Here is a 72,089-nt window from a genome sequence, read left to right on the forward strand (position 1 = left end):
TGGGTTTTATCATTTCTCTGCCATCAGATCTAGAATGGATGACGAGTAATTGGCGATTGCTACGGAATTCAACAAGGAACATGTAAATGGTATATCACAAACCTATTGATAGTTGCAGGTGCTTATCTGTTCCTTCTTCCACTTGAGCACAGCTTGTCTGTTCTGCCATCGAGTTGTATCAGGCAATCTAGTGTATGTATGACCCTTTAGGATATTCAGAACTTGGATTGCAATTTTATATCCATTTATTTGAGATTAAAGCTTATTGAGTTCAACAAGCTAGATGATAAAGACATAAAATGCCTTTCAGCAAACCTACATACTAACATGTCTTCATGTGGATTATGTAATGTGCATTTTATTTATTTCATTGTAAGTTGCCCAGAGTCATGTAAAAGTGAGATGGGCAGCTATATAAATTGAATACATAAATAAATGCCAAGCTCGGGACCACATCGAGAACTTATTTGCTGCTCATCTTCCAAAAGGGTAAATGCAATTCCTATGGGAGAAGTGCAATTCGGGTGCTGCACAGGACACACTGGATAATCCTGTGTAAAATAAATCCGACCTTAGATTTGGAAGATGCCAAAATCAGTAGAGCTACTTTCTCTATCCTGGGTGCACTTCAGAGGAAACTGGGAAGATCCTTGCCACGGCTTTCTCTCCTATGCAGCTCTCAATAAGTCATCTGCATTTTTATGCCAACTTCGGAAATGCCAGCCGGGATTACAGTGAGTTGGCAACAAGGCAACGCAGGTGCTTAGTCAAGATTGGCCACGAGGCCCAATTGCCCTTTCTCTCCCTTGCTTCTTCTAGCTCAGTGATGGCTAACCTTTTCTGGACCGAGTGCCCAAAATGTGCGTGAATCCCCAAAATGCAATGTGCGTGCCCCCACGCATGCGTGCACGGCCCCTGCACGTACCCCGCCTCCTGTGCATGCACATGGATCCCCTGCACATGCCCTGCTCCACCCGCGTGTGCGCCCCTGCATGTATGTGCACTGCCCCATGTGCCCCCCCTCGCACATGCACAGCAGAGACCCAAAGACTAGCTGGCTGGCAGGAGTCGCGCACGTATGTGAATGGGGGCAACAGCTCACATGCCCACAGAGAGGGCGCTGCATGCCACCTCTGGCACGCATGCCATAGGTTCACCATCACGGTTCTAGCTTTTCCCACCCCTGTAGGCTCCTGTGTGAACCAGACCACCAGAACATGCCTTTTCCTTTTAGGAACTTTTGTCTTCACGTATCAGTCCCTGGGCCCCTCTTTTCCTTTCCCAGATATCAGCACGTAGGGGCCCCCAGCCCCTTCTCAGATTATCTCCTTTCACCCTAAAAGCAAATCTCCTCTTTCTCTTTTCTTCCCTCGTTGTTGCTCTGATGCCAGAGCATAAAACAACGGAACAGGTTGTTCTTTCATGCCTGCTCTGTGAGTCTGTGAGAAAGTTTGTAGCAAAGAACTGATAGTTCAGCTCCACAGAAATGAAGCAGCAATGTTCCTGTCACTGTAATATAAAATACTGTGTTTTTTTTTTAAAAAAAAATCAAGGAGGAGGAAGGGAAATCTTCGCAGAACTGTGGTGGGGTATGTGGAAAGCATGGGGAACAGGTCACACTGAGGCTGGGCACAAATGCAAAGGGTGCCATGTGTAGAGAAGGAAAAGCTGAATGGAGCATAAACTTCTAGAATTGGGGATGGTTCACACCAGAACTATCATCAATATCATCATCAAAGTTTCTTTTAGCAGCTGTCAACCAGCAGAGGACATACAGCCAGGCCAGAGTGGCTGCCCAATTCAATGATTAGTTGCTGGAGGGGAGGGGGTGTGACAGGCACTGCAGCCAATTGGAACTGGGCTGCTACTAGAAGGCAGTCAAGAGCATCTGCTTGAAGGTTTAAGACAGCTTGGATTCAGAAAACAGCTGCTCTGAATCCAAGCTGGAAACATGGATGTGGCTGCACTGGGCTGGAGTGGAAGGACAATGACAGCATCCAATGGACTCCAATCCTACATTCAGAAAGTAGTGGGTAACTTGCATTGATAGTGATCGACTACCAAAAGTGAAAACCTGCCCTTCAGTTCTCTGAATATCCCATTTATGTCGACAGCTACTGGGAAATTCCCAAGTTGGAGAAAGAAGCAGGAAGAGAACTTTTCCCGGCACCAGAATATTCTACTGTTAAGCCATCTTAAACAAAGGGACGGTGGAATAAAACTTTTAACGTGAATCCACTGCGTTATACCAGCTCATGATTGATTTCTCTTTAAATGCTTCCGAATAAAAATAGTTTTTCCCTCCTGTCCCACGGGCAGGGTGAAAGTATTGATGGTGCCAAGGATTCTGCAGTTAGAGAAATCCTGTTCCTACTCTCCAGATGGATGTGAAGGAAAGGTGGTATTTTTGTTGTTATTCCTCTCCCTCCTTATTTGAAAGAAATCCTTCTCATTGCTTGTGATGGAATGAAAATGAATTATGACAGCTCCAGGGTTGGTGTAACAAAGTCTGAAGTCTGGAAAGGCTTTGATCCTGTCAAAAAGAGTAAGCTTCTTCCAGCAAGGCCATAGATGCCCCACTGATCTTCTTCTCTCATTCTAGCCTGCGAGAGTTCAGGTTATCAACATTTCCACAGGGATAAGGAAGGGCAAGTCTGTACAGTTAGATTCTTATGTCATTGACAGGGCATCTTTGCGACCTTCTCCTATTGATCTTGCCAAGATATAGTCCCCTAGTGGTGTCAGTTTACACAACAATGCCAAAATGATGATATTATCACCAATTATTGGTGGTGTAAGGAATCGCTGCGCTAATTTTGCTTACATGTAGATTAATTGCCCTTCTTTGAACTTTTTGCATTTCAGTCCTATTAACTCTGGCTGTTTGTTTCCTTTCTGCCTACATACATGTGTACACGCAAACCCACATAAAATATCATGTATCAGAAGAGGTTGGATTCTACAGGTAGTCCTTCACTTACAACAGTTCATTTAGTGACTGTTCAAAGTTACAGCAGCACTGAAAAAAGGGGCTTATGACCGTTTTTCAAAGCTACAACCTTTGAAGCATCTCCAGGGTCATGTGATCAAAATTCAGACACTTGGCAACTGGTTCATACTTATGACCGTTGCAGTGTCCGGGGATCACGTGATCCCCTTTTGCGACCTTCTGACAAGCAAAGTCAATGGGGAAGCCAGATTCACTTAACAACCGGATTACTAAGTTATCAACTGTGGTGATTCACTTAGCAACTGTGGTAAAATGGGGCTCGACTCACCTAAAAAATGTTTCACGTAACGACATAAATTTTGGGCTCAATTGTGATCGTAACTCAAGGACTATCTGTAGTCCATTCATTTATAATAAGGCGTGCATTCCTCTGTCGTGTCTCGCGAGATTCTTCCTTTTGCCGCAACAAATGCCATCGCTGCATTTTTGAAAATGCTTTGCCGATTGGCAGCTTCACAGATGGGGATAATCTCCTGCCCTCTAGGTTCCAGCCCCTTGTATGCTGACTAACCATAAGACCACGAGTAGTCCTCAACTTAGGACCATAATAGGGACCCGGATTTTCATTGCTAAGCAAGGTGGTTGTTAAGTGAGTCACACCCAATTTTATGACCTTTTTGTGCCACAGTTGTTAGTCAGGTCACTGCAGTTGTTCAGTGAATCAGGCTTCTTCCCCCATTGACTTTGTCGGAAGCCCTCTGGGGAACATGATGCTGGGACACCGGAACCACCACTGGTCGCCAAGCGCCCGAATTTTGATCACATGACTGTGGGGGTGTGTGCCACTGTAACTGTCCATGGTTGATAAATTAACAGTTATAAGTCAAAGATCATCTGTAATGGAAGCTGAAAATCAGTACATGAACTAGATTCAGAGTATTAAGCCTATGAAAACAGTACAGGAAGTCCTTAACTTACGACCGTTCATTTAGTGACCGTTTGAAGTAACAACGGCACTGAGAAAAGTGACGTATAACCATTTTCACATTTATTACCGTCGTAGCATCCCATGGGGTCACGGGGTTTACATTCGGATGCTTGGCCACTGACTCACATTTATGACGGTTGCAGGGCCCTGGAGTCCTGGGATGCCCTTTTGCAACCTTCCGATAAGCAAAGTCAATGGGGAAACCCGATTCACTTAAGAACCATGCCACCCATTTATCGACTGCCGTGATTCGCTTAAGAAATGCGGCGAAAAAAATCATAAAATAGGACATAACACATTTCTCAATTTAACAACGTAAATTTTGAGCTCAATTGTGGTGGTAAGTTGAGGACTATCTGTAGTCTATGAAATTACACGGCATTGTCTGACTGACTTGTGTTGAAAAACTGCTTGAGGAAAATGCCCAGAAAATGTCTGAAGAAATGTTAAAAGTTCACGAAAAAGCAGTTTAAACAAAATATTAAGGATAGCTTCCGCATGATTGGGTTGCTTGCTTGTGGAATAGATTATCACTGGTTCTCTTTCCTTGGTGCTTTTTAAGAATTTGGATAGCCACCTTGTGGGGAGGGACTAAAGTAATGGACATCCTACCTAGGTAGAGGGGGAGGTTGGCCTAGAGCACCAACCTTTTGAACCTCAGGGACCACTAAATTTATAATTTTAAATCCTGCGGACCACTAATATGATCTGCCTAATGACCAGCTGGGTGAGCATGGCAAGGTGGTCATGTGACTAGGTGGGCATGGCCACTTGATGTCATTCACGTTGAGGGGCGCCTTGCCAGCCTCTCCTTGCCTGCCTGCCTGGGCTCCTCAAGGCCCCAACAGGAAGCAGTTGTTGGAGCTAAGCAGCCACCAGGAGAAAGAGTTGGCAAAACAGCTGGCTCAGTTCAAATTGGATCTGACCGAGAAGGAGGCTCAGCAGAAGCACCTCACTGAGGACTATGAACATAGGCTTTCCAAGCAGAGGGAAGGCCTGCAGGACTGCAAGGCCAGGTGCCAGCGCCTGGAGGCTCAATGGGATGAGATGGTCAACCACTTCCAGACCATGATGCAGTCCCACAGGAACGAGGCCCTCCAGCTCTTCACCACCAGCAGCACTTCCCTCCAGTCTTCAGCCAAAGCACCGCACCAGGAGGGTGAAGGAGACCCCAAGTCAGAATTTCTGCCCCCTTCTGACCCGCATAAAAAGACCCAGAAGGGGGGGGGGACTCTCTGCAGCAACACAAACATTCGTTGCACGAATCCGGTCCAGGGGCCGTAGTTTGTGGACTCCTGATTTAGTGCAATATAAAAAAATGCAAATAATTTTTCTGTGGAACACCAAAATGTTCTCATGGACCACCAGTTGGTGACCGCTGGCCCACTGGGCTTCCCAGGGAAGTCTGGCCTCTGAGATTCTATGAATAGGAGTGAGCACTAGGCCTTGAAGCTCAGAGCAATTCACAGAATGGATCCCCACATTTCTGGATCACCCTTCCCGTGTTCCAGAGAGGCCAGCTTTGACCGATAATCCAACTTTTAAAACAGAAACAAAATTATGCCGAAATCTCCTTTGTCTGCCTTTCTGAATGGACGTCTTCTTTCTCTCGCATCTGAACTCCAGAAAGGCCAGCACTCCGGCTCTGCAATGCAGGATCTCCTAGAGGGGATGCGTGAAACAGCTCTGTGTTATAAAGACCTCTGAGCTTTGTCCCGTTATCAAGGGCCATCCCAAGAAAAGAATGGCTGAAGAGGAGGAGGAGGAGGAAGAGGAGACCAGCGACAAGGAGGAGGAGGAAGAACAGAAGAGCATCCCCTGCCTAGCATAGAGTCGTCCCTATGCTATGTCTCTCCATTTCTATTTATACCAGCACCTGGGGAGGCTTCTAATCGGCTAAAAATCCGGTCTGCCTTCATTGTAATAACTTTAAACCAGGTTGCTTTTCTGTACCAATTACAGGTTAGGAAGACTGGTTGCCACAGCAACAGCAGCTGTGAGCACCCCTGGTGCCGCTCAATACCTTGATTCTTTTATAAAAGGGGAAAAAGACAAAAAGGTGTGTGTATACACACACACACACACACACACACACACACACACACACACAAACACAGAGGGAGAGGGAGAGAGAGAGAGAGAGAGATATTGGGTGTGCTTAGACTTAAAGGGACAGAGGCAGCTATGGCCTTACTGCTAGTGTGGCAGGCAAGAGTAAAGCAGAACAGACGTAATTCAGAAATGGACGCCTGTCTCTCACCTACCACCCACCCCACTAACCCTTTTGGCTGTAAAAGAATATCCTGCTGATGAATCTGAGGCGGGAACAAATGCCATGAGAGGTGGGACATGGCTGCCGCCCCCTCATCCATTCACGATCTAGGTGGTGCCAGCCTTTTGACTGTCCACACTTTTGGTTAGGCAGCCATTTTATAGAGAGACCTTCCTCCAGGGATCATATTTATCCTTAGGCCATGGAATAAAATTCTTTCCTCTCATTATGTCTGCCCACGAAGTTTTGAGAGTGGTTATTTAGCAGGTCAGAAGCCTAGGCAGCGTCCATCAGGTACACAGATGCCTGCGACCACGTTCAAGTAGCGTGTGTAATTTATACAAATCAGAGGAAAGAACTTGGCAATGTGGCAGAGAATGAGAATTCAGGATTGCTACTCTAGGGTCTAGGCAGGTCCAGTTAGACAACCATTATGCCTGCCTCATGTTCTGGAGATTTCCTTTGCATTCATGTTAGGGTTGGTGTTATTTTTAAAGATGGGTGTTCAAATCCATACGTATTTCAATTTTTTTTAGCACCCGGGACTTTCATTAAAAGGAGAGCAGCCTTGTCCTGGCACATCACACACTCTACCTCCTTCATACACGCACGCAATTCCCAACACACATGCAAAAGGGGCAACATTTGCATCTCTTTGGCACAGTGCTGGTTTCTTCGTTGACCTCTCCTTGAAGGCCAGTCTGGATGCCTTTGAGCAGTCAAGATGTCTTCCCAGAATACTCCAAGGAGGCTTTTACTTCTATTCACTGCAAACTGATATTGATAGGCTTTCAGTCTCAGAGACTAGAATTAATACATAGCCATCATAAGTGGCCATTGATTGCTTCACCCACTGTATATACAATACAATACAATAGCAGAGTTGGAAGGGACCTTGGGGGTCTTCTAGTCCAACCCCCTACCTAGGCAGGAAACCGTACACCACTTCAAACAAATGACTATCCAACATCTTCTTAAAGACTTCCAGTGTTGGGGCATTCACAACTTCTGGAGGCAAGCTGTTCCACTGATTAAATGTTCTAACTGTCAGGAAATTTATCCTCAGTTCTAAGTTGCTTCTCTCCTTGATTAGTTTCCACCCATTGCTTCTTGTTCTACCTTCAGGTGTCTTGGAGAATAGTTTGACTCCCTCTTCTTTGTGGCAACCCCTGAGATATTGGAACACTGCTATCATGTCTCCCCTAGTCCTTCTGTCTATTAAACTAGACATACCCAGTTCCTGCAACCGTTCTTCATATGTTTTAGTCTCCAGTCTCCTATGCATTTCTTTAAGTCCCTTTCAAGGTAGTCCAAGTTAATGGTCATCACATCTTGTAGTCTTGAATTTCACTGATTCACTAGAAGATTTGCATAGGGCATTTTTAAAAATCTAATCTGGATCTTTTACTGTTCAGCTTAATTAGATGATCCTTGATCATCTACTACATTGAGGAGATTTCATCTGCAACACTTAACAACATTATGCCGATCCTCTTATGCCCTCTTATACCCTCCTTCCTTCTGCACAGCAGGTAAGATTTGGGTCACATATGTCAAGGGTCACAAAGTGGATGAGACAGTGTCAGACATACAGGTGAAGCTGGATTTGGAGGAAGTTAGGAAGGTTTTCTTTCCTTTTTTTGCTTTAAATTGGCATGTGCCTATTTTAGAGCTAGTGACACTCTTTCCGTGTATTGTATTTCCCCACTTCAAAAGAGTGGACATCTCTGCTGTCAGTTGTCAACAATTTAGGTTTGGGGTGGGTGGGTTTGAGGGACACAGAAATGAGACTTTAGAGCAGGGGTCCTCAAACTTTTTAAACAGGGGGCCAATTCACGGTCCCTCAGACTGTTGGGGGAGGAACGGCTGGGGGGCATGGCTAGGTGGTCATGTGACTGGGTGGACATGGCAATCTAGCAGTCCATTAAACAATACACACAAATTAAACTTTAATTTGTTATGCTCCTGGCGGTGGAAAGCTGGTTAGTGAAGGGATATGGCTGCCTTGGTGTGTGTGAAGGGCTTCTCTCTCTCCCTCCCTCTCTCTCTCCCTTTTGTATGTCTCTGCCAGGGAGGCCAAAATGGGTCTGGTTTTGGCCTCCTGAGGCCTCTGTATGTCCTGTTTTTGGCCTCCTCAGACTCCAGAAGGCGGATTGGGGCAGGCAGGAAGGTTGGGTGATGTGGGTGAGGTAGCCTCCTGGTCATGCATGGGCCGGATTAATGGCCTCTGTGGGCCATATATGGACTTCTGCTTTAGAGTCGCATGTAGCCCAGAGCTGGTGAAGAAGACAATGATATTTTTCAACTGATCTATCAGAAGAAAGGAAATGACTTGGCTTCCTTCCCCTTCCTTACTGCTACAGTCTTCTTGCATTATTTCCTCTAAAGGCCATTGTGTGTGTTCTCCTTTCTTCTTGCCTTCCGCCCCACCACCCCCAATGCAGGCAATAAGGGCAAGTGCCTGGAGTGAGCTAGCCAGATCAATGTGGCTTCAGTGAACGCCACATGGCAATTGTACAGCCTCAGCAATTCAGCACTATTTTCCCACACAGATGTATTTGTAATAATACATCTGCAATAAAGCAATAAAGCATGCATGTGTGGAGGGTTATGATTCCAGGAAAATGCATTTGCAAGAGTTGCTGTTAGAGGACTGGAGCAAGACAGAACCAAAGAGGCATCGGGAAATCTGAGTGGGAGATTTGGATGGGAGAGATGTAACTGTCAGAGACATTTTGCCAGGGTTGTAGAATATATGTGCAACATTTGATGAACACGTAAATGTATAGGAATGGGAAACGTATGCCATCTTTAAAAGGAATCCACTACCATAGAAATAGACTCCTTGTGTTGGGTCCAATCTTCTCTGCCTGTTATTTATCTTAGCCAATTTTTTACGCAACAAGAGACCACGGAAACTTTGTATTATTCTGCATAAAGGTATAGTTATTAAAAATTACTTATTTAGATTGGCCCATCTGAAAAAGGTGTAAAATCATGCATAGGCTAGTCTTTTGGGAAAGTGTGTATTTAGTTGGAATGGGAACAAGGGGGGGGGGTGAAATACAGTAGTTCCTAATGCTATTTCGTTGTTTTTCATTGTTGTTTTTGAAGGCATATCTTTATAACCACAAGTATAGATATTAGCCATATTACACGGGCACACAAGAGTAGGGATTCTCATGTCATGCATGGAAAAAGGAATTGGTAAAGTGGGGTGGTTATTTATGCGACAATGTTAAAGAATTGGGAACAGAGGTTTTCTGGGGTGGGGAGGAGAAAGCAGGGCCCCAGAACCATGACAGTAATAACTGACCCGGAGACATAAGCAGGAACATCTGAAAGGCTCCCAAAGCTATAATAATATTCAGATGGAAATTCCTCTATTATTAAATTTTCTCATGGAGAAATCATTGACAGAAGACGTTATTGAGTCTGCTTGAATTTGCAAGAAGGCCACATGCTGCAACTGCACATAATTGACTGGGTGAGGTTGATGTAGCTAACTATGGCACATGGTGCAGTCGATTTTGTTCTTGGCAGTGACACATGGAGAAAAAATGGGAAGATATTCTTGACAAGCTCATGTTGCTCTTAAGACAATGATGGTGCAAGCAGATTTTTTCCTGAGTGTCTATGCCAGTTTCTTTGATAACAAGAATACAGTATGAGGTAGGGGCGGAGGTCTTTTGATGCACTAATTCATAGCATCCAACCCTCGCAAATCTCTGTATACCCTTATGCTCATTCCCCCATTTTCTGCATTGCTAGATATAATAACCATTCAGGCAGTGTAAGATAGCAGAGAAAGGGCACAGAGAATCTTTTAGTTCATCTGTTGCTTCTGATTAGTTACAGCAGAGCAGAAAAAGTGTTTGGGGAAGTCCTGGGCAGGTATAAATGACTATGAAAAGGGGGAAGGGAAGGGGATTTAAACAGGCCACCACAACATATGCATTCTTATCTGAATCAAGGAAACCTAGTTGAAGGAGAAAAATAACTGCTCTCTGACAATCTTTCCTCCCCAAAGAAAAGCTTACAAATAAGTAAACATGACAGTCATATACAGAATATACAGAATAACAGAGTTGGAAGGGATCGTGTAGGTCATCTAGTCCAACCCCCTGCACAAGCAGGAAACCCTATACTAGTTCTGAGAGATGACAGTCCAGCTTCTTCTTGAAAGCTTCCAACGATGATGTACAGGCATGAGGCAGGTAGGTAGACTTCGGGTTTCTGGAGAAAGCTAATAATTGCTAAAGCTAAAAGCCCTTTGGATGATGACTGTAACTTACTGAAATTTCTGACTGGAAATGTAAGCAGACTAAACGGTGAATTACTGGATGAAATGAAAAAAGAAAGTAGATATGTGGTGTTCCAGTGAAGTTAGGAGAACAAAGCAGAGGTGTGAACGATGGTGGTCTGATCATGTGGAGAGTTGTTGAGTACATCATGCCGGGAAATGAAGCTGGAAATTTTAATAATGAATGGAAGGGCTTAAAGTAAGTCAGAAAGAATGAATTCAAGTCATCTACGTTATTGTGGGTGTGTATGAATATAGGGATCAATAGGTTGGTGATAGTGGCACATCACTCTGGTATAAACAGAAACAGACAGAAGTAGCATGGAGATGATTCTCTGCCAGAATTGTGCAAGGGCTGGGAAAATTTTTCTGCCAGGTAAATTACACAATGGAAATTCAACAGAAAAAAGTTACTGAACCATTCAGGGATTCAATAATGACTAAGAATGGTAATTGGCAAGAATCTGCTTAGAAAAGTCTGTTTGTTTCAGCTACTTGGCTTAAGCGTAAACCTATTTCTACATACAGTGTATACAGTATGTACATCTAACAATATGATTAATTTGCATTGATGAGATTAGGAGAATTAGTGAAAGTTACTAGGGTATTGAAAAAAACCTAAATGTGAAACAAAACATTTTGGGGGCATTATCAAGAATGAATCTTGAAAAAAGGGAGCACAGAAAAGAAAAAAAGAAAACAAAAAAAAAAGAGAGAATCAATTGAAAAAGGGTGAAAGCATCACCCTAGATGGAAATTGGCTAATTATATTACTTTACTTATCTCCTTATTTCAACAAGAATTTACATCAGATATAACATCTTCCTTTCAGCACTTTCATATGGGAAGTTCCTATATTTAGTTAAAATTGCCCCTGTGGTGCTGGCACAATTGAATCTATCCTTCACAGATTGTAACACTGCTCTTTTTATAGTGACACTTGAAGAAGCTTTATTTTTCCTTTGTTATCACATGCTCCAGGTCAGTTTGATGAATTTTATGTTAATATTCTTTTATCAGGTATGAAATTTTTTATTAAGCATAAGATTGCAAACTTTTGTACTGCAGCTGTGAATATCCATAAATAATTCACTTCTAGTTTACTTGAATAATATTTTTATTTGAATCCTTTTAACTAATGTTCACCTAACTTGGTTTTTATTATGCTATCTACTGTTATACTGACTATTTCTGATCTTTGCAATAAAGGCCATCTATCCAAAATGCTAGATAAAAAATGTGGAGTTAAACTAATGGGAAGCATGAAAAAGGATGCTTGGCGAATGATGAAATACAAAAGGCCATGGATGAGAGAAAACACACATAAGGGAAAGATTGTGGGGTGGGGAGGGAAATGAGAATGAGAGAAACTGAATGTATATGCAAAGAAAAAAAATCTGGAAAGGGTATAAAAGAAGCCAAGGAACAGTAAAAGAGGCAGAGAACACTCAGAATAATTTTGGTGGAAATCAAAATTTGTTTTGGAATAGATGAAGAGGGCTAAACAAGAAGCCTTCCCTAGAATGAATGGAATCAAAATAAAAGCAATGTAATTGCCTGGGATGAAATTTAAGTGGGTAAATCCTGGAACAAGTATTTTTGAGACTTGCCTAAGAATGGTGCTTATATCTTGAAGAGTGGAATTGAAACAATTGCTGCAAATGTGAAATGCCAAATGGCAAAAAGATTAAGAAGTTAAAATGCTGCGAGAATGTTGAAAAAATGATAAGGCTGAAGGCAATGATGGGGTAACTGGAGATGTGTTAAAATATAGATCTGGTTTGCTTCTGAACTGACTGTGATTAACTGTTAACTGTGTTTACAAAGTTGCACGGAAGAATTTGTATCAAAAAAGACAGAACTGACAATGTGACAATGAACAAAGATTTGGAAATAGTTTGCTTTTTTGCCAGGCAAGAGGTTGCTCTTCAGAAGGTTGCTGGGAAATATATGAATGCTCTATAATAAAGTTTATTTTATACTTGCTAAACTACCCATCTGGTTGCTAAGAGTTGATAATGACTTGCTAGTACATAATCAACCAACCAATTAATCAATTTAGAGAAAGGACACGATAATATTAATAGATTTGATATATAAGGTTTGTGAACCCTTTTGAATTTTCAATATTTCTGCATAAATATAATTTAAAGTGTGTCCCTGTCATATCCAAAAACTAGATTAAAAGAATTCAAATAAATAAGTCAAAGATATTATGCATATTCATTTATTTATTGAGGAAAATTATCCAAAGCTACGTATTTGTGTGTGGCAAAAGTATATGAATTGGGTTATCAGTTCAAGGGGGAAATTAGAATCAGGTCAGGTGTTCCAACCATTGGCATGATAATCAGATGTGAGTGTGGAGGTTCTGCTTTATTTAAAGGAGACAATTCTGGATATTCAAAGTCTGATCTTCTTAATACAGGTACCTGGAAGTGTGTCATGGCTCAAACCAAGGAGATTTCTGGGGACTTCTGAAAACAAGTTGATGCTCACCAGGCTGGAAAAGTTTAAAAAAATCTCAAAAACAAAACAAAACAAAAACAAAAAAAGAACCCCAAAGTCAATGTGTGATTCAAGGATATGGTGGAAAAAAGAATGGTTTGAAAGAACAGAATAGAATGGGGAAATGGCTGATGGCTTTAGTGTAAACAGATTCATCTAAATTTCTTCTCATTCCTTTAATTCCGTTGGCTTTTGATTTTTTTTCTTCCTTATGCTTTCCATAACAATGCTCATCCCCAAAGAGAATCTCATTAAAGATTATAACAATATTTATACATCATACGGGCATGAGGTATATTGTACATGAAATTCATATACTGTATATGCAAAGAAAAACACTGATGCAGGCATTTAAAAAAATCTGAGGATATTTTTTTAAACCAGCAATTAGGACTATTTCAGTGACTGTTTGTACATTCACATTAACAGATTTGTGCTCGTGTAAGGTCCCCTTGGAATGATTTCCAGTGAAGCTGAGTTGGCAGAAAGGCCTCTCCACAACTGTATATAAAATCATAGGCCACCAACGAACTCATTCTTTAATCACTACTTTGCCCAAGGATAGTAAGATGGAAGTTATCTTCACGACCTTCCACTTGTTTTTATGGAACTTGGGGATCTTTCATATAACTTGTGGATAGTAGATTGGAGATGCTGTAGCAACTATATTTAGAGAACATAAACCGATATTGTCTTCAATTCACTCGTGACCTGCCAAGACGTACATCTAAAGTTGTAATTTCTTGTTTATTTTTAATTTGTGTGATTGTTTGAGGTAATAGAGTCCCGAGATGCTTCTGAGTCTGGTGACCAGTTTCAAGAGTATTGATCAGAATAAGTTGACCATGGGATCACTGGACAGGCATCTCAAATCTCTTCTTTCAGTATCTCTAGCAACATTAAGGATGGGAAGGATGGGAAGCAGAGTTAGGAATAGGATTACAATGTCAATGGAGTCAGTGTTATAATATCAATGGAATCAGTGTTGCAATATCAATGAAACCATCCACTATAACTACTAGATTTTGCGCACTAATATCTTTTTGATATCAAGGCTAATGAATCAGAAGCTGAACCATGAAATCCAGAATAAACAGTTCATTGGAATGCTTTCTTGCTTTAAGCGACTTATATGCCCACTCATTTTGCAATAGCTGGCCAACAATCGGCAGAAAAGGCAATACAACGCATATAAAAATAAACCACACTAAAAACAAGACAACCAAGGACATGTGGAAATGACCTTGGGAGAAGAGGGAAGAGCTACAGCCAGGGGAACAGCCAGATAAGAGGCAGCTTAGCCCAAAGAAGGAATGTGTGTACAGCAAATGTGTCAGAAGAGACCTTCCCTTGTCACTTGGACTATAAAGGCAACAGAGGGAGAAGCATACTTTCAGGGTTATGTTAATGCAACCTTACAATAAAATAAATTAGTTCATTTGGGCAGGTTTCCTGGACTACCTTGCAAGTCCAACAGCTACACCTGGAAGCACACTAGAAGTGGCATTTTTGGCTGGGTCAGTATTTTTTCAGCCGAACTGGTAGTGGTATTTTTGCCTGGGATGTAGAACTGGCAGTGACCCAGGCTGTTCACGTCCCTGAACCAGTTCTCCGATGTCTTCTGCCATTGCTGGCATGTTTCTGTGCATGTGCAGAACAATTTTTAGTCAAATGCGCATGTGCGAGTAATGCGTGGCCGGTGTGCACGCACAGCGAACCAGTAGTAACCAGTTCAGGAACACACCCCTGAAGCACACTGTGTATGCTTGGCCTCTGTCATCCCTATAAGGCTGCCCAGATTGGGAAACTGATTCCACAGAAAAAATAGAACTATACTCAATTGAGACAGGCTCTAGTAATAACATATTGTGAGTCTGCCTCTGTTTTCACTTCCCTCTCTCTTATAGCCCAGGAAGCCTTGGAGGAGCCAGCTTAAATCTTTCTAATACTTTCCCACCTCGCTGAACATGCTTTTGCACCTGTTTTTCTCTTAGCACTTTCTTGATGGCTTCTTCAAGGTCATTTTCATAGTTCCTTCAGCCTCTTGGTATTTGGAATTATTATACCTCTCACCAATATGTTTAGACTGTGCCATCTTGAAAGCCAATAAATATAGTTGATGAATGTGATTTACCAATCATTAAGGCATCAAAGTGTTTGGAATAGAATACCCTATATAGATTCAACGCAGAGATTAACATAGATCTCAATGATTCTCAGATGGATGCTAATCTAGATGTGTCACAATGGAGATCAGACTGACTTAGTTTGATGGGCCTGACTGACACCCTCAACTAAAAAAACTCAGTCTTTGTCCACAAGGAAAACAGAGCATCCCTGATGGCATGCAGTGTGTGCATACTGTATTTCTTTTGTGCGGCTTTTTGGGAAACTCCCTCTTGCTTTCCATTCTTCAGTAAACCCAATATTCTTCACATTTTTATCTTTAGTAATTGACACCTACAATAAAGGTAGGGCACTCTAGCTAGGCTCACCAGGCCTCTTTTGAGGTTTGTCTGAATAAAGAACTACCTTTCTAAGATCTTATCATGAAGGGACTTTTGACAAACTTCTAAATTCAGAATTCCCAAAACATAGTCTGACAGTTTCCAGAATGTATACACATATATTGACCTATGACATATCCACTAAATTTTGCCAGCATAGTCTTCCCATTTACTATAATCCATGGAGAGCTAGAACAATTTGCTTTAACTTTTGAGCTTTGCAAAAACAAAACAGAGTTAATGGAATGCAACTTTACTTTAATATTATCAAGTTGTTTCTTTAATTATGTTTGTGCTTTATCCAGAATGTTAGGAGTACATTTTATCATTACAACAAACTTGAGACAAATTTGTCTGAAGATTGTTTAACAGGCTTAAATGTCCATGACTAAATGGAGGATTTGAAGTTGGATCACTTCAGTCTTAGTCTTACATTGAGCTGCTATCAGGTTTGTGCTGTTTTGGAGAAAAGCTACCACTGCTGCTTGTCTGCTTCCTTCCTGTTTCTACTCCAGGCCCCCACCCCACTCTTCTGGACTAGAAGACCTCCAAGGTCCCTTCCAGCTCTGTTCTGTTCTGTTCTGTTCTGTTCTAGTCTAGTCTAGTCTAGTCTAATCTAGTCCTATTCCTATTTTATTCCCAGCATAATGTCTGATCCTGTTTTTAAACTGCTATACCACATATGCTCTTTTTTTAAGCAGGAGCTGCTAGGTGTAATTGACCAACTGGTTTCTTGCTAGAGAATAAGGAAGCATTCGAACATCATTATGATACATTGGGCCTTTAACATTACAGTTGTTGATTAAAAGGAAGTCCCACCAAAGTAGGTACCAATGTATACTACTGTAGACTGCTTTGAACCAGGGGCTAGTTGGTAATTTGATGTGTTAGTTTACTCAATGTCACGATGAGCAGTGTTTATTCACATCAGCGAAGAAGATGAAAGCTCAGAAGGAAAACACAGAAGCTACAAGGAAATATCTAAAGTAAAACTGCCTGCACTTTTTGAGATTACAACTTAGGTTATTAGAATCATGTGTGCTCTCCATAGGTCTCCAGGTAGCTGATGTGCACTTGGCCCACATCAAGTGATGGAAGAGCAGTTCTCAGCAATCCTCTTTATTTATCCATCTGTCATGGGCTTCATAGAAGCCAGCACTGGAACATGGGGTGGGGGGAATCTGCCTCAGTGAATCTCTCCCAGTTATTCTATGCTCTGCCCCCAATTCCCGCACGCTTCTAGATTGGTGATGGTGAACCTATGGTACTGCACATGTGCCAAAGGTGAAGCACTACATTTAGGGTGACATGCCAGCATTCACCCATTCTTAATACTGTGCAGTTGTTCAGAGTGGCCTGAATGGGAAGGGGGGGGTCAAAACTGAAATTGTTTGTTTTTGGTTTGTGTGTGTGACACATGCCAGCAAAGTCAAGTTAGGCATTTTCTGAACTTTTGATATGCCAAGCCTAAGAGGTTTACCATCACTGTTCTAGAACTTGCTTACTTACAGACTTCAACTGCACAGATGAATCCCGCAGCAACATGTCCTCTGAAATCCTCAATTTTCCTCCTGCCACCTTTGATTTCATGCTTGGGAGTTTGGTGAGGCAAGTCTATGTCACAGAGTCCTTAATACTTTGGATGTCCAACAAAGGGATGATTCAAAGAAGGAGAAAAAAATGAGTGCAACATCTCCATAGAGTTTGACAAACTATTACAAAAGAAGAGAGGTATAACAAAGGAACAGAAGCAGAGATAAATAAGAGATAAATTCCATATTGTTTTAATACTCCACGTTATTCTTCCTTTAAACTGAAGCAGCCACTCTGAGTTTAAAACAAGTCATTTTCAAAGTGAGTATAATGTTATATGAAACATGCCTGTCCTTGTAGGAAATGTGTCAAAATTAAGTCAGAGGAGATTTTTATTTTCGAAAATGATTCTGACAAGGGAAAAATTATTTAGGAAATTTGATTCTCTTTGTTTCTTCCTCTAATTCCTGACAAATGCTACATGCTGATAAAATCTTTATTCAGAAGTGCTTGGATCCATGACAACTTCTAAAGTAGGTCAGCAATTATAACTAGCCTTTCCCCAAGCTGGTATCTCACAGATGCGTTAGACTTTAACCTCCTGTATCTCTTGGCAGCACCTGGGCTAGCTGGGGATTATGGGAATTGAAGACCAGCACAGGGAGCATCAGGTTAGAAAAGTTGGAAAAACCCTTTCTCCAGTTAAGAGAATGCACCAAATGCTTTAACCAGTATTGCTAGAAAACAAGGTTTAGGTGATTCTGTCTTTAAGATATTCTGCTGTGTAGACGGCTGCAAATAATTCAGTTAATTTATCCATAATTTCCCTGTCTTCTTTCAATATTGCTTTCATATTTTTATTATACATTATTACAGTTCAATTGTCTCTAGATAGTTGTCTCTGGTGTATAGATATATATATTTATGCATTTTATGATTAGCCTGTATTTCTTCAAATAATTCTCTCTTTCTTTCTTCCTTTGGCTTGGCTTATAAAGGTATTTTCAATATTCCACTGTTTCTGCTTTTTTTCCAATTCCTCCGCTCATCCACACTCAAACAAGATTTCTATTTAAAGGCTATCTCTTGCTTTTTCTAGCCATCCAATTCTTTTGGAGAAATAAATGCTGGTTAAGGCAAGAAATACTGGCCTATACATACAGTGTATATATTCTTTGATTTTTCGCTGTAGTTAAACATTGGCATTTTTGGGGACTTTAATGAATATCAATCAAGGCAAACCGTACAGGTAATTCTTGGGTTATGATAGCGATTGGGACCAGAATTTCCATCACTGAGCAATGTGGTCATAAAGAGCAATGTCACCTGACTCTGTCACTTAGCAATAGCAATTCTGGTAGTTCCGGTTGGTGCTATTAAGGAAGGACTGCCTGGCTCCACAACTTGCTGTGATGTCATAACTGCAAGGCAGGTGTCAAGTGCCTGGATTATGATCACATGACTTCAGGAACTCTGTGATGGCTAGAACTCTAAGAATCGATTGTTATCATTTTTGTTCAGGGATGTTGACCTTTTGAACAGTTCCTGAACGAATGGTTGTATGCTGAGAACTACCTGTAGTGGCATATAATTGGCTGCCCAGGTTATCTTTAAGACAGTCTTAACGAGAAAGGCACCAGCCTGGGAGTGTCCTTCCCAATTTAACCACCTTCCAAGCATCCTAATTCATACTGTGAGTCACAATAATTAGAAACTGAAGCTACCTTGGTCAAGGCTGGACTTGAATTAAGAAGAGAAACTTAGTTTTGCATCACATTCTTTAAGTATAGGTTCTCCTGTTATTTATCTTAATTGCAAATAAACAGTCCCCAACAGGGCACTTCCGTGTATGGCCATATTGCCTCCATCATAACATGTGAACTACTTATGGAGTCATTTTTGGGGTGATAGGCAAGTTTGTGTGTGTGTGTGTTTTATAGTTAAATAAATAAATACTAAATTAATTTTCAAGAGAATGCACCAAAAGTGAGAATCCTCTAAATGCCTGCTGGCTTTGACTTCCACAAGTTATTTTTCAACAATCTTAACATTGCCAGCTTAGGAGAAATAATTGAAAATTCAAAACTCATGAATCCTTTCTGTTCCGTGCAAATTTAGATCTCTGCCTGCTTTCCTTCTTCCCAGTATAATTCATTCCTCCTGGCCAGAGGCATTGTCAAATAAGAAGATTTGTCTGTTTCCCTTATGGAAGGTCTCCCTGTTGTTCTAGAAAGAGACCTCTTGTGCACAGTGGGAATCTTCCTAATGTCTGAGGAACCGGGCGTCTATACTCAGAAAATGTAAAAGAGCAGCTTTTCAATTTTTTCCCCCTATCTCCATTCAGGAAAGGCCAAAGGGCATTTTCTTGTTCCTGCTATTTAACTGGTCTTCTCTGTCATGCTGACATAATAATCCTCATTTTGGAGGAACTTATTTTGGACTCTCATCTGTTGTATCTGAAACAAAAAGTCCTGTACCTGCATGAACGTGGCTGAAATCCTCACATTTCTACCACGACATGCTGCATTCTCACACTACCTGGGAAGTTCCGTATGTGTGAAGTGAGTGAATCTGTCTGTCATTTGTCTTATGGTTATGAATGTCTTTATGTGTGGCAGCAAGGCAGAGTCGGCCCTCTGCCACCCTTGCTGATAGATGGGGTGAGGACTAGGTAAAGCTTCTGCATACTTGAACAGCTAGGGGAGCGTTTCTTACCCCGGCCTCACATGCCCATCACTCATCCCATTGATCAAATGCCAAGGGCAGAAGCTCAGGGGGCTTCAACCAAGTCTGGCAGAGTTGGGTGTTTGAAACTCTGAAGAGTGGGCGCTCAAAATCTTCTTGGTTCTGACAGCTGAGAGGTTGGCAACATAAAGACATCATCAGGAGGGAAACACAGAAGGGGGCTGGGGCTGGATGGGACAAAGAATCTGCCTGAGAGGGTCCCCGTGTCCAATCCCATTTGGGATCCTCACAGTCTTCTTTTTAACCAGGATTCCTCAGCAGAACAGCCTGTGTACAAGGCAGCTTCCTTTTTATGCCTTCATTAGGAAAATTTGTGACAGGAAATCCTTGGCTTACTGTGTGTGAACTAGCCCACCTTTCAAGTGAGAAATAAAAAGTTGTTTCCAAATCCTAGATTGAATTGGATTTAGTTTGGGTAGAAATGCATAGATGTTTCCTGTGTTTATAGTTCAGTATTCTAAATACTAGAATACATATAAACATATATATATATATATGTTGTATTTCTACTGATAAATAAATATATGTATATGTACTGATAAATATATATATGTATATGTATTTTGTGTTACAACCCCTGGTATGACTAAATATGGGAGGAAGGTCACTACTCCCTCTTTCTGTCCTTCGGCTTATCACAGAAGACCATGCAGGCAGAAAACCATATTTTTATTTTTACTGTTGCCTTTTTATATTTGTGTTGTACACAAAATACATACCTATTTCCCTGGCTCAACTGATAAGGAAGAGAACCCGTGGCTTAGTGGTTAAGACTCCTGCCTAAGATATATACAGCCCAGGTTCTAATCCCAGTAAGGGTATGGCTAGCTGATGAGAGCTAATTAGCTCGAAATAGATCTATCCTAGTCTCCCTTTATTTATTTATCAGTACAATTACAACATATATATATATACATACATACATACACACATACACACACACTCATACATGCTTCTGTGATTCTATAGCTTCTGTGATTCTATTGATTCTGTACTCTTCTGGATTCTGAGTTCTGATTCTGGCTTCTGCTATATGGTATTGTATATAAAGAAGTTTCTTATATAAATGAATCCTGCTGAATTATTTACTTGTGTGCTGGTTGAATTGCTGCAAACTCTAACATATGGTTTTACACATCAGCATCTTGCCTTCTATTACATGAACTGTGCCATCCACACCCTGCATCAGTGCTACCCTCTCTGGGCTGAAAAAAAATCCTGGAAACTGTCAGATGGCAGCAAAAAAAAAATGGCACAAACTACCTCCTTGCTGCCATTCAATGGTCATTTGGGTCATTTTGTCACCCAAATAAGGTAGCCTACAGAACAGTCCCTGCCTTAAGTAGCCAATCAGTTTTGCCTGTGACTGGGTTGCCTTTTCTCCCCTCTATACTTAAGTGAGCCAAAATGAGCCTGTGAAGGAAACATGACCTTGTTCTTTGAAGACAAGCCCTTAGAATCCTATACAATGTTCCTCTAAATGCACTGAAGTGAGCTTACCTACATTTTCTCCCCAGCATGGGTTCCTGCTAATGAATCAATCATCTCTATGGAGGACTCTCGTGTCCTCACACATGCAACCCAAATAACTATTTTATACTGTTCTCCAGTAATTCAGGGTTTATTTTATGATTCTCTCTATTCTGTGTCCAAATTCTTTAGTGTGTGAAAAGGTTGTTAACTCAGTAATTTCCTTTACACAAAAGGATAAGAACCAAAGCACCAAGTCAGATGCTGCCCTTGGCTTGCTGCTTCTGTTTGTTCCCCCTTCGTGCCAGACATTGGAAGAGAAGCAGTTGCAGGTTATTTTTGCCAAAGCACCTTGAAATGCCAAGAACTGAAGAAGGAAAAGGTGGGAAGACACCTAGAATGGCAGTAGCTAAGAGCTTCTGTTTCCCTTTCATACTTTAGCCAAGTTCTATTTTGGGTTTAATGGAGAGTCCTCTTTCATGGCTTGAAGCTTCAGTTGCGATGCCAGACTTTCGTGGACGGACAGGTTTTCTTTTCTCCTAGACAAAGACTAGCATTCTGAATGTATGTCTGAAATGGGATAGGGTTTCCTGCCTGAAGCGGGGGCTGGACTAGAAGACCTCTAAGGTCCTTTCCAACTCTTGTTACTTTGTGAAATGACTTCTGTGAAATTTTAAGAAGTTGGCCCTCAATGCCAGAAAAGGGGCCTCCAAGTTGCACAACAATTACAGATTCTTTAGGGGGAAAGAAGCTTTTTCTCTTCTGACAGGGAAGAGGCTACTCCATTCTACATCCCTACTTCAGGTGTAGTTGGCTGCTGCAGAGATCCAACAATGCTACATGACACATCAAAAGGGGTTAATGGCGAACTAGGGAATAAAAGCCCTGGCCCTCATGTTCCCCAAACAGGGGGGGGGGAAATACAGCAAGGGCAAAGAATGAAATGAGAGTACAAACAAATCCTCAACGTTCAGATGTTATATTTTCATTTTGCGGGGCTATGCTTGAAAAGAAAACTATAGAACTGATCCCTATAGACATCCTGTAGTAGAATTCTGGGGTTCCCACAAATCCCCCGATCATCTAGACTCCCTGCTCCATCTGATTTAGTTTTTCGAAAGAACATTTAAATTTTAAACAATGGGAAGGCAAGCTATTCCAGTATCGTGCTTATTTATAAGAATGCCTCTGGACTTAATTTACACTTAAACATATTGATGGAAAGAACAGTGAGGGTCAGGGTGTTGATTGGAGGGGTGCCCCCTTGCCCAGGCCCATGTAAGCATTTTGGGGTGCTATACTGGAGAGTGGAGAGCAGGTTCACAACATTGCAATTCATGTTTTCCATGGCAGCCATCATAAGACCAAAATATCATTTATTCACAGAATAGAGGAGCATCCAGAGTAAAGGAAAGCTAAATACAGGGAAGCAATAAAAAGAAGTTTCTAAGATTTTAGCTTCCAGCCATTATGTTTGCTACACAAAATTGGAAATGGAATTCTGGGGTTTTGAATCTTACATTCTTTCTCTTGGAGCTGTTTTTAGGCTCCAGTCTATTTTCAGATTCAGGGAGAGAAAAAGAATTCACATCTTCTTTCTCTCCCACATTCACATTCTAGCAGTCCCAACTGTTTTCCTCCCATGGATATTCCCTTCTCTCCTCTCCTCTCCCTTCCCCTTCCCCCCCTCTGAAAATCTTGCAATGAAATCATATCAAATCAAGAATGAAATTAAAGCTTGGCTAATACAGCGGTGATGGCAGCTCCGGGGTGGGCAAGTTTATTTATTTCTCTTTGGAAATGAATTTCAGTTCCTCTTTCCACTGCCTTCAAAACCCTCCAGGAGATGCCGTTCATTCTGTCTCATCCATCATCAGCGGGAGCATGACGGCTGGCGGGTGGTGTGTGGGACATGTCAAGCCCACAGGCATTGGGAGCTGACTCTCCTCTCCCATTTTCCACCCCACCCCACCCCAGCTGATTCTCTCTCTTCCTTGGGAAAAGGAATTTCACACACAAACACACACATCCACCGCCCTCACCCCCACCCCACACTCACACACAAAGAAAGACTGCATGCAAAGGAAGGAAAAGGAATAGCTACTGTTGCATTGTCTTAGCTGTTCGGAATAAGCGACTAAGGATTAGAAAAATGTTGAGGAAATATGCAACTAGTATAGCTGTCAGCTCAACATCAGCAGCATCATATAGCAGCCAGAATCAGAATCAAAAACCATGCAGGTTCCCTTTCTACTCTAACCCATTCATGCTACTGTATAGCCTTACCCTCACATGCTTGGGAACATGGAAGTGACAGAAGGGTGATGGTTGATGACAGAGTGAGAGCAAGATGTGAACAAATGCAAACCCGATTTAAAAGAAAAAGAAAAGAAATGCAATTAGCAGACAAAAAGAGTGCAAATTCAAATGTAAGTGTGAACGAATAGGCTGCCCATGATTCCATGCGGTGATTCTGACACAACCTTTCTATGAAAGCAAAATAGTAGCAGGCAGAGGGCTAGGAAAAACTTCACAATGCTAACATCCCCACGAATTTTGCAGAAAAAGACTGCGTGAACATTACAGATTAGAACTGCTATAATGGTTTTAACTCTGTTCCAAATGTCAATGTTGTTGTTTTTTTCTCCGCGGATGGTAAAATTATGAGTTTTTGCTAAACTAATTGCTATCAAAATAATGTACGATGATATGGAAGCTGCCCAGAATCATTTTAGAGTTAGGGGGTGCCAAAATAGAATCAAATAAATAAATAAATAATCTCTGGTATAATGCATGTATAAAATGTGTCAGAATGTACAGTAATATAATCAGTGCTCCCCCCCCCCCGAAAAGAAATGTGTGTGGAGTGGATAGAAATCCAAAAAGACATATTTTCATCATGCTTAGTTTATTGTATCTAAATAAATGCTTGAGGTAACACTTTCCCTTCTATGGAGGAATGTGAAATATTACTTACGCAGTTCTTTGTTTTAGAGTTGTCTTTGTGTTTTCATGGGCCTGTAGTTAAGCTTTTGTGAGCATTTTAGCACAGACAAATAGGTTTGCTCAGACATGTTGTTTCCTTTCAGCTTTCTTCCCCCACCAGCTCCGGAAAGGCTGAGTGTGGTGGTACCAGTGCTATTTGCTGACTGTGTTGTCTGTCTGCTGGCCTGGATTCCTGAAACTGGGTTCCCGGTGTGTGTGTGACAGAACATAATGGTGGCAGATTGCAGTAATTGGGCACAGTCTCATTTCACAGCACTGTTTGTATGTATCAAACTCTGATCATGCCTCCCTCATCAGACTTGTAGCAGGGAAAAATGATGTGCTAAAGATTTTTTCCTCCTTTCAGTCAGAAGTGGTCCTTGCAGCCTGAGGCTAGAGGGTTTATAAAAAGGCTGGAAAGCTAGCGCTGTAGCAGTGGGGCCAGTTATTCCCTTCTCAGATGAATACGGTATAGGGAGCTCGGAAAGGATGCTTGTGCCCTAGCACTTCTGAAGCCGCCCGCACTTCTGTGGTTCTTAGCAGGGTCAAAGCACAATTTTGAAAGGCATGGAAAAATATGCAACACCTGTACCCAGGATCCCACTGGGTACATCCAACACTTCAATTCATGATATGCTTTTTCTATTTTTAATTCCAAAATAATATTTTCTACATTTCTGAAGTTATGCTGTAGCCACAAAGGAACAACTACGGTCATTACCCTAAAACATTCTGATTCTCTTTTGATATTTTAATTTAATATTGTACCTAGCCTGAAAAAAAGGATTCGGGCAAAGTTTGCTTGGTTGTTGTTGGTTTTTTTAACTCCTTGGTTGGCCTAGATACAATTATTATCCTATTTGCTTTTTTTAATTTAATAGATCCACATGTTAAACCACTTAAACAGTCCACTTTACATTTAATCAATGCTTTTCTGAAATTTGTCACTGCAAAGTTATGAACTATCTCCTCCAGGATATTTTGATAGCAAGATGGAAGGGAGGGAGACAATAAAAGAAAGAAGGAAGGAAGGAAGGAAGGAAGGAAGGAAGGAAGGAAGGAAGGAAGGAAGGAAAACAATAAAAGTGTGAATATATTTTTACAGTGCAGCTTGAGCGATATAAATTTTATAAATGCCTACCCTGAACTAAAATTTTACTCCTTCATAATTTTGTCCCATAAAACGTTTCATGGTTGTTTGAATATGAAATTGTGCACAGAGCCAGGAATCGGGGTCAGAGCTTTAAAAGGCCTCTTCCAAATTCTCTGAAGCCACTTCAGCCTTCAGATTAACTCACCCCAACAACACTGGGATGTGTTGGGGCAACAATGACCAGGTTCAGTTGGGTCAGAAGTCACCGGGGTTTGTGCTCAGCTTGAAAAAGAATTTATTGTTATGAAGTGTGTGATGAATGATGGCACTGATATTTTTGACCCTCTTGTTTTGGGCGGCCAACAGCTACAATAGACAACATAATGTGATTATATTCTTGAAATGGTAAGTCAAGACTTCCATGATTTTTTTTCTTATTTCAGGAAACTCTTTTTGTTGTTGCTGTTTTAATTCTTAGATGTGTTAAGTTTGAACAGAACTATACAAACCAGATTTTCTTTATAGAAAAACAATGCAAGGCAGTTGGCAGTTTATGATTAAAAATCAGTGACACAATATCTGGGGACTGAAAGACCACATCCTGCAAGGCCTGAGTCGCTCATCCCTGAATTCAAAGAGTTCTAATATGTAAAGATTACACATGCCTATTCTTCGGTTATTTAATAAATTCCTGATTAATTGACACTAATTAAGTATACTTTATTGTCAATTTTTAGCATTTGGCTGCTCCTCTTCTTCAGCTGATGATATTGGGGGAGGAATAGATGTCATTTGTTTATTTTCTGCATTATTGCATCTCACCGTAACAATATTTGATTCCCAATCCTCTGATCTCCAACAATACCTGCACCCTATCCATCATCTGACATTTGCTGTATGCAGGAAAAACAATTACTCCAGGATAGACAGGGAAATTGTGCCAAAATAAAATAGAGCCTTGTTTAAGGAGGATGAGGAAAAAGGAGAATCTCTTCATGCAGCCAGAATTGCCTGAACTTACAGTGCCCCCAGGAATATCTTTTTCCTGGACAGAGGCTATTTTTAGCTACCTCCTTCCTGCAGCAAAGAGAGCATCAGGTTAGACTGGCTAGAAGATAGCAAGGATGTGCCAGGGAGCTAGTGATGGAATTAATGTAAAATCAGATTGTTTTGCAATTGAAGCATTGTGGCCATAACATGGCTCAGCTGACAGCCTTTAAAATCTCGGGTTCTGGGATCAGACCATTCCCTAGAATAGCAGGAACACAAACTGCTCTTGAAGGGGGCCAGGAGCAATCTCTCCTTGTGACTGAAGGAAGATGAGGAACAGGATCCATAGATCCCAGTTGAATGCACAAATGCAGGATTCATCGTCCTTGAAGCCACTTTATCATGGCCTGCAATGCTGAAATGCTACAAATCAGAGCCAGATTTCCAGTAGAGGACGAATGCTTCAGTAGGAGGTAGATGCTGCAAACTGGCTTTAAATAAATTGTCAGATAACATTTCTCCAGCTGAGCTAAAGTATAGCAAGACAGGTCCCAAAATGGGCACAGTCATCTCTGATTGAATGCAGCTTCAGCCTTTCTGACTTGGGATCTATCTGTAATCCAATTACAAAAAGAAACAACTTTAATTTGATTTAGGTTTTATTTGTTTGCCATGGATGTCCTTTTTCTTCCACCCTCCCTTCTTTATGTGTTTTTTTTAAAACCCTGAACAGTGTGTGTGTGTGTGTGTGTGTGTGTGTGTGTGTGTGTACTAGATGCTCTGAAATTAACCTACCTTAAAATGGAGCAAACCCCAGTTCTGAGTCACAACCTAGAGTTAAAGGCAAGTTCGATTTATACCAACATTAATAGCTCCTCAACCTATTCTCAATTTAAAAAAAACTGAATTAGGACATGGAGATTTAATCCATATTCAAGTAATCACTTTTTGGGATTATTATAATTCCTTTGAAGGTTGTTTGGACAATTCAGTTTAGAAAATATGGCAATAGAAATGTTGATGGGGATTACAACCCTATTACTGTATATTATCTCTTTGTGGGGGGCTTTGGGGGGGACGACACCAATTCAAACTAATGATTTCCATCTAAGCCTAATGTCCTTTATGGCTTTGGACATTGGTAGTTAAAATAGCCTTTCCCAACTTGGATGCTCAAAATATACTGGGACAACAATTCTCAGAGCTTTCCTTGACCACGGAGACTGAAAATTCTGGGAGTGATTGACTAAGATGTCTGGAGGTCGCCATGTTGAGGAAGGCTGATTATAGAATCAGAGTTGGAAGAGATAATTTATATCACTAAGCCCAAACCTCTGATCAATGCAGGATTCCAAATTAAGGTATCCCCAAATAGAGGATTATCTTGTCCAGCCTCTGATTCATCCACTGAAGGGGACCATAACATTTCTCTTGACAAATGGTTCAGCTGTTAAATTGATCTAATGGTTCTAAAGGATTTTTTAAACATTCAATCGGCTGTCCTGTAAAACACATCCATTATGCTGCATCCTGCAGTTCTGGAACAAGGCAGAACAGGGTTGGCCTTTTCTGAGTGACATCTTTTTAGATATTTGAAGAATGCTGTCAAATCCTCCTCATTTTTCTCTTCTCAAGGCTAAGCATTTTCAGTTCTTTCAATCTGTCTTTATAAGACTTCGTTTCTAGTCCCCTAATGGGAAAAAGTGAGCTTATCTGAAGTTGTCAGGACAAGCAGTTTATAGGAAAGATGCTTCCAAAAGAAGAAACTACTCTGACCTCAATGTAAAGTACCATAGCTGTATGTCATGAAAATCAAGCAGCAATGTGATATAGCGTTTTTTTTTGTTTTTTTTTTGCAAGGCTAAATATACCTAGTTCTCTCCTTCTCTTCTTATGAGACAGGGTTTCCAATCCTTTGTTCATCATCATTTCTCTACTTTTCACCTGTTCCTTCTTAAAATATGGTGTCTTGAGAAAATGAACTTGGCATTTACGTCCATTATTCATTCTGTTCTTTCCAGCCCACTTCTCCATGCTGTCAAGATCATTTTGAATTTTGTTTCTGGTTTTTGTCTCAGCAGGTGGCAGCACCTGGCCAACCTTGTCTGAATTTAAAAGCTAAGCAGGTTCAGGCTTGGTTTTTACTTCAGTGGGAGCCTACAAGGAATATCAGGCCTGGAAAACCAGAACAACTCCTGAAAGAAGGCAATGACAAATCACTTCCAATACGGATGTAGAGAAAAGGACATAGCTTTGTATTTCTGTCATGTGGAGCATTTGCTATCTTCTCATCCACTTTTTCATTTACAAATTATGAATCTCTTTATTTAAATAATTAATAAAATGCTGAAGAATACTGCTGAACCTTATGGCACCCAACTTGACCTCTTACTTCCACTTGAGTGGAATCATTTATGAACATTCTCCGAGTACAGTTTATGCCAACCGTGATACATGTTAATCTGTTAGCTGATGAGACTATCAGAGAGCACTGGAAAATGCTATGATGAAATCAAGACACAATAGGACCACCACAGCAATCTCATAATGTTCTAAGATCTTACCTGATGAAATAATAAATTAAGATTTGTCTTATAAGATTTTTTTCTTTACAAATCCATGTTTTTAACATGCTTACAGATTTATTGTTTTATCATATCTGTTGAGATTCTAGAATCTTCCCGTTGCAATTGGTGACGTTAGGGCAAGAGGTCATGGTGTTAGGAAATCTATTATAAGATGCCTGAACACTCAGTCCTCTCCCCTATCCTATCTTGAAATTGTCAGGAAAAGTCATTTGTCAATTTGATATGAAGTATCACAAACTCTATTGCTCTACCCAAGACCTAATAGGAGATGTAATAAAAGAACTGACCCAGTGCATGATGGGTATTCGGGGAGAAACAGGCTCAACCAAGCTCAAGCAAGACAGAATGGCTGCTCATTCAGAAGCCTGCTAATTACAGGATGGTGTCACCTTTGACTCTTAGTGGGGTCTCTGCTTCCAGCTTCACAGTGCCTGCTGGAAGAATGGATGGAAATCCTTTGCCCAACCCCAGCCAGTTGTAGCCTTACTGAAAATAGGATGCATTAAGGATAATGACTCTACAATTGTCACGTGCTACTTGTATTATTGTGATTTACTGTGAGGCTACCCTTGAAGACTCTCTGTCAGCCGGACCAAATTCAGTGGTCCTTCTTTATATTACTGCAGAAGAATGTCCCCCAGAGTCAAGAGGGTCCTCACTCTCTTGGCCTTCCATGAGTTGATTAAAAACCCAACTCTTCTGGAAGGAGACTGATTGTGGAGCCATCAGTGCCATTATTTTATTTGTTTGTTGGTTTGTTTATTGAATTTGGATACTACCTTTTGGCAGTGGTTTGCTCTCCGAGCTTGGATACCACCTATTTCACTCACCCAGTTACTTTGTCAGTGTACAATGAATACAATTGTACAATATAGCATTAGTTTTATTGTACATTTCTGTATTAATGTTTTTAACTGTGTTTGTAATTATTATTGTTGCTTACCAGATAGCTCTGATTGGATCTGGTATTTTTCACTATAGGATCCTTCCTATTGATTTAAGGTAGCTAAATATACCTTTGTAATTATATGCTATGTTCCAAGTAAGAGCACTGAGGGAAAAAATTGTAATGGATGAATTGATTCATTTCTATTATTTTCTATTACTGAGAAAAAAGTGCTTTTTCAGACATTTTTGGGTTTGTCACCAAGTACATCAACTACTGTTGGTAATACTAACCCTAACCCCACCCACCTTTTACTCAAACTCTGTTTGAAGGTCTTTCTATTCTCCCCCCCCCCCCCAGTTCTTTCTCATTGACTTGTCTGTCTTTACCTAGTGCAACATCAAATAACCATACTTGTTTCTTTGTAAACACATTCATATTTGTCTTATTATGAGCTAAAATGTCATCGGTTTACATTTGGATGCCTCATAGGATCTTAACCTTTTGTTCTCAACTACAGTTTTCAGTACTGTATTATTATGATTCCAGCAATTCTTTGCCTCTTGCAGTTGTTATTTTATTATTAATACAGTATACTTTTAGAGGCCAATTGAATTGAAGCAATTAATAAATTGCATAAACAAATAAGTTAAACTTTTAAATTGGCTATAACTGAATGAGAAAGATCTCTGAATTACAACTCATTATGAGTTCCCTGAAACTTGAAAGGGTGAAGATTATTTTTTAAAAAAAATCATGTATTATCTGATTTACCTGATGCCAGAAAATATTTTTATCAATAACCACAATTGTATGAATAATGACAATTCAAACTATGTTACTATCTGCATTTCCAACATTTCATTTCTCTCCGATTCACTGTTAAGATACCCAATTGTATCTCACCCTGCCATATTATACAGCATCCTATATACTATGTCTATAAAAAGTTGTTGCTCAGGAGACCAATTCATGGAACTGACAAAATGGGCTGTAATCTTTAAAGGTTTACGCCATTAATTTAAATGTGATAGCATTTAAAATGCAACAACATTCATTTTTAAAATGGTGGACTTTATATCACTGCTTTAACCCCTGTGACAATTCCACATTTGTTGTATAATAGGAATAGATACGAATATAGATGTTCCCATGATTTTTATTGCTTTCTATTGCTTGCTTGTTACTGCTCTCAGCAACTCAAAAATATAATAAATAAATAGGGATAAACAGGAGGAGAACTAGGACCCGTAAAAGGGTGGAAAAGAGCCAGTGTAGCAAATCTGTTAGCACTCTTTCAGGAACCCGAGTGGGGCCCATGGTTTGAAGGGTGGAACTGCACAGATCATACCACTGCTGTGTTAAACCCACTGAATCGGAGGCAGGATAGCTGTCAGTGTGCAGGAGCCTGCTGAGATAATGGGCTGCCAGTTGTGCCCCAGGCGCCAGGCTGGCAAAAGAAGAGAGAGAGGACTATGAAGATGGATGAGCCATGGGTGAAATGGGAAAAGGAGAGAGGGAGAAGACCATGGGGTGAGGGGAGGCCTGTGTAGGTGGTACAGTGGCCTGTGGCAAGTCTTTCCCAAGAACAATCTCATCCTATTAGCAAGAATACATACAGCCACCCAGGCAACCATTCAATAAGCCTAGGTCAAACCTTCTTGTCCCCTCCAATGCCACATCATTAATCCCTCTGCAGCAGGTAGGCTGGCATGAAGGGCTCTCCAGCTGTTAAGGCATGCCCTGCCTCTCTCTGATTGCCCCTAGGAATAATTATAGCTCCAAATGATTTTTTTTTATTCCCCTCTTTTTCATCTTCCCTTCCAGTCACTTTCTCTTTCGCACTCACACCAAACAACTCACAAAGGAGAGGCAAAATCCAAAGGCTGGTGCTTTCAGTCACTCTCTTCTCCCTGTCTTCTTTAACAATAGGTTTCCGAGATGGTCCTTGCTGGTTGATGCTTGGCCAACAGGCAGCCGGGGCTGCTTTTCCTTTCTGGGAATGGTTTATTTCCAGCTAAACAGGGAGGTGAGGTGTTATTTGAAGAACAACATACTTGGGGGTGGGGGGGTGTCTGGCTGGCAAGCCCTCTTCTAATTCCAGAAATAGCAAACAGCCAACTCTTGCTTTCAAGAATTCACTCCACCTGATGGTCTAAAACAGGGGTGACAAACTGGCGGCCCATGGGCCGTATGCGTCCTGTGCAGGCCACGCACCTCCCAGCTCCACGAAGGGGGAAAATGTCACAAAACATCACCTGACGGCAACATGAAGGTGCAAGTGTGGCACCCCTGGTCTAAAAAAAGAATGTTCCTAAGAGGAAAGAGAAGAGTTGGACAGGATTAGCTTAAGAAGAAGCAGTGAACATCATCATCAACTATTTGAAAGGATCTCATATTGCTATCCAAGCAACATTGTTCCTCTTGCTTCAAAGAAAGATCTGAAACCCTGGTACAAACTATTAAAAATAGACAATATTGAATGGTTGTTGAAGATGATGGAACTTGCAGAGATGTGCTTGGCTTAGAGAAAAACAATGCTTACATTTATGGTGACTGGAAACCTCTTATAGACTTTTTACATAAAATGGAACAAATGCACTTAAGATTGTGGTTTTGATGGCTAGAAAAATGGATAATAGAAAAAGTGAGCTTTCTTTTGTAATCATAGAATAAGAAATAACTTTGCAATTGTTCTTATATTTGCTGCAAAGAGAATTGAAGCTTCTATTTCTTAGTTTCTGTATTTCTGTATTTTCTTTCTTTCTTTTTCTTTTCACCCTTTTCCGCTTCTTTTTATTAGTTTTTGTCAGTTTTGATGTTCTTTGTAAAACTTTCAATACAAATTTATGTTAAAAGCAGACTATGTTTTGGAAAAAAAAAGATGGTTCAAGCTGGTCAATAACATAACAGAGTGCCTCAGAAGACGGTGGATTTTCTCTTTTTTTGATAGACTATTTATTTTACTGATTGTTTGAGAATGTTATATTGTTGTGGAATTTCAGCAGCAGTTCTAGAATTTAATGTCAAATAAGTATATGGTTTGCCTCTGAGCACTCTTGCTAAGAACCTCCTTATGTTTTGCTGGTTTGGGGAGGGACAGATCTTAGCTCAGGAAGATAGTAAGTACGCAAATACTATTGTTTAGCTAAAAAGTGAAGAAATTGGAATCAAAAGCACAAAATTAAATTCTGCAGAGGAAGGGTTGATTGCTTCTAATTAGCATCAAAACAAACCAAGAGTAGCCCACACCTCTGAGTTCATTCATAACTAGAAGCCATTGTTAGCCAAGTTTTATAAACCATCTTCAAATTGTAGCTTGAGTGGTATATTGATAAAAAATAAAGTACAATTTGTTACCAGGGATAAGTTCTGAAGTTTCATGACAGCACCATTTAGCCAAACAAATCTTGCAAAGTTTATTTTAGAGGTCCCAGTTTAGCTGCTGTCTAAACAAAACAGAATTTTCAGTCTATTGATGCTCCTATATTCTTCATTTTTGGGGGGGGGTGTATTTCTGTTCCCCTCTCTGTTATTCTTCTCTCATCTGCACTGCCTCTTCTAAATAGAGATTTCTACTTGTTTTAATTTCACAGTTCTTTCGCTTTCCTGTTTGCTGTGCTCTTTAGGGAACTGTACACTGTAGACTATTTGACTTTTTTCCCAGTGCATAGTACTTTATTGTGAAATAGTTGAAAAATGAACTATTGAACAAATAAATGGACAAAAGGTGTTTTTACTCATTCAGTAATTAAAATACCCATTTTATTTTATTGCATAAAAATAAACATACGAACAAATATCTGTTACAGGCTTCAGGGCTGCTTCTAGTTCTGAGAGGATAAAATCTTCCAACAGGCATAATGCTAATTATTCCCCTGAAATTTAGGATAACCAACTTCAGTAAACACTGCTTCCTGGTTCCTTTTTTATTGGTTCCCTTTCCCACCTGCCCAAACATTCACTAAGCCCTGCACATTGCATATAGATCTTAGACCAGTGCTGGTTAACCTTTTTGTTGTTGAGTGCCAAAAATGGAAGTGTGTGCGCGCGATATTCCATGCGTGTGCCAGCACCCATAAAGCAAAGCATGCCCCCACATGCACACGCACACACAATCCCCCCCCTCCTCCTCACATGCACCGCACTGCTTGCCCCGAAGCTGAGCTTGGTATTTCCTCCGTAGGGCAGGGGAAGGCCGTTTTCACCCTCCCCAGGCTCCAGGAAAGCCTCTGAAGCCCGGGGAGGGCGAAAAACGGGCCCAAAGGTCTCCCCAGGGTCCGGAGGCTTTTCTGAAGCCTGGGGAGGGCGAAAATGGTCTCACCCAGCTCTCTGGAACGCCGAAAATCAGCTGGAGCTGACAGCTCATGTGCCGACAGCAGATATGGCTCTGCGTGCCACCTGTGGCATGCATGCCATGGGTGTGTCTTCACGGTCTTAGAGCATCTTCCAAATCATTAATTTCTTCTCAGAAGTCCCTTTCCAGCCCACAAGTCATGACTACTACAAATCAATCTAATCTAATGCTTGGCATGTGGCCAGGAAGTTGTAGCTCTAGAAAAGATTGGAAACAGTTGATGGCTAACACAGTCCTGAGTGTTTGAAACATTGGAGAAAGAGTCAAGCATGACTGATGTGTGACTACAGTCAGGGAAAGAAAGGAAGAGCATGAACAAGAAGGGGCTTTACTATGGACCTGAAAGAATAATCTGGTTCTAGGACAGACAAAACTGAGGAACTGAAGTAGCAGGACAATCGATAATTTTATCCAGAACAGTCAAAATCTGAGAATCACATCTGCAGTACCAAAAACTGAATTCACAGACTAAGCTTGCCCTAATTTTCCAAAAGCAATAGCACCTAGACTTATATACCACTTCACAGTATAGCCCTCTTTAAACATTTTTACAATGTCAGCATATTCCCCCCAACAATCTGGATCCTCATTTTACTGACCTCGAAAGGATGGAAGGCTGAGTCAACCTTGAGCTGGTCAGGATCGACTTTCTGCAAGTGGGCAGAGTTAGCCTGCAGTACTGCATTCTAACCATTGTACCACCAGAGCTCCACATAATATAAATGGATTGCCAACGTAATTCAGAAAATTAGAAGTTCATCCCAAAATAAGCCTATCAGAAGGCTTATTAGATACGTCTTATTTATTATTTATGAGCCTTATAAATACATGTTTCATATATATATAAAGGGATTAATCTAAATTGTGCAAATATATGTATGTAAACAAGAATACAAGGAATGATGGTAGGACAGCTGAAGCCAGCAGGATCTTGAAGCACCAAGAAACTGTCACTCAGATGAGTTTTAAATTAGATGGTTTATACTAAGCCTATGGAACAGAGGGTCTCCAAAATTAAAAGACAACCCTTTTAGGAAGTCAAACAACAATTGACTGGCACTTGGTTAACACTGCAGATTTTTGTAACAGAAAGTATGCCTATTTGGGGTCCTTATTTTACCGATTCGGAAGGATGGAAGGCTGAGTCAACTTTGAGCCGGTGAAAATAGAACTGCTGGCAGTCGGCAGAATTAGCCTGCAATACTGCATTCTAACCACTGTGCCACCACAGCTTTCTAATTCTTCATACATGAAATAAATACAGCTATCTAAGGACCTTGCTTCTATATTCCCACATTCCACTCCAGCATTACCTTTCTATACACATACACAAATATCTACATGTGATACTCCAGTCGCCACTACTTTGTGAAGCTCCCTTCTCTGTCCCTCAGTAATCCAATAGCCAGAGATGTTGAATCAGAGATCAGTCGGGGGTCCTGTACCTTGCGTCTGAGCACAAGGTATGCACTCAGAAGACATTGTATGGTGACCCTGTGAACAAACTATTTTGATAGCAATGCAATGAACTTGCTTGGTAGTTGTGGGCAATGTGTGATGAGAACAGAGGAGAAGCATCTGCCATCAGCAGCTTTACATGGAAGAGAGTGTCTGCCTGTCTATGGAAAGATGGGAGCATACAGATACTGTCACCTTCTGTCTGGGTGAGTTTTTCCATTCTCAGTGGGAGCAACCATGTCTCTAGTGACAGATGGCTATGATGGGGCAAGCTGCTAAAGATCTTCTTGGCTACCACCATGCTGATAACAGAGTGCTGATTCAGCTAATTTATTCATCTCAACCCCTGATACTGCCTCAACACCTGCTCTGTATACAACCAGGGCAAGTACTTCATTTAGGAATATTTGGGGGGCATGAGTAGATGTTTGGCAAAATACTTTGGTAAATGCAAAAAAAAACCCATCCTTTCGCTCTTTTTTTCATCTACGAACACTATTGCTATTGTCAAGTTCCGAAAGAATTTTTTTTCTTTATTGGCAGTTGAAACAATAATAGATGTCAAATACTGGGGGGGGGGGGGGGGGAGAAGATAAGTCTTGCCATATGGAGAGTATGTGGGAACTATAATGACATTGATTATTGTTCAGCTACAGAGAAGATTTAAAATCATAGATATGGGGAAGGATTTTTGTTTTCTATTACCGTATTTTTTGGAGTATAAGACACACCAGAGTATAAGACGCACAAGGTTTTGAAGAGGCAAATTTTTAAAACGTAGGTAGGTAGATAGAGGGATAAAGAGGGAGAGAAAGAAAGAGGGAGAGAAAGAAAGAGAAATACAGTAGGTAGGTAGGGAGAGAGAGAGAGGGAGTAGTTAGGTAGGTAGGTAGATAAAGGGCTAGAGAGAGAGAGAGAGAAAGAGAGAGAGAGAGAAATACAGTAGGTAGGAAGGAAGAGAGAGAGTGTGTAGATAGGTAGATAGAGGGATAGAGAGAGAGAGAAATAGAAAGAGAGAGAGAGAAATACAGTAGATAGGTAGGGAGAGAGAAGGTAGGTTGGTAGGTAGGTAGATAAAGGGATAGAAGAGAGAGAGAGAGAGAAAGAGAGAGAGAAATACAGTAGGTAGATAGGGAGAGAGAGTGTGTGTAAATAGGTAGATAAAGGGATAGAGAGAGAGAAATAGAAAGAGAGAGAGAGAAATACAGTAGATAGGTAGGGAGAGAGAAGTTAGGTTGGTAGGTAGGTAGATAAAGGGATAGAAGAGAGAGAGAGAGAAAGAGAGAGAGAGAGAAATACAGTAGGTAGATAGGGAGAGAGAGTGTTAGTATGTAGGTAGAGAGATAGATAGAGAGAAATAGAGAGAGAGAGAGGAATACAGTAGATAGGTAGGGAGAGAGAGAGAGAGTAGTAAGGTAGATATGTATGTAGATAAAGGGATATATATATATAGAGAGAGAGAGAGACAGAGACAGACAGAGACAGAGAGAAAAAGAGAGAGAGAGAGAGAGATACAATAGGTAGGGAGGGAGGTAGAGGGATAGAGAGAAATATATATATAGAGAGAAATACAGTAGATAGGTAGGTGTTTCTGCTGGCACAGCACTTGATCAATGTAATTCTCATCAATCAGTTAAAGAGCTTTCCAAAAGGAAAAAAAAGGTTTTGTACTCTGCAAACTTCCCAAAAACGACCCGTTTTTCACGAAAACAGGCCCGTTTTTTTAAATTAAAAAAGGCATGAATAGCCTTGGGGAGACTTGCAAAGTGCTCCTGGGGAGGTGGGGGGGGCAAAAACGAGCAAAAAATGGCCCATTTTTCACAAAAACATGCCCGTTTTTTGTCAAAATAATTCAATGCATAGCCTTATGGAGGCTTAGAGTGCTGCTGGGGGCTGGGGGGCAAAAAAACGGCCCATTTTTTGCTCATTTCTGCCCTCCCCAGCCCCCAGGAGCTCTCTGAAAGCCTCCATAAGGGTATACATGGCCATTTTGGTGAAGGGGCGGGGTTTCGAAAGGCAAAAAATGCTGTATTCGGTGTATAAGACGCACCCAGATTTTCAGCCTCTTTTTTGAGGAAAAAAGGTGCATCTTATACTCCAAAAAATACGGTAAGTCAGAATTCAATCTTTAACAATATTACTGATAGTTCAGTCTATGGAGATATAGTAATTCATCTACCATTTGTGCAACTGGAATGAATGAAGCAGTTTAAAGTAAGTTGATGCAATTAAATATGTAAAAAAATTAAAAATAAAACAGGAAGAACTAAAAAAGAGAGGAATTTGTTGTTAAACTAAACTGTTGCCAAATCTCCAATCATTGCTAGAAGAATAGGAAGCCTCTAACTCTTGCCAAAAGTCTGGTGAGTCACCCTGAAACACAGTTCACTTCAATACATTTCTCTTTTGGAGCTCAGACACAATAACACGTGAGACGGGCATCCATCTTATCTACTTCACCTTAGTGCTTTACCGGACTACACTCAGAACTTCAGTAGTAGTGGGTTCAGGAATGTGTAAGCAGCCATGTATGTGCATGAATAATTTATGTAAGGAAAGCTACATGTCCTCTTGTTCCTACTTCCTTTTTATTGTGAGGAAGGGGAAGAGGGAGAGAGAGAGTTAAACTGAGACATACACCAATTTACCACAGGGGCCAGATAATGGAAGTGGCCTCATAGCATCTGCCTCTTGGGCACTATCATCTTGTTATAAGAGATGTATCTTCCTCATTTGAGCTTACAAAATCTAAGGTCAAACAACCTGCCCAATAGGGGCAAAGCACAATGAGTGAGCAAAAGATCCCTAAGCAGTTGCCTTCAACCAAGTTGTGTGGGACGGTTCAAAAAGGACATCACGGGGTGTTTTGTATAACGTTCACTTATTGGAAATCCACAACAGCTCTAAAACAAACAGGCTATGGATCTGTGTTTGCATGCTTGGACTATCATTCCTATTACTTAATATACCCCAAAGAGTGCCCATTGAGGAATATACATATTGAATGAACAATGAACTTCTAGAGGGAAGAGGTAAAATGGGGCAAGAAAAGGTCATTGCCTTAATGGGTCTTTTGTGGCTCAACAATAAAAAGGCAGTTGTTTCCCACTAAAGAACATAGCACCCATAGCTCAGAGCAAAGGCGGGCACATCTGCTGGAGGTGGTGTGCCAGGTGCTACAGCCAATTGGAGCCAAGTCCATGTGGGGAGTAGGCTGCTTAGAAAAATTGCAGACACCCGTGTGTCCTTCTTCCCTTCTGATCTGAGTCTTTCCCCTAAGATCAGCATAGCAGAGTTGCCTATAAAGCTGCAACTTGAAACAGGTACGGGAGGAGATGTGTATTTTAGAAGCTTTGCAGCCACCAGTAAACAGGGAAAAGCAGCCAAATAAAAGAAGGCATAGAAATAGAGGCGGGTTGCTCCCGGTTCGACCCAGGCCTGTCACGCCCCCGAACCGGTTCCCTCGCTGCCACTGGGCTGCCGCCATTTTGTGGCATTTTTATTGACTGTGCGTGCGCAGTTCAGTGTAAATTGTTCTGCGCATGAGCAAAAAACAATTTACATTGAACAACGAACTCACGCGCAGTACGTCTGGCGTGCGCATCGGTTGCAAACCAGTAATAAAACCAGCAGCAACCCATCCCTGCATAGAATATTGTAGAATAACAAGGTTGGAAGGGACCTTGGAGGTTTTCTAATTTAGTCTATCCCCTGCTCAACCCTACCTTATAGCACTCCAGACAAATGGTTGTCCAATTTCTGCTTGAAAAACTCCAGTGATGGAGTACCCACAATTTCTGGAGGCAAGCCATTCCATGATTAATTGTTCTCACTGTCAGGAAATATCTCCTGAGTTCTAGGTTGGCTCTATTATTAATCTTCCACCTGTGACTTCTAGCCCTGCCCTTAAGGTGCTTTGGAAAATAGATTGACCCACTCTTCCCTAATAGCCCTCAAGCTCTAGAAGACTGCTATCATGTCACCCTTAGTCCTTCTCCTTGTTAGAGTAGACATATCTAGTTCCCTCAACCATTTATCATATGGTTAGTTCCAGACCTCTTATCATCTTTGATGCTTTTCTCTGTATTCTTTCTAGGATCTCCTTATGTATCATGGTGACCAGAACTGGATCCAGTATCCAAATTTGGTCTCACTAATGCAGTATAAAGTGGCATTATCACTTTATGTTACCTTGGTGCTATCTCTCTGTTGATATAGCCTAGGACTGCATTGGCATTTTTGGCAGCTATAGCACACTGCTGGCGCATACTTAAAAGTTTATTTATTAGGACTCCTAAATCCCACTCAGCTACTACTGGTACTAGAGCCAGGTACCATCTACTCTATTTGTGTGCATCTGGTTTTTATTGCCTAAGTGCAGGACCTTACTTTTCTAATTACTAGTAGAAAACTAGTTTCTGAAACATCAAACCATAGATAAGAGGTACATTTGCAATGGACTGGAAAAGGTGGAGGATGAAATCATTGGTCCAAATTCAAGAAATAGTAGGTTTCCCATATTGGTGATAAGGAGAATAAAAAGTGGAGATCTGTCTTAATGCATAATGCTGGGACCAGCAAATTAGCAGTTTGGGTGCTCTTTTAAGATGGAGATATGAGGAGAAGCAAATTACAGCTGTCATTGACAATTATATTGTATAAATGTAGATTAAGGTGTTGATTTCTAAAATGAAAACTCTTAGCAGATGCTGGATGAATTATGAAGGAAATGCCCATGGGAAAAATAACATTGTGTTTTCTTCCCCTAAACTCCTCTTGGGATTGTACCTGATGCCCTCCAAGTCTTTAATTCTCATTAAATCGCAGCCAGAATACCAATGCCAATGGATTTTTGCTAGAGGCAAAAATATTGGAAAAGGGCCAGGTGTTATATGTGTTATATCCAGTCCTGCCTTAAGCATCAATCAGAAAATTCATCTAGTTTGGAAAAAGACAAGATTATTACTGGGGACTGTATGATTTCAATTCTGCATATAAACTCTTCATTATCTATACTGTCTTCAAGAATTAGGAAGTTACCAGAATGGTTACTTCCTCTTCCATGTGCTCTGGGCTGAGCCAAACTCTGAAGTTTGGCTAAACTCTGAAAAACTCTTTCAAGAAGGGTTGGGTTACAAAGTCATGTGAATGTGACAAGTGAATGTCAGAGAAATTGTCTTTTGGGGTCACATTCCAATTTAAGGAACCACATTTGGTACAGTGCTTTGTTTTCTATCCCAGGAGAACTTTTGATATTCCCAGACTTTTAGTTTGCCTTCTCTCAAATTAGAGGTGTGTTGTATTAGCTATCATACCTTCAATATTTATCCTTCCTGACATGCTTATAATGCTTTATTTTTTTATTGTTCAGTATCTTATTGATAGCTATTGCAGTGTTCTTTAAATAGGTATGTAAACTTAGGGATAACATCCGTATGACCGTTATGAATGTACTTTGTATGTAGGGTTCATGTAGTGATCATATGAAGCCAAGACAGTTCTGACTAAATGATTTGAAAAAGAAAATTGAACATTGCTAATGAAATTTAGATGATGAGAGGGGAGGGAGAGGGAGGGAGGGAGGGAGGGAGGGAGGGAGGGGAGTTCAGGCCTAGTCATGAAAGCCAGCTGGATGACCTTTAGCCTATCACTTTCTCACCGCCTACCTCACAAGGTTGTTCTTGTGGGGCAAATAGGAGGAAGATGTGTTGGATATGCTTGCCACCTTTGATTGTAAAAATAATAAAGGCGGGGTACAAATAAATAAATAAAATAAACAGATAGGGCACAGCACCTCAACATTCAGAGAAACACTACTTTTAGATGATAGTTTGGAAACCTTGAAAAGAAAGCATTTGGATTTTGAGGAACTGCTGATGTAAAAGTTGGGAGAAAAAGGTAGGTTGCTTATACTGAAGTCAGGATTCTTGCATACTGTTTCCTAAAGTGAGGGGGGGCATACAGGGTGCCACCTCCATCTCCTTTTTTTAGGGGGGGCTGGTTTTATTATGCAATATACTGCAAGCCTCAGCAGGGGAAAAGAGGACCGCTGGTTTGAAAGTGGGGTCAAAGAGACGGTCTATGTCAAAATTGGATAGTCCTCCCTCAACAGAGGGGGAGGGATACGACATCATCTATCTCCAATCTACAACATAGTCCTTACAGCAGTTCCAAGTAGGTTCCACACCCATTTGCACCACTCATGTGACAATGAGGGCATAGATAAACCTCCAGATGATCTTAACGACTAAAAGAATGCTGATGGACAGCTGTCTGCAAGGAGTATAAATCCTTCCATTCCCCTCCATCCAATCAGAGCTGAAGAAGCTTCTTGGATGAGAAGCGAAACGTCTTCAAAATAAAAACAAGAAAGTCCAGTTGCCTCTTGAAAAAGCACCTTTGGGACAACCATGACCTGGATGACAGAGAATCTCCATAGACATCCCAGAAAAAGGCAATGGGAAACTACATCTGTACTGTTGTCAAGAAAACTTCTCAAATGTGTTGATGAAGTCACCACTTACACTTAGTGGCGTAAGTGATGAAATTACTCAGTGACAAAGTTACACTCTTCTTAAAAGAAACGTTCCACTTAGTCTGCAAAAGAATCTGAGGTAAAAGAGAGCATCTCAGCTCCATGTTTCTGAGGACTGAATCTTCTACCACTGCTTCATGTGAATACATGGTATAAGTATGGTATACTTGGTATCATGTATTCATGCAAATACAAGATATAAGTAGGATCCCTGATCCATTCAATTTCTTTCTCAAGCAATGGAGTTCCTAGGATAGGGGAAACTGCTAGAAGAGCCATTTAAGATCTAAAAGTCCAAGGGTAGGCCCAGTTCATCTGCCAATGAACATAAGGTTGCAGGATATACAAAAAGCAAGGGGTCAGCTGTCTTGTTTGGTGTGGGCCAATTACTTGAAGGGTTTGCAGAAAACCAGGTATTGGTTAGGTTCTGATATTCTGATTAATGTTTTGAATAAAATTCAGCACTTCTTGAACATGTTTATCTCAACTACGGCCCCCCTGGAAGTGTATGAAGATTACAGAAGAGTCTGTTGGGTATTATGTGCCTTCTCCATAGCTGCTGCCCCTACGGACAAAGTAGCTAGTGATAGACAAGGCTGTAGGATTAATATACATAATTCATTGCGCATAATATACGCAATTCATTAATTGCTTCCCTTTCCATCCAACACAAGTCTACCATCTTGGTGTAACTTTCTAGGCAGAATCAGCCACTGGAACAAGCAGGGTATTTTTCTGCTCTAGTTAAACTCTGGTTATGGCTTCAGTCCCTGATCTGACAGCAAGTACAATATGTTTTGAATGGCACTATCAACTTTTGATAAAAATTTTTTTTACAAAGAGTTCTTAATCCTTAGCAAAAGACTTCAGTATAAGGTGTGAAGTGAGAGACTATGCCCAAAGGCCTCCTTTGAATCCTCTGCAAATGTACTCTGCCTAGAATGAAGAAGTGCCTCTCTGACCACCCAGACGGATTGTTTTCCATGCAAAAAGAAATCATGCCCTAAGAGCCACTGCGCATTGAAGATAGTCAGACTGGAAAATAGGCAGAGGAGTTTCACATAACTCTGACTGACTATGCCTTTAATCTAGTCCTTAACTAGAGCTCTGTAGGTAGATTACAAGATGATTTCGAACACTTAAAACAGTGAAATCATTAACATGATAAAACAGTCAAAAAGAGTAGCATGCTGTTCAGGTGCTTTCTGAAAAAAATGGCATCTATTCATGCTGTTTCAGAGAAACTTATTTTTAATATTAACTATCTTAGAAAAAGAAGATGAAAAGCATTTTTGCATGTCAAATCACAGGCAAAAAGGTATAAGTAGCCTTGCATTGATTTAATCTTTCCTTCCCCCAACATACACACATCTCAGAATAGCCACTCATATGGAATAGCATATATTCTCTCCCTCTTTCATTCTCTCTGTCTCTCTACACACACACACAGGGGGGGGAGGAGAGAGAGAGAGAGAGAGAGAGAGAGAGGGAGAGAGGGAGGGAGGGAGGGAGAGAGGGAGGGGAGAGAGAGACTTGAATTTTGAAAGTAGCCACAAAGTGCTCAGGATATAGGACCCAGCTGATGGGTAGTTTAGTTTTCCAGGACGCCATGAGGCATCTACAATCACAACAGTAAAATATACACATACCTATTGCAGCAGCACTGAACATGCTTTCTGGGGGTTACCAGTGGCGTCAGTTTTTCCAAAGTTGTCAAGCAGTAAATATATAAAAATAAAAATCCCAACCACAAAACGATTTCATGAGAGGACCCAAAAATGGAGCCTGCATGCCATGGGCAATGACCTGCACAGTACCGCCTACATGAAGTCTTGGGGCAGCTGCCTTGCTGTTCACTGCCCTCCCTTGAACTACCAAGAGCTTGGTAACCCCCACCACCACCACCACCACATACACACACAATCTCCTGAGTCCCCCTGAGAACACAGGCACCATCTGAGTTTAGTGCTGGAAGGCAGTATTTGCATACTCCCTGCCAATTTGTTGTCTCCGGTTGTCATTGTGACCCACTAGGTCAAGGCGGGGGTGGGGCTGGGGAGGCTTGAATAATCACGGAACAGTAAACTGCCTGGGCATAACTGTCTCTCAATCAGGAATGTCTGAATCTATACGGGATGGGGTGAGGGAGAGGAGGGAGGAAAGGAAGGAAGGCTGGCCAGCCATTTGCTGTGTAGCCAGGGAAGGCCAGAGGCTTGGTGGGAGCCAAAGGCTTATATCCCTTTGTGTTTTGTTGCTTAGCAGCCTTGGCAACTTTTTCCTTTTTCCAAGGCTGCATATGAATTACAGTAGAAAAGATGGAAAAAGAGCAGAGAAGAGAAAAGATCTGGCTGGCTACAAATGGAAATCTGGACCTGGAAGGGGATACAAGTCTTTGGACCATCCCCCCACACCCACAATGGCTGACCCGGGTCAGTACTGGATTGCCTTCTGGGGAGACAGAAAATGAATGGCACAGGCTTGGCCTGATATCCTCTGTGATTCATTGATAACTTTATAGATCTCTGCAGAGAAGAAAAAAACCGAGGAAGAGTTGGGCTCAAAATTTAAATCTGGATTCCAATCTGGGAAGCAAACCTCTTAGGATAAAAATTGTTATTGGAATCTGTTTTCTAAAATGGTGTTTATTCAAAGAAAGAATATTTGCAAATGTGGGGAGGGGAGGGGAGAGTGGTGTGCCACAAAATGAAAACTCCACTTTTTATCAGAGAAGTTTGGTTATCATTAGCAAAACAATCAGTTACACACCTATTGAGAATATAAGCCTTGCCATTGTGCACATGTAGTCTTGCTTCTCCAGGCCAGTTTGAGCACTATTTGCTGATTTTGGAATCCTTGCCACAATTACATACGTGTGAAAATGTATCATGTAAATGGGCTACCATATTCTTTGCTTGCAACTCATTATAACAGAGGCATACTTCTGTTCCGAGAATTATTAATAACTGGCTTCTGTCAACCGTACTAAAAGCCAGGTTGAGTGGATTAGAAGGGGAAAAGTCCCTTCTGTTCTGTTATCTTCCCACAAGAAATGTTGCAAAGATCTACGCAAATACAGATTTCTAGCAGTCATTAGCTGATTGGTTAAGCTGAGTAAGTTTCTTCTTGGGAACAATTAATACTTCCTTTCTGCATTTAAGTACTCTTAAATCATGAGCCCATGGTAGGGCTCCTAGTAACTCTTCCACTGAGAGTTTTGCAAACTCTGATTATTGCAGACTGAGAACATATTTGTATGAGAGAAGGAAAGCCTTTTTTCTAAAGACAATTGGTTCTTATTGGACCAATTCAATAAGAAGTTGTGGGGGGTACATCACTGGAGATTTTTAATAAGACACTGGACAACCATTTGTCCAATGGGTCCTCCTGTTTAAGCAGGAGGTTGGACTGGAAGATCTCCCAAGGTTTCTTCCAACTCTGTTATTCTGTAATAATAATCCATCACATATCAATATCTGTATGGCAGGGGTGGTCAAACTCATGTCGTCACGGCGACATCACAGGATCTATCAGGACTTTTTCCCCTTTTGCTAAACCAGGTTTGAGCGTGGCCAGCACGTGATGTGTTTGGCCTGCGGGCCGGGAGTTTGTCAACCCTGCTGTATGAGAATGGATCCAAATCACTCAACTGTACATCCAAAAATATCATTGAACAAGAGCTGCTGCAAGCTGACAGTGACAGGACAATCTCATAAGGAAAGGAGATTTCCCCCCACTTTTTTACAGAAGGATTTAAAAAAAAAAATTTCTGGGAAACTTAAGCCAACTGAACAGTTTCATACTCTGTTCCGTTATTCTATGTCATTTGTTTCCTGACAAAATTGGTGGGAAGTTATGTCACTATTGCTCAGTGATTGTGTACTTACTTTGTTAACATAATCTCAGATACCTCTGCAAGTTGCAAAAATGGGATGGGGGGTTACACACATTACACGATTCATGGTTCATCTCTAATCTAAAGCACCATTCCAACCTTCCCTTCCAGATTTATTCCATTTTCAGAAGATAATCCAGACTATTGTAGAGTTATCAGATTGAAGGAAACAAAGAGAGACCCCAGGATTCAGGGTTCTTTTGATACTTGAGGAGAAAGAGCAATCTCTTACCCCACCATCTTCAAGCCAATATTTCAAATATAATATTTTAGGCCAATGAAATTATTTGGTCCATTGGCAAATTTTTAACTAGCCTAGAGAAGAACAAGCAACATGATGCCATATATGTAGAAGTGGTGAACATATTTAATATTCCTTCCTCCTCATATTTTCTGCACAACAACCACCCTGTGTGATGGGTTGGACTGAGAGACAGTGACTCACCCAGACTCACTCAGCTGGCTTTCATGCCTATGATAGGCCTAGAAATATTGGTACATCAGTAACGGCTCCTTAGAATGTTATTCAATTACTTTGGGTTGTCTAAATATGTTATAATTGTTGCAGAGTCACTGGAGTTATATATTGAAAACATGCTATGGAAAATCTACCCCTCTTTCTCAAATGTCTTTGTTTGATCCATAGGTTATTCAACATTGGGTTAAATAGAAGCAATCACAACACCTAAAGTATCTGAAAAGTTTAGTGGTATAGCCAAACTTGGATTCTTGTTGCTTCTTCTTTTAATTAACCTAATTTGAAGCCATAATTAAAAGTAGGTTTTTGGATTCAGACTTGGCAATACACCAATATCCAGATTTGTTTTTAAACCAGGCTCCTGAATAATTTAATTCCTCTATTTGCAAGAAGAGCCAAATAGGATGGATCAGCAGATTGTGCCAAGATGTTTGTTGATAACCACTAGCCAGGATTCTGGGGAAAAAAATCTAATGCATTTTTGTGCAATAAAGTAACCAAGCAAGTGTGAAACCTGCTTATTATAGTGAAATCGGGCAAAAAAGAAGCTACTGAGAAATGTGTTTTAATTAAAGTGTCTTTTGTTTTACTTCTGAAAACTTTCCTTCTCCCAAACAAAGCTGTTCATCTTTTCAACCACAAATGTTCCATTTTATGAACATATAGCAGGGGTGTCCAAACTTGGGAACTTTAAGACTTGTGGACTTCAACTCCCAGAATTCCCCAGCCAGCATGGCTGGCTGGGGAATTCTGGGAGTTGAAGTCCACAAGTCTTAAAGTTCCCAAGTTTGGACACCCCTGACATATAGGAAGCAACTAACCTATCAATACTAATAGAAGAGAATATATGTAGTTCAAGATTAAACTATGGAGCCTTAGGTGCTCTCAAAGCTAGGTTGTTTGCTTGCAGATGTTTTGTTACCAGCCTAAGTAACATCTTCAAAGCAAGCAAACAATCGTTTTAGATCTCCCACATCTCCATCACTGAAATAGCCTCACATTAGTATCTTCGAGCCAGAAGATTACACCCATTTTGCACCAAAAATGATTATAAAAAATAATCATAAATAAACGTCATATTTACTTAAAAGGAAGATCATCCAAGATGTAAGCTGACCATTCATTTTCAGGAGATAAAGTAGAAAAAGATTCATTACAACATTGACTTTATTGTCAGAAAATTTAAAGGGTAGGTGGAGAGTAATCTTTCTTTCATATAAATATAATAAATGGCTCTCAAATATCAGCTTACCACTTTATTCTAATATTTGTTCATACAATGTGGCAAAATAGAGGAAAAGGGTAAGGTTTTCCCATTCCAGAATGTTTCAAATGTTCAGGCTTATTACACATACAACATTAAATGTCACCAAACTAGCTCTGCCTGCCATTTAAAACTCTCCTTTATAATTTTTGCTAGCAGTTACGGTATGTATAAAAGAAAAGTGTCTAGGACTGCAACTGATCCAGAAATGGTCTCCCAATTTTGACTGATAATGCAATCCCATCATTATGATATCACTCTGAGAGATAATTTTGCTAGCCAAAGCAGAACCGAACTTTCCTTCCTTTCTTCCTTTTGTCCGTCTGTCCTGTTTGCCTACCCACTTTCTGTTTTCCAATTTAGAGGCTCCTCGACTCCAAATGACCCTGGGTAGTTTAAATTGAAAGAAACAAATAATAAAAATAAATAGATCATAAGCATCCAAAAACCAAACACTGGAAAATACTAAAACTTCCTAGACTGGCACTATTTTGCTCCAAGGCCTGAGAGAATGGCCAAGTTTTCAATGACTTTCTGAAACAAGTAGAAACTGTACTTCCATGCCCATTGGGATCCCCCTAGTAAATAGTTCCTGTTGCCTTCTTCAGATACCAAATTATGTTTTCGCCTGTCCTTCATGGGGTCATCCAAGTCATGCAACTCCAATCACTTAGTGACAGGGGCTGTGAACAAAACAGTAGCTGAAATAAATTCAGGGGCAACTAAACTACATGATTGTCTGAAATGCTTAGATTGTTAGAGCATGGAGTTCCAGAAAACATCCTATTTCTAAGCAAGAAATATGAAGTATGGTCAATCAGGAGTGAGTAACCCTTAGTGGATGGAACTAGCCAGAAAGCCCAGACCTGAACTAATCTGGAATTTCTGTAGATATCAAATTGGAAGTGAGTTAGTAAACAACAGAACATCAAAGGTAGAGATCACAACAATGGAAAAGAAAAAGAAGGAGTTCAAATCTAAGATATTGGGTAACTGCTGGCTTTACTTGAGAACATGTGAAGCATTGCATGTGCATAAGGTTAAGACTCAGAGAAGGGAGTAAACAAGATGACATGTAGAGCAGGAGGAAAAGAAGCAGACTATATCACAAACTCTGGGCCTCTTGGTATTATTTATCTTCAATAAACATTGTCCCAGAATCTCTGGGAAAATAACCACAGGGTTCAGAGTCCAACAAACCTCAGAATTAGGCAAAGTCCCTAATCTCCCAGTGTAGGGGCACTGGTCCCAAACTCAGAATATAAGTAAGTAAGTTAAACAAGATAAATGACAAATGCACAATTTTGTATGTGCAAAAGAGAGAAAGAAAAAGGGAGTGAGGGAAAGAAGGAAAGAAGGAACCTGCATTGAGCTCCAGGGACAAATGATTATCTTTTCTCTAGTAATCTGCAGCTCTGGGGTGCAGATGTAAGTTATTCAGTAAGATCTAAATAGGATGGTGGTGTCCACACTATACATCACCTGTTTGGTCTGGGAGGCACCATGGTGATGATATTTCTTCTAACTGCAATTGTTGCTTTCTTGGCTCCTGGCCATGAACCCAACAGAGCTCAGGCTACTTATCCATAGCATTTTAAGTTTGAGAAATCACATAGTGATTACTCAATGAACTCTGACCACAGCTGTTTTCTCATTTAGTTAGTTTTGTGAAATCATGTACTGAACGCATGGTTCTGGAGGAATTACATGAAGCTATTGCGTGGTGTAGCTTTGAACTACACCTCATACCAAATGTTATGAAGCATTAAGACTACAAATACAATGACCTTTTCTTCCACATTCAGAATCCCTATATCCATCTCATTTCTTGTCCTCTTGCCTACTCACTTGTTTTCAGCTCTCTTTCCTCTCAGTTTATTTCTTCTCCATATCTCCACCTCACACTAAATATTTGTAGATAAATTGATATAGAAAGCATTGCTCACTGTTCCTTTTTAAAGCTACTGTAATAGCTCCTACAATCAGGCATCACCATCTGGTTCAAATATATAGTAATACCAAGCTAGGGTCTAATAGACTGTTTTAACCACCATTGTCCTGACACATACGTTTGGTAAGTATGTTATACCAACAAATAAATCATGTTATGGCTTAATATAATGGGTGAAATAGGATATATTACATGATCACGTGTATCAATTACAATTAACATATAAGCCTGAGGAAAAACAGAAATAGTGAGGAAGTCAGGTTAGAATGTCAGATTGAGTGCATTGTGTGCCTCATGAATAAGTGAAATATCACAGTGATGTTGTAACAAGCATGATTTTTCACAGAAGCAGACTTAAAGGTTATTACACTGGGCTTTGTGTTCAGCAAGCACAAAAATGGAGCTTTAAGTAATAACCAATGGCTACAATTTATTACATACAATTTAGACTAATGGCAAATGGGGAAAGGTATTTGGTAGCTACAACTATTTTCAAGCTAACACATAGATCTTAGGTTAAATGCATCTTCACAAAGCATTGGTCAATGCATTAGGTTGACTCTGGGAAAAGAATAGGATGACAAGTGGATAAAACAAGCTTAAAATACTAAAGCAAGAGACAGGCTAAATTCATGAGAATTTTTGGGGAAAGGACATATGTCTGTCTACGTTGGCTTGTGTACGACATGAAAGGAAAAGAGAAGAGGGTTTCTCAGTTAAAGAGAAATCTTTCTTTTCCTCTGATTGGCTGGATTGGGGTTATTATTGGGTTATCTTTTCCCTGGAGAAATTAGCAAATTTTAAGAAACAAAACCAAGTTCCCACTGATATTCATCAGTGGAAAATCTCTTCTTCCCGTTCCTTCCTAAAGGGGCTAAAAAAAGAGTTGTTAACATAAAGATCAGAGAAAAATAAGATGTCCCAATTATTAGCCTGACCTTTTCCCCCCTTTCATATATGGTGGTATCAGCAGGACTTGATACATTTTAATACTGGAATTACCAATTATTCCAGTATCTTAAGATTACTCTACTTTTTCCCCTTTAACATCAGCAAAAATTAGAAAAGTATGCACAGTACAATCTGTTCTTTCCTTCTGACTTAAATAAGAAGGTTCAAATCAGCACCAATCTTGCTAGGTGACTACTTCTATGGCTCCCTTAGGCACTGTCTGCAATTTTACAAGTGTTAACAGAGGAGTGGAAGCATTAATTCAGATTCACCTGGGATTCTTGGAGAAAAGAACTTACATTGCATAGGGATGTGCCTTGCCTGAATTTCAAGTATAGACTTTTCCTGTGTAATCCTTTCAGTGGCAGACTATTTTTAAAAAATGTATGAACGTTTCCAAACATGTCCCCCCTGTTGTTGGGGGTAAGGATTTAAGCATCGTGAAACAATATCAGCAGTACAATTGCCAATTGTGTCTAGATTATAGTACTTGGTATTTCATCTATCAAGCCAAAGCTATCACATATCTTCCTATAAACACTTCATCTAGTTAATGTTACCACAAGAGAATAAAATGTAAGCCAGAAGGCTATTAGACTCTAGCCAAGAAGCATTTTTTACCAAAATGGTCAACTGATGTTTCCATCTTGGCTAAAATATTATTGATTAGAATCTTGATGACATGATCAATTTATAATAGTATCCCAGTTCCTCAATCCTTTAGTTTAAGTACCTCCAGCTGTAATGAAGAAATAAAAAGATCTATTTTTAAGGCAAAGAGAGACCAAACCTAAGAGACACCAAATAGTACTGAATGCAGAGGTTATATTGGCCAATTGGTACTTAGAAAAAATACCATATCCTAGTATAATGAACTTCTCCTGAGAATATGATAGGGTGAGCACCTTGCTGACAACAGTGTTTTAATCTTTCTGGCTTATCTCCAGCCTATGGAGGCCACGCAAATCTTGGGCCAATTATAGGGTATATAAGGAAAAAAATATCAAAGAAGGTCACGAGGAGCATATAAGACAGGAGACAATGTCTTTGGTACTTGTGTCAACACTGAACAGATGAAGAGGGAGGATCTGACTGCAGTCACAATCACCATAGAGTAGAATATTTTTATTGTGTGATTGGACACACTGTGCAAAAGCTCTTAGTGTACATACAAACAACAAAGTGATAAGTCACAGATCATAAATTAGTTACAGTAATAGGAGAAGGCAGTAGGAAAGATGAGAAGGATAATAGTAATACAGCCCCACTACATGGGTAAATATCTTTTGGCATAAAAAGACAATGCTGTGGGAGTTAGGTGTTTAGCAGAGTGATGGCATGGGGGGTGGGGAGAGTCGTGATCACAATTTTGACGTTTTGATCCTTCCATTGCTGCGGCTAACAATACGGCAGAGTACTTGTGTTGATCATTTAACTGCTGTCAGCTGTTCCATAGAATAGCAGTTGTTTATCTATGGCAACATAATGGAGCCTGTGAATTCTATATGAGGTTAATTGTGGGTGCCTACTGTGCCTGCTTTCTAGGGTGAGAATGCAAGAGCAAATCTACAGTACTACAGAAAGAAAAAAAGTGGTAGTCTGAAAGAGTTTGGCTGAGAGAAAGAAGAAAAACCTAGATATATAATTGAGGTGAAGAAACTGAAAGCTTTAAATAACTTTAAATTGAAAGGACTGGATGCTTGATGTTGATGTAGAAAACTGGCAAGATACTAAAGCGAAAATGAGAACAATGAATTTAGCAGAATTGTTCTGAACTAACTGGAGGCAAAAAACTGGGGCAGCAACGTAGAGGTTATACTAATCTGGGAAAGAGGAGAGGTTTAGTGCAAGGTTTAAGTGATAATTATAAAGAAGAAAACAGCAGGTTGGGAAACATGTTGAAAAAGCAGCAGTGGCAGCAATTGGCATCTGCCTGGATGTGAGAAACGACTAAGAGGATTCAGAAATGACCTTAAGGTTGCAAGTGGATAGATAAAAGGTATTTCCATCTGTGCCCAAGAAATGCAGGAGTAATAAAGATTTGAGTGGAAAGTGTTCATAGTTCTGATTATAATGTACTGTAAGATATATCATGCATAAGCTTTATTCAGGGTAAAAAATGACATGCTTGATTAACACCGCCCAAAGCCCCTCTATGAGGGAGATGGGGGTTAAGAAGGTTGATAGAGAAGAATGGTGGGTAGGTGGGTAAGTGGATGATAGATAGATAGATAGATAGATAGATAGATAGATAGATAGATAGATAGATAGATAGATGATAGAGCTTGAACCAAAGTGAAAACAATATTTCTATCCTGCTTTCTGCTTAGCTATAAGACAATGTTCAATGTTTCAAATGTATAGTTTATACATATAGTTTATTTATTTGTCTATCAGTGTTATATTCTATGGTATTTCACAAAGTGGCTTGCAACACAACAAAATGCAAATAGGAAACTTATTTTGGAGTGCAACTCACAAATCCCAAGACAGCAGACCTGGTCTAAGGAGTGCCTAATCTCTAAATTATTTCAGCTACATATTGATCTCCAATAGTCTATTATGCCCAGATATGATGAAAAACTTGTTCGTTACAGAGTTCTGGTCTAAGAATGTCCGTTTTCATTAGTTTGCTGATGCCTGCATATCTCTTTAAGCTTCTATAACAGCACAAATCTTTCCCCAAGAAGGTTGCCTAATCTGTTCTATAGGTCATTATGGGTAGTAAGAATCAGAATTCAAAATGCAATAGCTGTTTCCATGCTGAAAATCTAAGGTTCAGTCCAAGCATCTCCATCCAGCAGAGTTCCTGCTCACATTCCTCTCCAACTAGTAAATATTACCTACATTCATCAGAATGTAACATGTAACTATCACCAATCTACGGATTTCAAATTTCATAATCACCCAGTTTAATTTAGATGATGCCAATTCATATTTTCTACATACATTGCAATTGTTTCATTCACAATTAGACCCGTGCTTTTACTTCTTTGCATTATACATTCACTTCACAAGATTATACCATCTTTAGTCAAATATGACTTCCCCCTTTTCAAGTTTCATAAACATACAACATGCCTGCTTTCAATTTCATTTCCTTAGTTGGTTTCTTATAATCCACACTGCAATCTTCTATATGCCCTAGTCCCTAAGGAGCCTCTAGAGCAGGGGTGTCAAACTGGCAGCCCGTGGGAAGAATGTGTCACATGCAGGCCATGCCCACCCCGGCTCCACGAATGGGAAAAACGTCATGAAATGTCATGTGATGGCAACATGACGTGATGAGTTTGACACCCATGCTCTAGAGCAGTGTTTCTCAACCTGGGAGACTTTAAGTCCTGTGGACTTCAGCTCCCAGAAGCTATGCTGGCTGGGAATTCTGGGAGTTGAAGTCCACAGGACTTAAAGTCCCCAAGATTGAGAAACACTGCTCTAGAGGATGACTTGGCAACTCATCATAGTCTTGATCAATCATAGCAGTTTTAGAGAAAATGCCTAGACAAAATGTACTGTACATTTGGTTCCAGCCATTATCACACCTGTGCCATGCATAATATTCCCTGTGGGGGGAATGTTCATGCCATACTATTCAAATTAAGATTTTTAATCTATAAACTACATTGCCTAGTAACATACTGGTGCCTGCACTCACCAACTAGCGGGTACTGTATATATGGTACAGTAAAATATATCCATGATGCAAACAGGAGAGCTATTGGTAGTGTTTTTTCTTGTTGGCAAGTGATGCAAAGTGGGAGGAGAAATGAAATCAGAGTTATCTATCAATCACTTTCCTTAACTTGTCCCCCACTAAAACAGTAAGGACAGTACTAGTTGCCAGATTCATTACTGAAGCAAAAATGGATGAATGATGAGAACAGCCAATTTTTGGCATACTTCTCTGCCAGTTCCTACAAATGGAGGGTAGCAATTTAATCTAGCCTTTTGGCTATGCCCAAAACTCAGAGAACTTTCCAGCTAGAACAAACTTTCATTAGGGGTGTTATTTGGAACCCTGTCACAATGTCTAAACATCTCGTGTGTCGTTTTGCTACTTACATGAATTGGAATAACAACTTCAACACCTAGCAGAAAAACCTTAGATGTCAGAATTGATGTTAAGGTTCTTTATATGATTCCGTGAATGTATAAGTGTTTGTGCGTACCAGCATATATCTATTTTAAAGCTGTATGGGATTTTCACAATAGGGCTGTGTTGTCTTCCTCATCATCTATATTTTGACATTGGGTTGAAGTTAATTAATCCCTGTTGGATCTACAAAGTTATCATTTCAAAGTTGTTTCTTTTCATTATAACTGACTTGAGTTGGATTTGTGTACTAATAATGAGCACATTCTGCTGAGATACATAAGCTTTTATTGAAAATGAATACAGAAGATGACTTTGTTAAAGACTATACGATTAAATGGGCAATTTTTTGAATATAATATAAGGGAGAATATGTGGGATAAAGCACTGAAATTTTCACTGAATTATAATTTGAATTTTTGTAAGATGATATACAATTGGTATTTAATACCTGATAAATGATCAAATATGTATAATGGAGTATCAAATATATATTGGAAATTTAACCAATGTGAAAGTACTTCTATTATCTTTGATGGACATGTAAGAAAGTTAAGAAATATTGAGATCAGATGTATGTAGTTTAATTCAGATAATTCTTAAATGTACAATTGAAATCAGAGATTTACCTTTTAGGTTTGACAGATAAAGAGATTGAAAGAAAACAGGGGACTTTGTTGCTTTGTACGGCAACAGCAAGGAGACTTTCCTATGCACAAAGGTGGAAGGACTTACACATTTCCTCAATGAAAAAGTGAATGGTGAAATTAATGGAATAGGCTGAGATGGCAACATTAATGGCTTTGATCAAAGAAAAGACTTTGTCAACTATGTTTCTATGTGGAGGTCACTTTTGGACTTTTTGTTTGAAACTGAAAAAAATGAAACTTTAATTTTGGGATTTAACAATTGGAACTGTTTATGATTATAGCAATACCATGTATATTATTGTTAATCTCAGAGTTAAGAGGTGAATGTGTATTATATTTGCATCTGTACCAAAAATAGTCAGAAGTTAACTCTTTTCTGTTTTTTCTCCACACTCCTAACTTTGCCCTTTTCTAACCTTCTCTTTTTAAATTTATTTTATTTATATTTTAATTATTTTTTACACTTTATATTTCATCTTTTGTTAAAACGTAATAAAGTTTTTTTTAAAAAAAATGACTGATTATTCTATGATTTTTGTCCAGAAAAGGCAAAATGCTGAAATTCCATGCCACATCCGCAGGTGCTTATATGGATAATCAAGCCACATTTCTTCCTTATCCCTTCTCATTTGGCTGCTTGCTAATTGCTTGCCAGTCTGGCAGCCAGAAATGGAGGTCATTTATATAGTTAATATAAGCTTAAATAATCCTAGAATATAAAACAAATGAAATTTTATCATCTATAAAATTTGATAAATACTGAAGAGACAAGAAAAACCAAACATCAGTGTCATAAGCATGAAAGTAATCACAATGGATTAAAATACTTTCCTGCAAAAAGAGGTAAGTTGTAATTTCAAAGCCACTATTTTGTTCTATTTCGGTGAAATGTTTGCAGATTTAGTACCATATTGTAACATGTACACTGCACCTTTGGTATAATAATCTCAAAAAAAAAACAAAGTCATGCTCTTACTTCAAAAACTGCATTTTCTACATTTCTAATAGATATATTATTTATACTGCAGTCTTTCTACCATATTTTCCCCTTTTAGCCCTTGTTGTTTAATATAACTTTCGGAATGAAGGAAAGCCCACCAGTACTGCTAACTAATTTGTGGCTTTTTGATTGGCCTCAATACATTCTTATGTTCCTATTGCTGTAGATAGCAACGTATATGGGTGTTTCGCTTACTTCAATCCGTAGTAAGCCATGCCAATGGAGTTTGGTGGATTCCCTACTCATTTTATTGATCAGCATTCTGAATTCTTGACTCCAAAATCCTATCTTCACCTCTCTCAGTACTCAACTGGGTCCAAAAGAAGTACTAGTTCGATATCCTAAAGTGATGCTTTAGATCTTTTTGGAGCAGAGGAGTGCCTTAACATTTTCTCTCTCTCTTTAATTCCTCTCTGGTGCTTTGATTGGGAATTGTTGGTATCTCACCCCTCTGGGAGCTCATTATCTCACTAATTCAAATCAAATAGGGAGGAAGAAAAACACAACGCAGAAACCCTAATCTATTTAAAAAAAGAAAAAGAAAACAACCTCAAGCCCCTTAATGAGATTTTTACTCTTGGCAAAGTCCCTCAAGGACAAATTTGCACACCATTGTATTTTCAATGGGAATGAGACTGTTAAAACACAACTGTAATAATTAATAACAAATGGCAATAATTACCGAACAGAACAATGCAGACAGATAGTATATATTTTCAGGATTCCAACTTATTGCAGGTCCATCTTTTTTTAAAAAAACCTAGGAATTGATTATAAAAATCAACTGGAGACAGTTATTACAGACATGAGTAAGTTCACTTATGACATACAAAAAGAAAATAATTATTTTCTTCCATGCCAATTAATTATAAGGTGTCATTATAACTGCTGGTAACTATGAGTGACACCTGTAGCAATTGATGTTTCTTGTGGCCAGGATCACCATGTGGTGCTATTACAGTCTTCTTTTAAGAGTTTATCATTATTCTATATATAGGCGATATCCTGCTCCTGGAATAATGGCAGCTACGTAGGAAATAAATGGATCATAATTTATTATCTTTTAAATTTGCTGCGGATGGAGGAAGAAATGTTGATGACCTATATTACATGTAAAACTAATGTAGTAGCAATTGCTGTCGTTTTTTTTTTTACTGACCCACTATCACTTAGATCATAACTAAGCTGTCCTTCAAATTCCACAATTACAAGCCAGTCCCCAAATTCTAAACCAAAATCTGGAAAGCACCAAGCTGAGGAAACCTTGTACTTCCATCCTTCTTCTGCTATAATACAGGCAAAATTTGAAGTCCTATTTTTTCTGAACAGAAAGAAAAAAGGCTGAGCAATATAACCTACAGCCACTTTGGTGCAGTGTTTAAGGCAGAAGGATACAAAATAATGGGAGACTGTGAATTGTAGTCCAGTCATCGGCACGAGGCCAACCAGGGTGACTTTGGGACAGTCACTTGGGACAGCAGTGGCAAACTGCTTCCAAAAAGGTTGCAAAGAAAACTGCAGGGACTTTTCCAGTCAGTCCCCACGGATCAATACTGGCTCAATGTCAGACAAAGGCAACCAGAACCACACATGAAGAGTCTCATTTTATTGCTAGTCCACTATATTACAAAAACCTTGCCAGAATGACTGCATCCTCTTGGGAATGGCAAGACAAGGATTCTGAGAGAGCTCCAGGTTGTGCCATTTCACTGTTGCACTTCAACAACTCTAAACTCAGGCCTCTCTTGACCGCTCCCTCCAACTTAGCTAGACATTCTACCACACACAGACACCCCTAAAACATAATCATCTAGAAACCAAAGTGGTGGGAGTAATAGCTATTGCTGTCTTTTTCATTCCATATGATGGTTACAACCCAAAACATTACCATTCTCAGTAGGATGCATGTCTTAATTATTAAGTACATATACGGCGTAAATCAGTGATAGTGAACCTTTTCAGCACTAAGTGCCCAAACTGGAACGTACGTGCATGCACATGCATGTTGCAGAGCACCAGAAACCCAAAGACCAGCTGGCCAGTGCGCATGCCAGGTTTTTGGCTGGTTTTTTGGCCGTTCACAGGCTGTTTTTCGGGCTGTTTCCGGGCCGTTTTGCGGTGCTCCAGCATCCGCGAAGAGCAGCTGGCAGTGGCATGCATGCCCATAGAGTGAGCTCTGTGTCCCATCTCTGGCACGTGTGCCATAGGTTGCAATCACGGGCATAAACCAACAGCAATTACCAAAAACCATATAATGTGTAAATCTGCTGTATCACTACGAAAGGGCTATTGGACAGAGTTGCAAATTTGTGATTTGTGATTTGAGGTTTTGCAAACTTATAACAGAGCACTAATTAATTGGCCACTTATTATTTGTGGTTTCTCTGATTCTTCCCTAGTTACAATGTGGGCATGTTTTCTGCTGTGATATCAAAAGGAAATTGTGGCCAAGTTCCCAGTATTCTGTAGTATATGGCATACATGCTTGTTTCGGCATTTTCTATGAACCAAGTCACTTGGCTTGTAAACAGCAGCTATTAACCTAGTATGGTGCATGTGACCAGTCAATTGTGGCTTATTTAATAAATCGTGGTTAAATAAATCATGACCTAGTACAACTGTGAACTAGGTCACTGTTAGAAGAAAACTGCATGGGTTGACTGTCTTTGATGGAAACACTGGCAGATAACTAAAGGCAGTTCCGCATGGAATTTTTGTGGCAGTGTGGAATCAGCTCCAAATCTGTCTGTTCTCATGAGATCAGCAGACTCCGGGAGCTGGGTCAATATATTATTAGCTCTGTTGCAAGGTATATGAAACCCCAGCAAATCCAATCATTATTCTTGAAGTGTAGCAGCTCAGCAGAGCTTCTGGGCAGTCTGTTGCCCCATTGGTGGGAATTCTCATCTCATCACACCTCCTGGTTTCTTTCTTTTGCAATAGCCTTATTCTCCAGTTTTCAGGTCAACAGGCACAAGGACAAGGAAGAGATCCATTGCTTTTTAAAGAACCAAGGCATAGAAAGGACGGCAATGCCAGGTGTCTGAAGCCATGTTTGTATGGCATTCTAAGTTTACCGTATTATTCATATCCTGAGCAGCTGCCATTTTGGAACCAGAATTTGAAACCAAGTTTCTTCTAGCATCGTGTACAGAAACAGCTGTTGCGAGACCTACGTGTATTAAAAAATTAAAGGACTCCAAATTAAGTTATAATTTTGAAGTTTCAAATCCTAAAATCTAGCTGGTCTTCTAGTGGAGCAAGCAAAAGAGATGTTTCCTCTTAATTAGCAATTGTTTGAGTCTTTAATACAGTAAGTGTGGCTAATGGAAGGAAAAGGGACAAAATATTGAGTAAGTATTAGGACACAGAAGATCATAATGTAGAATAGATCATTGTTTCTCTTCTTCTTGGCATTTCCACATGGTTCTAGGACAACTTGCCTCAGCTTTCTCACTGCAGGAAATTTGCTGGGGCCATCTCACTGCGGCCATCTTGCCACAGAGAATTCACCACGGGACAACTTGCTGCAGAATAATCCACATGGGATAACTCAACGTGGTAAATGTTATCCACTACTATTTCTTCTACATTATTTTCATTTTTGTCAATGGAAATAATGTCAAAGAAACAATGGCGGATAACATTTATCACGTGAATTGCCCTGCAGTGAGTGAGTGGTGAGTTGTCCAATTCTATTTCCACACAGGGGTGGAGACGATTCATGTGTGAAATCTTAGAGCAGGGGTCCTCAACCCCTAGGCCATGGCCAGCGGTGGGATTCAATTGTTTTTACTATCGGTTCTGTGGGTATGGCTTGGTGGGTATGGCATGGCTTGGTGGGCATGGCAGGGAAAGGATACTGTAAAATCTCCATTCCCTTCCCACTCCAGGGGAAGGTTACTGCTTACTGCCCATTTCCTCCCAATCAGCTGGGACTTGGGATGCAGAGAATAGATGGGGGTGGGGCCAGTCAGAGGTGGTATTCACCAGTTCTCTCTGAACTATTGAAAATTTCCACTACCAGTTCTCCAGAACTGTTCAGAACCTGCTGAATACCACCTCTGGCCATGACCCCTACTCGGCCATGGCTTATTCAGAACCAGGCCATGCAAGCAGTGGGACAGCATGCTCTCTCACATGTGCGTAGCTCAAGTTGTGCACGTTGAGCTGCATGTGCGTGCGTGTCAGTCCACCACTCACACAAGTCAAGCTGTGTGCATGTTTGTACCATCCTGCCACCTGTGCAAGTTGAGCCACGCACATGGACTGGGCCACCGCTCACGCAGTCCAGTTCCTTCTCCCCCTCCACCAGGCTGTTAAGCCACAAGTGTTGGAGGCCACTGTCTTAGAAGATAGCTGCTGATCAATGTAGAGAGATAAATACTGAATTAGGAAGATCTATGCCATAAAGTCACTTTCTGTGTTCCACTCCAAAGATTTCATTGGATCTGGCACAGGAAAAGCTAAGAAATATGTTTCTAAAAAGCATCAATTTACTTAAGAAGGACTTTTGATTTTATTTTACTCAATTTACATGGCCACTTACCAAGTGATGCCATCTCCACTCCATTTTCTATAAAAAGTTGTTCAGAATCACGAAATTGTAATTTTTCCCTACGTGTATGGCAAGCAGAAAAATTATGATTCTTAATATTATATTGGGTGTGATTCTGAGTTGTGAAATGATCATGGAATGTTATGGAAAGTGTCCAAGCAAGGACCTAGAAGGGAGCTTGACATCTGTTAATGGAGATCCTGCAGACAATATATCACAGCAAGAGAGAAGCAATGGGATTTCTTTGGAATGCTGAGTTGTGAAAAATGTACATGCAGATGGACTAGGGCAGGAGAAAAAAGCTTCAAGCTGGGCTGTATATAACTTTTTAAAAGGATTAGTGGCGTAGAGAACAATTTGTGGCAGCAGAACAAGTATGGCACAGAAGTTACAACTGCTGAGATCCCCTCTACTAATGCACCACAAAGCTTCTAATGCACCACAAAGCTCCTATCCCATTGTCTTCCTTTGAATCTGGTTGCTAAGAGTGGAACTGTTTTTAAAGCACATCAAAAATGTGGAGTAAGGCAGAGCTGAATCCATTCCCTGCTGTGTTTACACCCACTTATCCACACGCATTAGATATATTTACATGACATATTGTACCACGGTGGATCTAAGGTTTGCAGGTTGGCTGGCAGCAGTAAATAAGATTAAGTCTAAAAGCCACTCTCCTTTTCCAGTGAGGGGGTGGAATTTAGGATGGGAGATGCAGCTGAAAATTTATTTTTTTCCCCCTGAGTTTGGATGGGCTATTGCTCCTGGGAGTGGCAAATACGGCAAGCAGATTTTTCCTTATTGAACTTTGACTAGCATCCTGTGATCAAAAGACCAGAAGAGCTGGAACTAGTGAGGATGTGTTGGCAGGAAAAGTACAGTCAGAATATCAGGGATGTTTTATTTCTTTCTGGAACTGCTTTGCTCAGTTGGATAATTTTACCTTTGCTCCCACTTTCTCTTCCTTTCTTTGCCTGCTCTGTTTACATGATTGCTAGCTTTTGTATGCAGATCTAAGCATACAGCTATCTTATTCCACAAATATTTACTCTGCTGCATCTGTTAAAATAAAAATCCTGTTGTCCTTGTGCTGTAGCATCACACACTTCAAAACCACTTGCCTGCTAGCCTGAGTAACAGGGAAAACTAAAGGCATTTATTGAAAAGCTTAATGCCAAGGAAGAGGAATCTTCAGTTCTGCCCTCTCCAGTGGGGGCATCTTCTCATTCAAGAGCAGATGGTGGCTCAAGTCCAAGTTGCATGTCTTCAAAAGTGCTGGGTTGCTCTTCTCTTGAGAAATAGCCAGGTGTTAATGGCTTTTCTTGACTAGGACTGAATGATGAGGCTTTAAAGATTTGTTTATAGGTATAAGATAAGGGAAGGAGAGACTTTGTTGTATTTGTAGAGAAAGTAATGAGTTATAGTATTAAAATTGAGAGGAGATGAAGAGAAGATAACAAATTAACTTGTGGGACATCATTTGAAGGGATTAAAGATTAATATTTTTAATTTGTTGTTTCTAGTAGCCCTTAATGGATTTTTCTTGATTAAGTTTGAATGATGAGGTTTTAAAGATTTGTTTTTAGAATGAGATAAGACATCGTAAGAAGATTGTTTTTCTTTGTATTTTTTAGAGAAAATGACAAGGTACGGTGTAAGGAAAAGACATATGAAATTGATTTACTAGTTAAAGTAAATATATACATATAGCTATTTCTGGTAGTTCTTAATGGACTTTTGCTGATTAAGATTGAAAGATGAGGCTTTATTATTTGCCAATAGACAAAAGATGATATATGGGATGAAGAGATTTTTGGTTGAAATATTAGAGAAGGTGTTGAGTTATTTAAAGTGTTTGTACCTGGCTTGATGAAGGGAAAAGTCATTTCTTTCTATATTTTCTTTCTTTTTTAATATATTTTCCCTTTTCCTTTCCCCAGTTTTTCCTTTTTGCACTTTCTCTTTTTAATATTATCCTTAGTTTTTATTAGAGTTTTATCTTTGCATTTTTAAACTTCAATTAAAAACATTATGAAAAACGAACAGCCAGGTATTCTACTGGTGCCCATCACACTGACCTAAAGTGCCGCAATATGAAAGGAGTTTCAATAGTGCTATTTAAGTAGCACAGCTCCTTCACTGTTCGTTTGTCTGACTTCCTCTAATTCGCAGAAATGTAGAAATTTCTCTACTATTGTAATTCTAAGCATGGACCCTGAATTCAGAATTAGCTTTCTTCTCCTAAGCAGCAAAACACTGGTTCATTTGGATAAATCTCCCACCTTTGCCAGCAGCTCATCACCCAGGCAAGCGGATCCTTCCAAATATGTTCTAACAGAATGATGCATGCCTTGGAAGATAATGGGCCTACCATTATTAGTGATTAGAGATTTTATTAGATGGAATCAAAATGGATGCATATTGGGGGCAGGTCTGGGCCAGTTCATTCAGGATCTCAAGGTGGCTTACATATCCCTGCCCCACCCATTTCTCCCCCTCTGAGGAGAGTTGGGGGTGAGAGAAAGCGACTGGCTCAAATTCACCCTTAGAGCTTTTGTAAATGAGGATGGATTTGAACCTAGGTGTCCTGGCTTCTAGTCCAATAATTTCGCCTTACACCCCACAAACTCTCTAATAATATTTCATCATAGTGCAATAATTGAACAATAAAATAATTGAGCCCCCACTTTTTCGCTCTCTTTCATACAAATACATAAGAAAATTAGGTGCATTAAGTCACTACCAGGTTTAAAGATCCTATTTTCCTTAATTCCCTCAAATGCTAACATGTCCCAAAAGAGCCATAGTTTTGTCCCATCTCCCCAGCAATGCAATTATCTCCCTGCCATATCCCTGCAGCTATCAGATGGCTATAAAGAAATAAACTCTGCCCCCACCCTTGCAGTAAAGCAAAATCTGAATGAAAACCAAGCAGGAAACGTCCCAAGAGTTTAGTCTGTTTTTTTTTGAGCCCAGCCTCAGGGACACTTAGTCCCTGTTTTTATTGGAAGGACTCTCCTTTGGATAGTTACATATGTTGTGCACAAACATCAACATGTGGCAAGACACTTCTGCTTATTCTATTGAGTGGGGCCCTTGGATTTTTGCCTACAAATCCTACTCTAATCCACCATAGCATTTAATTTCAAGGGAGGCCAAATGTGATCCCTAGCCCAAATTTTAAATAAAATAGTATTTCAGTGAGGCAGAGAAGAAGAAGAAAAAGGCAGAAATTGGTTAAGGATTCAACAATAAAAAGGTTTGATAAAAAGTAATAAACCGAATAAACAATATTGATGAGATATCCCTCTGCAGCAAGCGTTATATTACAGTCCAATGCACTTCTCCTCAGAAGTAAGCCCTGTGGCATTGACCCGGGCATACTCCTGGGAAGTGTGTATAGAATCATTTCCTTAACATCAGTGTGTTTTTTCTTAGCTTAGAAAAAACAATCCAAATCTTCAAGGTCCCTGCTATTCAAGAGGAAATACTTGTGTCAGCAGAAAAAAATAGCATCAAGTGGCTATTGCTCCAGGCGAAGATGCATCAGAGTTCCCAGAGTTTTAGGAGGAGAGAGATGAGACAGAGTTGGAGATTGGCCTTCCTGTCTTCTAAGCCCAGCATTCAGATAAGAGCACAGGACGATTGTGGGTGATCTGTGCCAGGAGTTCAAGAGAGCATTGCAACTGTCCTTGCCTAGGAGATGTTTCATCAACCTTTGATATCACTGGACATAGTATCCTTCCGGGGCTTCTGTGAAGGTTAGGAGTAAGAGCACCACATTACAGCAGCTTTGCTTCTTCCTGAGTGAGATTTTGGTTGGTGATCATGGGGGAGAACGGGTCAAGCCCTCAGGCACTCCAGCATGGGATGCCCTCGGGTCAACCATCTTTCCCATTCTTTTGAATAGCTACATTGAATCCAATATTTGAGAGGCGGCCATAGAGAGGGGAGGGTCAAACTATTTTCCAAAGCACCTGACGGCCAGAAAAGGACTAATGGATGGAAACTGGTCAAGGAGAGATTCAACCTAGAAATAAGGAGAAATTTTCTGACAGAACAATCAACCAATGGGACATAAGTTGCCTTTGGAAGTTCTATGAGCTCCATCACAGGAGGCTTTCAAGAAGAGATTGGACTGCCATTTGTCAGAAATGGTGTAGGGCAGTGATGGTGAACCTTTTTTGCCTCACGTACCATAAGTGGGGGGAGCGCAGGGGGGGCATGTGCAGGCGTGTCGTACCCATAATGCAATGCGCGACATCCCCCCCCCAGTGCATATGCGGCACTACAGGCGCAACACCCCCATTTTTGCATGCTTTTTTCACCCTCCCCAGCCTCCAGAGGCTTTATAGGAGCATGGGGAGGGCGAAAACAGCCTCCCCTGCCCCCCCGGGAAGCCCTCCGGAGCTTCAGGGACCTTCAGGAGGCTTCCCTGAAGCCTCCGAAGCAGTCAAAACGACCCTCCCAGCAAACCGGAAGTCACTTCCAGTTTGCTCGGAGGTTCGTTTTAAGTGCTCCGAAGGCTTCAGGGACCTTCAAGAGGCTTCCCTAAAGCCTTCAAAGCGCTCAAAACAACCCTCCGAGCAAACCGGAAGTGCATTCCCAAACTTCCGGTTTGCCTGTAGGGCCGGGTTTTTGCGCTCCGGAGGCTTCAGGGAAGCTCATGAAGCCTCCTGAGGGCCTCCAGGGGGACAGGGGGGGCTCTTTTTTGCCCTCAAAAATGGCTTTAAAAAAGGGTGAACTCAGCTGGCCAGCGTGCGCATGCGCACTGGCCAGCTAACAGGGCAGCGCCTCGCGTGCCCTGACAAATGGCTCCGCGTGCCACAGGTGGCACACGTGCCATAGGTTCGCCATCACTGGTGTAGGGTCTCCTGTTTGGGTGGAGGGTTGGACTAGACGATCTACAAGGTCCCTTCCAAATCTGTTAAATCTGTAATCTATATGAAAATACTAGGTGAGGTGATTTATTGGCATGGGATTAAGTAGGATCAGTTTGTAGAAAATACATGGTTATACATCTTGGTTCTTGGCTGAACAAATGAGGTGATCAATCCCTAGAGGATATCAGGCCTGGATAGTGAGAAATAGTTTCTGGCTTACCCCAAGATGATGAAATGGCTGTTAGTTCAGAAACTAGCCAATTCCAAATTGACTCCAACTGTGATTACACTTTCCTGAAAGCACAGCCCTACAATGGGGGGGGGGGGGGGAGAGGTTTCTCCTGGGGGCTTGAATTCACAGATTGCCTGCATATATAACTGGAGGTTATGGTGAGAAAGGCCACGTACTGCAAGTGTTCCAGTAGCTGCCTTTTCTGGAACAAAAGGCACCAATTACAGTCACTTAAAACCTTGCCACCTTGTGAACTGCTTGCTGTAATTTGGTCTAGATGAGGATGCACTTGAGGCAGAGGTGGGTTCCTACCAGTTCGGACCAGTTCGGCCAAGTAGGTGGCAACCTGGCCTGCCAAACTGGTTCTATTGGCAGTGGCGCCATCTTGATTTTTGGTTCTGCACATGCGCAGAACAATCTTCATTGCAAAAATGTAATTTTCCCCGCTTTTCTGTGCCAGTGGTTGATTTCAATTTTTTTTAGAACCTATTCTGTAGGTGTGGCCTGTTTTGTAGGAGTGGCTTGGCGGTCATGTGACCGGGTGGGAGTGGCTTAGCGGTTGTGTGACTGGGTGGGCGTGGCCAAGTTGGAAAATGTGGTGAAACTCACTTAACAACGCTTTTGCTTAGCAACCAAAATTTTGGGCTCAATTGTGATCATTCTGAACAACACCTGCCTGCTCTATCTATGCAAACAGATCCATTACTGGGAAATCCAACAGGAGGTCACAAAAGTGAGTATTTTCCCTCCTTGTGGATCAGCTTGCCAAGTGTCAATAGTTATCCCATTCCTGATTGGACTTCCGGCGGATGCCACCAGGGCAAAGGACGCTCCCTTTAGAGCGTCCGATCTACAGCTGATTGTTTCGCCAGGAATCGCGGACATCGGCGATTCCCAGGGGCGAAAATCCTCTGCTTCGGGCAAAGAGGCGGAGGAGAGCTTTTTCGGGCTGGGTTGAGCCCGTTTGGACCCTCCAGGAAGGAATTCCTGGAGGTAGAAGCGGTGCTCCCCATGTAGCCCGAGAGGAAGCTCCAACAGCTGGATCCCCCTGCTTTGCAGGGCAAGCTCTGGAAGGCACGTCTCTGTTTACATTGTTGATTGGTGCTGAATTGTAACGGGCAGACTGAGACTGAAGCGGTGGCTGCAAGTATTTTTGGGTTTTTTTTCTGCTTTCTCTTATTATTCTACAGCTCTATAACAAAGACTTTCACTTTGGGGGGAAAAAAACGGAGAACTTTTTCCTTTTAAAATGGCTACTTTTCTTTCTCTGCTTGTTCTCCTTAATTGACTCTTACTGAAACCTTATACAACAGTGCCATCTGGTGGTTGGAATTGAAAAAGAGGGGAAAAAAGAAAAGAAAAGAGGATTTTCATTTTTTTTTTTGACTTGCTTGACGCCTTGGCAAGTTATGGCTGCACAGAGAGGTATCAAGCCCAAGGGTACCTCCTCTCCTTTACAGCAATCTCAGCTGTCCTTGTTGGCACAACCTCAATCCCAATCCCAAAATTCACCACCTGCAGCAATTACCAATAAAGAAATATTGGAGACTTTGAACATTAAGTTTGGTGATATGGAGAAAAATATGTTGGATTTGAAACAACAAATGAAAAGCCAACAGGACCAAATGGATCAAATGAACCAAACTATGGAAGAGATGAGGGATCAGGCAGCTCGGGCTAATCAAGATATTAGAAATGATGTAGTTTCTGCCCTTTCTGGACTTGTTGTAAATTTGGAATTCCTGGATGATGCGGTTAAAGAGACTCAGAAGGATGTTGGAAAATTGGAATACCGGGCAGACAAGTTGGAAGAGAGGGCGGATAGAATTGAGCTTGAGCAGTTGCTATTCCAGTACAAGCAGTTAGAGGCTGTTCTGCGGGTAAGGGGTTTGCCAGAGGATAAAGACAGCGGGAAAGGAGAAGATTTGAGGGTGATTTGCGCGGAGGCTTTTGCCCCCCTTCTACAAGTGGATCCAAAAGAGATTCTCCAACAGATTGAGAAAGCCTACAGAGTTAACTCCTGGTATGCAAGACAGCGAAACTTGCCAAGAGATGTGGTGGTTCATCTGGAAAGGAGATACCTGCGTAATGAGATTGTACAGGCTGCATATCATCAGAGATGTACTGTGCGAGATCAGGAGGTGAAAGTTTTGAAAGAAATACCATTGAAAATGCTTAGGCTGCGCAAAGAGTTTAAATTCTTGACGGATGAGCTGAAGAAACGTAACCTGCAATTTAGATGGGAGTTGCCAATTGGCGTTACTTTGATTTACTCTGGGAAAAGATATCGATTGGATTCTACTCAGAAGGCCAGAGATTTTTATTCCAAGGTTCTGAATGCTGACGAGCCAGGATTGGAATCGGAAAAGACCCAGCCTGTTCAGTAGGAGCCAATAGAGATAGCAGCCTCGGCACTTGCGTCAGTTGATAAACAGCTTGTGGAGAGACTGGAAGAAGCAGTAGGCTTGGGATTGGAATTTAAAGAACAGAGAATTACTAGAGCAACGGCAAAGAAAATGGAGAAGACTATACAGTAAACTTCGAGTATCTCTGTTGATGTACCTACACAATCTGAAGCCGTGGGAGGAGCAAGGCCTAAGAGATTTCCTACTGATATGAGGGCTATGCTTCAGAAGCTTCAAACTAAGCTTGACGATGGTCAGGCTGCGGACCTGGAATGTTAATGGACTCAATTCCCCACAAAAAAGAAGAAAGGTTTTCTATTATTTGAAACAGCATAAAAATGATGTAATTTGCCTGTAGATTTATGAAAGTTAAGGCTTTATGGATTAAAATATGGTGGATAATGCAGAAGAAGATTCTTAAAAGAAAAATTAAATTTGCTCCCCAATTTTTTCTATTGGGCATAGTACCTGACTGCACTGTTGCTGAAACTAAATTAATATTGTATATGATTACAGCAGCTAGACTGCTGGTAGCACAATATTGGAAGAAAGCAGAATTATGCTCTATAGAAGAATGGATACTTAAGGTAGCAAATCTTGCTGAAATGGATAAAATTTCTGTATATCTAAAAGATCATTCTTACGATAAGTATATTATAGATTGGTATCCCTGGATTGATTTTGTAAAATTAAGGTACGGTTCAAAGGAAGTGTCTATGGGATTTGGTTGAGAAATGTTTCATAAATATGTAGTAATGGTTTTGGAAAGGAGGTTATGATGGTTTTTTTTCCTTTTTTGTCTTTTTTGTATTATCCTGTTCTTATTCTGATATATGCATATTATTATTGGGATATTTGTTTTTCAGATTTGCTGGTAACTGTGCTTCTGTCTCTATCTGGGAAGTCAGGGGTTGGGTTAGGGAGGGTTAGGGTGGGGAAACGGGGGGGGGTGGGGGGAGGGGGAGGGGAGGGAGAAAATGTTTAAAAATTTTTTTGTTTTGTGTAAAACTTTTCAATTAAAAAAAAAAGTAATGACATTAAAATATAATTTAAAAATATTAAAAGTGGAAAATAACAACAAAAAAAAATAGTTATCCCATTCCTTATGATCTTCTGAGACTTTGTTAAGAGCTTCGTATTTCAGAAAGTCTTTGAGGACTTGGATGAATTAGCATTTTTTTCCTGCTTAAGACACAGTGTCATAAGTGCTGTAATGATATATTATATTGTTGGTTTATCTGTTAGTTTACTGTTATTGTTGAGGGCCCTGTTGACTTGTACGTCACTTAGAGTCATCCAGAGTGAAACAGCATAAAAGCGGTTATAAACAAAAATTGCTTCCCTACAGTCACTCAGTGATGGTGCTAGCTAGCATTCTCTTTACAAAGCATACCCTTCTTTCAATCTGCAGAGTCTGGAATTGGTACAGGATTCTGATTGCCAATATGCCCGTTCATATGGTCAGAAAATCAAAATAACGCAACAAAACAAAATCATTCTCCCAGTCCATTGACAAACCAATTGACAATGTGGAAGTGGAAATAAAAACATCCTTCCCTTTTGTGCCAAACTGCACACCCTTTGATTTTCCTGAAATCAGTGGGAAAAAGAAGATCCCAAAGTGCTTTTTTTCAAAAAGGAATCTGTACTTTTTGGGGGTGGCGTGGGGTGTTTCTTTGAAAATATTTCGCTTCTAATCCAAGAAGCTTCTTCAGTTCTGACGGAAAGGTGGGGAATGGAAGGATTTATATTCCTTGCAGTTATTTGGTCATTAGCTGTCTGAGAGTCATTGAAGCCATTTTATCTGATACAGATAAACAGATGAGAAAAGAAACATTTTCAAAGAAAAAAACCCCAAGAAAATCCAATTTCTTCTTGGGAAAAAAAACACTTTTTGGACAACCATGACGTGGATTAAGAATCTCCATAGACAGAAAAAGAAGATCCCACCCCTTTTTATTCAGCAAAAAGAAAAAGGCTGCTTTTGTAGATTTGGGATATACCAAGTGCAGAGATAATAGAAAGTTAGGATGCATTTTGGCACTGGAAAGTGTTAATTATGGGAAACAAAATTCTGGTGAAAGGCAGAGCTGGAAAACCTTTCTGTGTTCCAGTATAGCCACATTCAATCACCCTTGACTTTCATAGTCCCTTACAAATAGATGTTTTGCTTGGTGCTGCAGCACCAAATGGAATCACCAAGATCAAAATTTCCCATCAGTCTAGATTCTACCATGTTTTCCTGAAAATAACACAGCGTCTTTTTTCTTTTGACCCCCTGAAATAAGTGCTTCACCTGATTTTCGGGGAGGTATTAATAATACCTTTTGAGGTGCAGGAGGCAGCGAGCATGGTCACCTCATGGCTGCTGCTGTGTTGCAATATTTTCAGGGAGGGCTTATTTTAATGTATGCACTCAAAAGTCCGATTTTGGCTTATTATCCTGGGAGGCCTTATTTTGGGGAAAACAGGATATTTTACTTGCAACTTTAGCATTCTAGTTTCTTATAATTGATAGGATGTCTTTTGGGAAGGTAGTGTCAACAAGGTGTTGCAATTCCTCCTGAAACTATTCCACTTCATCTGCAACTGTGGTTGGATCATATACCATGTCTGCTACCTTCTAAATAATTATTTCTAGCTTCCTTTAGTGAATATAATCTACATTTTTTCAAATAAAATATACTTCGAGTCTCAGTCTCTCTGAAGACTCTTGTCTTCTTTTTCATATGCTAGTTTCGCCTCCTAACCAGTGTTCTTCTTCACTGAAATGTCAACAATGCACAAAGCTTTCACTCACTGAACCACTGACACACTAATTCACATGCTGTGCTAAGCTATGTTTAACTATTTGTGCAACACTGTAAGTCATATATTTTACAAAGTGGCTAGGTTTGTGCAATGTGGTAAACCAAAATCAAACAATTCACATTATAGCTTTACATAATGTGAGGAGGCTGCCATATATATTCTCCCTCCCCATCCATCCATCCATCCATCCATCCATCCATCCTGTTTCCACAAAAATAAGATCTATCCTGAAAATAAGCCCTAGCATGTTTTAAATTTATCCTAATATAAGCCCTACCCCCCCCCCCAAATAAGCCCACCTTAAGCACCTGTGCAGCCAGCCACACAAGAAATGAGCCGGCAGCCACATGGGGTCCTGCTGGACAGAGCTGCTGGAGCTGCCACAGCGAGGCAAGGCAAGTCTCGGGGCATGGGTGGCACTGGTGCCCCATGTGGCCTACTGCCCCACTGCAACTAAGCAGAAGTGGACCTCCCATACATGGAAAAAAATAAGCCATCCATGAAAATAAGCCCTAGTGCTTATTTCAGTGCCCAAAAGAAAATAAGACTTGGTCTTATTTTTGGGAAAACATTATCTATCTATCTATCTATCTATCTATCTATCTATCTATCTATCTATCTATCTATCTATCTATCCATCCATCCATCCATCCATCCATCCATCCATCCATCCCACCTGGCCATTATTATACAGGTGAAACTTGAAACATTAGAATATCGTGCAAAAGTTCATTTATTCCAGTAATGAAACTTAAA

Source organism: Natrix helvetica, assembly GCF_964273705.1.
Source record: "Natrix helvetica genome assembly, chromosome: 1".
In the NCBI taxonomy this organism is placed as follows: domain Eukaryota; kingdom Metazoa; phylum Chordata; class Lepidosauria; order Squamata; family Natricidae; genus Natrix; species Natrix helvetica.